This window comes from Lepidothrix coronata, unplaced genomic scaffold (genome assembly GCF_001604755.1).
Source record: "Lepidothrix coronata isolate B3197 unplaced genomic scaffold, Lepidothrix_coronata-1.0 Scaffold53, whole genome shotgun sequence".
Classification (NCBI taxonomy): domain Eukaryota; kingdom Metazoa; phylum Chordata; class Aves; order Passeriformes; family Pipridae; genus Lepidothrix; species Lepidothrix coronata.
The window spans coordinates 200,846-272,934 of NW_016690233.1; the positions used below are offsets into that span (position 1 = coordinate 200,846).

At 40.2% G+C, this 72,089-nt stretch overlaps 3 protein-coding genes across 4 annotated transcripts in view; all 3 read right to left on the reverse strand.

The window, feature by feature from the left end:
• Nucleotides 1-3,221, reverse strand: part of ACAT1 (acetyl-CoA acetyltransferase 1) — a 17,054-nt gene extending 13,833 nt beyond the window's left edge. The window contains exons 1-2 of the mRNA XM_017816015.1: nucleotides 3,142-3,221; nucleotides 1,064-1,111 (exon numbers count right to left, since the gene is read on the reverse strand). Of these exons, the coding sequence (XP_017671504.1) occupies nucleotides 1,064-1,111; nucleotides 3,142-3,192 (99 nt within the window). The 5' untranslated portion in view covers nucleotides 3,193-3,221. The remainder of the gene's footprint in view (nucleotides 1-1,063; nucleotides 1,112-3,141) is intronic.
• Nucleotides 3,222-8,733: 5,512 nt separating this feature from the next.
• CUL5 (cullin 5) lies at nucleotides 8,734-41,236 on the reverse strand. 2 transcript variants are annotated; one of them, XM_017816016.1, is made up of 20 exons: nucleotides 40,657-40,690; nucleotides 40,410-40,543; nucleotides 34,689-34,798; nucleotides 32,260-32,359; nucleotides 30,701-30,877; nucleotides 27,541-27,682; nucleotides 26,412-26,557; nucleotides 26,255-26,335; nucleotides 24,983-25,076; nucleotides 21,631-21,761; nucleotides 20,780-20,887; nucleotides 20,118-20,182; nucleotides 18,334-18,466; nucleotides 17,665-17,796; nucleotides 16,893-17,016; nucleotides 15,959-16,134; nucleotides 15,679-15,840; nucleotides 14,859-14,977; nucleotides 13,429-13,552; nucleotides 8,734-12,264 (listed from the first exon to the last, which is right to left on the reverse strand). In XM_017816016.1, exons 1-20 carry the CDS (start codon nucleotides 40,673-40,675, stop codon nucleotides 12,070-12,072), a joined length of 2,472 nt encoding a protein of 823 aa, XP_017671505.1. In that variant the 5' UTR covers nucleotides 40,676-40,690; the 3' UTR covers nucleotides 8,734-12,069. The 2 variants fall into 2 exon arrangements, with proteins under 2 accessions (XP_017671505.1, XP_017671506.1); XM_017816017.1 differs by lacking the exons at nucleotides 40,410-40,543; nucleotides 40,657-40,690 and adding an exon at nucleotides 41,078-41,236.
• A 7,736-nt stretch (nucleotides 41,237-48,972) lies between these two features.
• On the reverse strand, nucleotides 48,973-57,532 carry RAB39A (RAB39A, member RAS oncogene family). Its single transcript, XM_017815940.1, has 2 exons — nucleotides 57,287-57,532; nucleotides 48,973-51,645 (listed from the first exon to the last, which is right to left on the reverse strand). Exons 1-2 carry the CDS (start codon nucleotides 57,508-57,510, stop codon nucleotides 51,219-51,221), a joined length of 651 nt encoding a protein of 216 aa, XP_017671429.1. The 5' UTR covers nucleotides 57,511-57,532; the 3' UTR covers nucleotides 48,973-51,218.
• Between the last annotated feature and the right edge of the window lie 14,557 nt (nucleotides 57,533-72,089).

A 72,089-nucleotide genomic window follows, 5' to 3' on the forward strand; every position in this document is an offset into this window, starting at 1 on the left:
GTCCATGTACATTAATACCAGAGAGAAGAGTGCAAAGAGTACAGAGCCAAGCTCTTTTCAGGGGTGCTCCATGACAAGAGCAGGGGCAGTGGGCACAAACAGACAGCAAAGGATGTTCTCACTGAACATCAGGAGATACTTCTTCACAGTGAGTGTGACTAAACACTGGCACAAGTTAGTCAGAGTGGTTGTGTGGAGTCTCCATCCCCGGATATATTCAAAAGCCCAGGTCCTAGTGTAAAGTGTAAGCAGTACACTTTATGTAAGTAAGTGTAAGTAAGTAAGACATGCTGTGACATTCAGCTCTACACTAGTAGTTCCTCAAAACAGATGTACTCTTATTTTGCCTCTTAGCTTTAGTGTTACATCCACATGTCTACCTGATAACCCTGTGAGAGTAGCACAAGAATCTGGCACCAAAAAAAGAGGCACATTTCAGACCTCTGGCTGCCCCAGATAGCTATGGAGAAGCAGTAATGACTGTCTCCAATTGTGCTGGTTTCAGTGGAAGTTAAGCAAAAAGCTTTACAGGGTCTCACCATGAGTTGTTGGGATTCTTTTGTTGTTTGTTTGGTTTTTTTATTTAGACAGGCAAAGAAAGAAAACACTAGAAAAAAAATAAAGACAAATTACACTTATTTAAAACTAAGAAGGGCTGTCTGTTATTGTAACCCCTTCTCCATCATAACTGACTTCAGTGATAGCCACATATTTGTCCTCATCTTTTAGTTTGTAACAGCAAGTTGCAGGATAACACACAAATAATTTCAAAGGGATTAGCTGACATCAGCTGTCTTTTCCAACTATGAGCAGACAGGCGCATTAAGCTTAAATTAGCTGACACGTTTCTAATCTTGTCCCACACTGTCAAACAATTAGCAAATCAAAATAAAAATGGAAATCTGACTTTTATCCCACATTTTGCAGTAAAGTGTGACTTGGGCACAAGTGACATTGTCTTCAATGCAGACTTTTTTTGCATTAATTTTTTTCAAAACTTCAGTGATTAAGAAACAGATTTAAAACAGTGATTTACTACTGTGAGATAGTGCTTTACACTTACATTTAAAGTACGCTGGGATGCATAGCCACGGCTTGTACACTTCAAAGCCTGAAAATAAGAAAGTCCTCAGAATTTCATATCAAAAAAGCTAAAGCCATGATGTTTCAGTAATGTACCATTTTCATAGAAGTCATTATTTCAAAAAATAATATCTATGAAACACTGAAAAAATATCGTGATATGCCTTTTAAAAGAAGGGTAGTCTAAGTACAGTCTCACCATAACATCTGTGATAAAATGTTTTCCGAAAAATAAACAAATACTCCTTCAAAAAGAGCAACCAATTCATTTTGTCCAAGTCTTATATGTCTAAGTCTTATATGTATACCTATAGCATATGTCTGAACCAGGACTGAGTGGAGCTATATTGAAAGAGTTCACTAGTCCTTCTGTCTGCTTCCTTGGACTTTGGTTCATTCATTGACTTCACTGCTTTTTAAACAGTGGCAGTTTGCATCTACAGTTTGCACCTATCTTCATTTCACTGGTGTTTCATAAACAAAAATGGGGAAAATGAGTTCAGAATGTCACACCAAAATACGATAGTAAAGTAAAACCAAGAAAAAGGTATTACCTGAGCAGGCTAATTTACCAGCTACTAGGTCCATCTAATTAAGCAGCATAAAAATACAAAATTACATCTGTAGGTATTGTTTTGTACATTAACAGAACATTCTTTCCATTAGGGTTCAAGTCAACTTCTTAGCCATTTCCTTAGACAACACTGCAGCACACTGGAAATTTAATTACTGAATTACAGCTAAATAAATACTAATTAAAAGAACACCACAAGAATACCATCGTTTTTATAAATCAAAGAATGCCTTCTGGTATTGTGTCTCCAATATGAAAATTTAGCCTGTTTCTGTTTCTCGTCTTCATTTGACAACCTTCAACTAACAAAAGACTGATTTTTTTACCTACTGTTTTGAATTAGTTGTTCAATTTTTGTTTTGTTTGGGGTTTTTTGTTCATTGTTTGTTTTCCCCAGCTCATGCTGTAAAAGCCAGCAGAAAGTTTTAAATTCAACTTGTACCTGAAAAACAATTACATCCCTCCAGGGCTTTAACAGTAGCGCTTTCAAGGGTTAGTGTCAAGAAAACCAAACCAAACCAAACAAAAATCTAACCTAGCAAAATAATATACCCTCACTACACAACACTTGAAATTTACCTTTGCAGTAAACTGGACAAACAAATCAATTGTCCACCAAGTCTGCTAGGAGTGTTCATGCTCTGTGCCGATTATAGACTTAAAAAAAAAAAAAAGAAAGAAAAAAGGCAACCCCCCACTTCTACAGCTAGTAAAATGCAACGTTCAACTTCGCACATGGCAATACGGAGGGGATGCACCGCCCATGCTTCACCTTCCTTTTCCTTCCCAGCGCAGCTCCCCACCCCAGCGCTCCAGGCAGGAACGGCCAGCACCTCCAACACGGCCAGCTCTGCCAGGCACTGAGGCTTTTCCGGCAGGAGCACGCAGCATCCCGCTTCCCAGCTGAGAAACGATACCTACAGATGTAATTCTGTGTCTTTACAATGCTTAATTAGATGAATCCTACCCGATTCCTGCCCCCGCCCCGGCTGGAGGCCGCCCCTGACAGCTGCCGCACATCCCTGCGGCTGCAGCAGGTGACGGATGGCACAGGGGCTCCGGGGGCCAGCGGACTGCGCAGGGCTGAAGTGCCAAGAAGGGCCCCGCAGCCGCGGCATTCCCGGCGCCGACAGCGGAAAAAGCCGCGCTCAGGAACGCGGATAAAGGTCCCGCCGGGCTCCGCGCAGGGCCGGCCAGGGCTGCGGGGCGGGGGCGGGGAGAGCCGCCCTTCACCCGCCAGCGGCTTCACTTTCACCCTTCTGCCTTCGCCCTCCGCCCGGCCCAGGACCCGCTCCCTCCCTCCCGGGTCGGGGGCTTCCTCCCGCCGCGCCGCGGGGGTGTGAGGGGAGGAGGCGCAGCCCACCCCGCCGCAGAGGCGGCGTGACCTTGGCCGAGCCTTCCCTGGCCCGACGGCGGGGCCAAGGCTGCACAGGGAGGGAGGGCGGGAGGGAGAGAGGAAGGGCCGGGCCCGCCGCCCGCCTCACCCGCAGCAGCCCCGCGGCCGGACGCCGCCCGCCCAGCACCGCCGCCGCCATGTTCCCGCCGGCGCCCCCGTCACCTTCGCCAGCGCCCCCGCCACCGCCTATAGACGGCAGCGCCACGCCCACGCCCAGCTCCTATTGGTCCCGCGGCGGGGGCGGTGCCACACAATGTCCTGCCATTGGCTGGGCGGGAAGGCGGGGGCGGTGTCAGGGGGCGTGTCCGGGGCGGGGCAAGGGGGGGTGTGACCGCCCGGGGCTCCTGCAGGCGAGGGACCTCAGCCCCCTCGGGAGCCCGTTTGAGCTGGACATTGGGAGGAAGTTCTTCACAGAAAGGGCGATTAGACATTGGAATGGGCTGCCCAGGGAGGTGAGGGAGTCCCCGTCTCTAGAGGTGTTTAAGGAAAGACTGCACGTGGCACTCAGTGCCATGGTGCTGTTCTGTCATAGGTTGGACTCCATGATCTCAGAGGTCTTTTCCAAGACAACTGATTCTGTGATTCCGTAGCGCCAGGCGCGTTCCCCTCGCCGCCGGTGCTGCCGCTCGGGGACCAGGCGGCGCGAGGGGAGGGAAGGGGCTGCAGGGGCACAGCCGCAGGCGGACAGCCCGGGATTCCGTGCTGAGGAGGGAAGTCGCTGGTAGCGAACGGTGTGAACACAGCGTGGAAGATCCCTGCGGGACAAGAACCAGCCCCCGGGGTGTCTCCTCTCCACCTCCGAGGCGGCGCTCCGCCGATCGCCGGCCCGGCCCCTCGCCCGACCCACCTGCGGGTTAAACCGACGTGAAACCACGGGCGTTTAATCCCCATATATATGGAAAACAACCTGCGCAGCCACAGGGGCTGTGCGGGTGCCGGCGTATTTCTGAGTTCGGGACACTGTCTGGCCTACCCGTGTGCTGTAGCTGCGCGCTGTTCTCAGAAAAGCCAGCAATTTCATTCCCCTTATGTCTAGCCATGGTATAAACAGCGACAGTGTTACCTCAGAATTCAAACATAGCTGAGAACGGCCTCTGCAGGTGCCTTTACAGAAAGACTGATGCCTGCTTGGCCCCAGCTCGGTCTCAGGACGACCATCCCAGTTCCACAGTCTTTCCTGCACTTTGCTTTGCCCCCTCAAGTTCTCTCTGAATCTGGATTTCTAGATGAAGGCCAGCATTAAAACTCTACAGCTGTCTACCTGCCTGACAGTGCCCCTCTCCACCCTGTTTCTCCAACATGCACAGAGCTAGGCCAGGGAAAAGCCTGGTTCTTTCCTGGTCTTGAGCTTGAGATCTCAAAAAACAGGTGCAAGAGACAAGGTGATGTTCTTTGAATTGTGCTGTTGCACTCTGTCTAGAACAAGCAGTTCTCTATTTGTTTCTGATCAGTCTTGCTTACCTTCTTCTCAACCACTTTTTTAATTCCTGAAGGAGTTCGCATGCTGTTACAGTAACCGACAACTGAATGATGCATTCCTTGGAGTTGATGTCTACAAGTCAGGTAAAGCAGCATTTACTTGCACTATTCCTTCCCTTTGTACCACAAACTGGAACAAATGCCAAGAACCATGCTTTGGACATAGCATCTAGAAAGCAAGGGTATTTCAATAACATCTTGACATCCATTTGCTATCATGACTAATCTATTGTTACTATTTTCTCTTCACATTGTAAAACTAATCTTTGTCAAAACTGCTTCAGTTCATTTTCTGTTCTACATCTCATTCATTACCCTGTGAGAGAGGATTTCACTTTGTCTGTTCTCAAAAGTAAAATACTTCTTGCTTTCCATATACATCTAAAGATTCTCCAGACATGCAGCAAGAGGCTAATTGGGACTGGCATAGATGAAGGAAGAATTTGTACTCTTTTTCTTCCTTGACTGTCAGTAGCTGATGTTCTAAGAGTTTGACCAATCTAGTCCAGAACTTTGATTTAGAGCCAAAGTTTTCAAGTACAAACCAGAGATAACAGAGGGACTGACAAATATTGACTCAGGAAGAGCTGAAGGTTTTACCTTGAAAACATATATGTACCACAGAGGAAAAACATCCAGCTTGGTTGGATGAGGATATTTTTCAGAAACGAGTAATGCCAAAAAGATGTAGAACAAAAAAAGAGAAAGCTCTTGTTTGACTTTGCTCTTACTCCTGCAGTATAAAGCTCATTTTCAGGGATATAGCCTACAAATGCATCAGGACTAACATCTGTCTCATCTCAGCCAGAAAGGCACTTGGACTCCTGGACATATCGATTAATAGGCCCTTTATTGCACCTAACAGAGAAGGAAAAAGAGGACAGTAAAGAATCTTACTTCCCTTCAGATACAGGCAACTTGGAGCTTCGCAGTATCAGACACACGTCCAGTCGGGACAGAACCTATGGTGCAGATCCCATCCATGAAGAGGTTCCCCAACATTATTGTTTTTGAGGCTCTTCTGAGTAGAAAACAATTCCAATCGCTATTCCTACTGTCAAATGAAAGCATGTTCACACAGAACATGTTGCTTAGTTTTGAGATAATGACAACGTGCAGGTGGCAGAAGCTCTTACAGGTTCCTTTGTTATTTCGTTACTTGGCTGGCAAGTATTTTCTGTGGCCAGGGAAATAGGTGCAGCACAGGATAGGCCAGAAGGCCAAGCTGCACCTTTGCTATAGCACAGGTGCTGTAACACAACCTGTGCTTTCTCAGGTTAACTGGTATGTGGGTCATTTACTCCTTCCCATTCTTCTGGTTAGGACACTGCTAAAATATGACAGTCATAGTAACATGCCTTTAATAGGTCAAACAAAAAAATCCGTCACAGCCAACATTCCCTTATGTGCACATGACTACCCTGGGACCCACTATGGTTCAGTCCATCTCCCAGTAGTCTGGGCTGCTCTTTCCCTCCTGTCTGCTTCTTTACACCCTCCCTGTCTGACTCCCCACCAGCCACCTCCTAATCCCAGCCAAATGGCCATTCACACCATAAACAGGAGGAAGATGGAGGGGGAGTAGGGAAGAAACCATTTTGCCTGAGGGACCTGTGTCCTGCCCCACGAGTCAACTGCTTGCACACCTTCCGGAGATGGTGAGCACTGACAAGGGTGCTCTGCTAGGTGCTATCCTACATTTTACATCTTTGGTCCAGTGATCTTCATACATCTTCCTCCTCCCCCCTCTGTACCTGTGCTGCCTTTAGTCAATTGGTTTCCTTTTTTCTTTTGCCTTCCTGCTCTAGCCCCTTTTCCTTGGAGAGAGCTTTAAGATTTTTCAGGATAATTCATACTTAGAAAAATTCAAGGGTTCCATAGGGACTGTAAGGAGAGGAACATCCCCCAGAGCCACTGTTTGAGGCAGAGCAGAAGAGCCAGGGTGCTTTCTCTGGACTTCCCCAGCATCCACCTTCACTGTTTAGTGATGTTAGAGCATTTATGCTTGGCTTTATTACCTTTAACCCATGAATTTGTCTAACCCTTTTTGAACCTGCTGATACCTGTGATCTACAGCCCCTGGAAACATGTCCTCTTCTAGCATTTTAAAGCAATCTTCTGCTGATTTTATCAAGTAGCCCTAGTGCTTTCGTTACAGGATGTAACTGTGAAAACAGTTCTTACTCTCTGCCTTTCTGCTTTTCTAAAGTTCAGTCACACCCATGCTTGAATTTTCCTCTCCCCTATGAAGCCCTGGCTTCCTGAGCTCCATGACAATTTGGTTTCCTTCATAGCATTTGGTGTGGAACTTGGTTAAAAGCTGCTGGCAACCTGCCAGCCCCCTAGCACCAAAGGTGGCTGCAGCACTAGGTGACACACCTGGACCAGCAGTTCCATTTCACACCTCCATTCCTTCAGAAGCAATGGCTGAATTCCATCTGGGGCAGTGGGGCTTATTGTCAACTAGCAGACCTGTTTGGAGCAATAAATCTGCATATTACCTCAGCTTGTGATAAGTTCCAACTGCCTGCTCCAAGAAATGCAGATGATGTGCTAATTTCCTTAATATCTTCGGTAGTAGAAATCAATGACTGCAATAGCTGGCAAATCCTGAGCTGTATGTTTATAATATTAGACCATGGTCTTAAAACCAGAAAGAAAACCATACTGCATTCTCTTATTTAATTCTTTCAGCATCTTATGAGGAGTGGCTGAGGGAACTGGTTTTTTTTTAGCCTGGAGAAAAGGTCATGGCAGGACCTTATTGCTCTCTACAACTACCTGAAAGGAGGATGTAGCCTGGTGGGAGTCAATCCCTTCATCCAAGTAACTAATAAACAGCCTCAAGTTGTGCCAGGGAAGGTTTAGATTGGATATTAGGAAAAAATTCTTTGTAGAAAGCGTTGTCAAGCACTGGAACAGGGTGCCCAGGGAAGTGATTGAGTCACCATGCCTGGACATATTTGAAAGACATGTAGATGTGGCACACAGGGACACGGTTTAGTGGTGGACTTGGCAGTGCTGGGTTAACGTTTGCACTTAAGGATCTTAATGGTCTTTTCAAACCTAAATGATTCTACGATTCTATGTTGACAGGTAAAGCAAAGCAAGAAAAAAAGCCACATTTTAACTTTATCAGAAAAATTAACCAGGTTTTAGAGCCTTTTGTATTTAGGTCAGCGATTCTACCTAACCTGTGACCAATTTACAGTGCTAGGAATTGATTCAGCTAAGGAACTCCTGTGATAACTGGCTTCTAGAGAACAACTCCTCCTGGGAAAAGACTGCACATTGCCCTAACAGAGGGAAAAACATTTGGAAATAATGGCAACCTGCTATCAAAGTTCTGCCTGCAAGAACTGTGAGCTGGCAAACTGCCATGCACACTACTGAACAGTCACTCAAAAAGAGCTATTTATTCCATACAAATAATTCTAACTGTGGCATGTTCCAGAAAGCACAAAACACTGATGTTAGCTGGTGCACTTAAAGAATGTAAAAAGAGATTCACATTAAAAGACAAGGACAACCAGAGAAAAGCCATTACGGTAAAAGCATTTCCTTCAGGCAAGCGACTGTTCCCACGGCACTCTTTACTGCAGGATAAGGTACCCGAAGGTCCCAACTCTCTGGTGACACCACCAGTAATTTTCAGTGACACACAGTGTAAATAATTTCAGAGACAAATCAACCAAAATATTCAGCAATCCAAGTACATCCCAGGAAGTTGCAGAGACATAACCCTTTTTAAAAATGCCATAAACAGAAACTGAGGCACCCTCAGCCACTTCTGGTATGGCAGGCTTTGATATACTGAAATGGAAAGACTGAGGTTCATCTTTAAATAGAACTTGGAAGACTAAATAGTTCAACGTATAACCTTAAATACTTGAAAAATCATAAGAAAATAATTGGAAGTCTTTACCTTTTTTTTTTTTTTTTTAAATACTCTGACTGTAACAGACTTTGGGACTTGGAATCAGGCAAATTTCATACAGTGGCATCTTTTAGGAGCAGCACCTGAATTCAACTTTAAAATTTTGCAGGGTGAGACACCAAAATACCTTGCTAGATGAGTAGTCTTTTATATTACATTTTTATTTTGCAAGAAAATAAATTATACAACTTAAAAAATAAAATTCAAAAATTAAGCAGTACATCAAAATAGTTCAGCTGGACTGCCATACAGAAACTACCACCATTCAAAATTGTACAGCATTATTATCTTGGTAGTGGCACACATTCAAAATTGTAAATACCATACGTAGATAGTTATTACAACTCAGGAACTCAAGTTCGCTCAACACTCCAGACTACATATAGTGTATATGACAGGAAAGCTTTCATGTATTGTTTATTTCACAAATATGACCTCAAAGAATTACAAAGATAGCATCCCAGTCATTTAGATGAAAATAGAAAACAGTTTGAGTTTAAGATAGCAAATCTTTCTGTAAAACTATCAAATCTTTTTGCCAATTGTATTTTTAAAATTTGCACTTTACAGGACAATGGCATCCCAATGCAAATAAATGCAAGATGTTAACATTCAAAACATTTATATTAAGTTTAAAAAGGTGAAAATGAGAAAGTCACATTGTCATTTGGAAATGTAATTGCATTACAGTCATAACAAATGAAAGAAACGAGTAAAAATAGAAGCTAGGGACACCAACTGTGGAAAGAGGAAAAATGGAAGACTTCAGAATTGAAACTGAGATTCTCATCAAGTTGTTGGGACAGAGAAAGATTTAACAGTATTTCTTAATTAAACCCATTAAGAGTGATTTTTTCCCCCTCCCCCCTCTTCTATACCAGATCTCATTCCTTAGCTATTCACCGTGGCAGTGTGTGTGGCAACATGTTTTTCAGATGCAGCACCTCCTTAAGCTAGGTCTTTGGACATATATATTCATAGCTAAAAATTGCAGCCTTAAAAGTGCATTGTTGCAATATTGCAAGTGAAGAATAGTTTTGAATTCTACCCTCCCCAAAAGAACAGTTTACCCCAGGTTTCTCCCTGTGCCCCAAGTGATACTAGTTTTAAGTGCAAATTGGTGAAAGTGACCTGATGAAGGACGCTAAACGTGATTCTGCATCTTTAACAGATTTGCTGGTGTGAGTCTCAGATTTAATAAAAAACCCGACATCCATTTCTGGAACATATTTAAAGAAAAATGACCATGTCATAGGCACATTACCAATTCTATTTCTGCATCCCAGGTTTTGAGAATTATTTAGGTAACAATTAGGTTGTATTGTATATATTAGTTGAGGGAACGTGTAGCTCCTTAGCTTTCAGCAACCTGTTGCTTTCTGCATACACTCCAGCTTCCTAAACAGTTGCACCTGAAATGCAGTCTCTTATACTCCTCTCTCAAATCTAAACCGATGGCTTCAAAATCAGCATTATCCCCTTTGCAGCTCTTTCTGTGTGACAATTTCACACCTGTTCTTCTCTGGTTAAGGGTGGAAATTTTTCTCATTGAGAAGTGTGCTCAGACTGTCATGTTTTCCCCAATTATCCCAAGTAAGCATTTATTACTTTTAAGTTACAAAGACTGAAAGTCTTGCAGCACAAAGTTTTTTATTAGAATTTTGTTTTCTAATGTTCAAATAATTTCATTGGTTAACTACTCAGAGCACCACTTGCTTTTGATTCTGAATTGCAACACCACAGGGCCAACATGAAAGATGCAATATTTTTAAACAGCATCTACTTTTGAGTATCAATAAAAGCATGTAACACAAGCTGTAGGATTTCAATCAATTGTAATTGGCCAGGCCTTGATTTCTCTCCGTCTCTTGGTCATGAAACCCTCGCTACCAAAAATTTCTTACTCAAACAGATGTCCAAGTACACACTGTTCTCAGTCAGTCACACTGGCATTTACATTAGTAATAGAGCACGCAGCTTGTTTAAGGGTGCAAACAGCCATTCTTGGAGAGTTTGCTTTTAAACCACTCTTACTGCATACTTTACTGCAACCATGTGAAAGTAGAACTCCTCTTACTTACTGGAAGGCTTTCTTTTTTGACTAAAGTTAATTGTATCCTCTTCCCCCTTTCATCATCAAAGAAGATGAGGCCTTTAGATGTTGTAGTTCAATTAACTGGTTAATTAAAAAAAAAATATTCGCACATTTGCGATTTATACAAGAAATATTCATACAGAACTGAGTAAAGCGCAACTTACCTTTTGTCTTAAGACAGGCACTCTGCTCCTGTGATTCATGGTATCAGTCCAGTACATGCTGGGACATTTCAGAATAGCAGAGAGGCAGGCAGTGCCAAACGACTACTTCAGACAATTGAAAATAGAAGAGGTAACATTAGGAAGTTGAAATTCCTGATGTGTATTTGGCACTCTCTCTGCATACACTAAAGAAGGTATTTTTCCTTAGCTTTTCACCATTTTCATCAGAATTATATTTCCTACCCTACCAGTTACAAAATATAAAGCAGAGCGTTTTTTTTGTATAAAGATGTTGACTAGTCCAATTGGATTAACCTTGCATGTATATAAAAGTTACCACTGAGGAAACAGTACAGGGATCTTCAAGTGTTATTCTCTTTCTGGGGGAGTTGTGCATCAATTACTCTTTAATGCATCCAGATATATGTAGTCATACCTAAATATTTGGAGTACAAATATTAAATGTACAAGGAAATACACTCAGTATTTCTGTTCAGTATAGCAGACCCTCCCATGAAAACTGCTTTTAGAGTGAAGTATCATTCAAGAAACCTCTACCTTCTCAAAAAGGATTGTAGCAAATCATCTGTCCAAATAAGGTAACAAATAACACATATCCACTCGTTTACAGGAAACAACTTAAAAACAATGATCTCTTGCTTAGCGAAAAATATCACCCATGACTTGGAATTACTTTTGTGTCACTTAATGTGTCAATTATTAAAATCCAGTTACTAGATTGAAGCACTGCTCTAGCCAACAGGTTTTAACTGTAACAAATACATACCAGTTGTGATGCATGTGTTTGTGTGTCTCAAATGTTATTACATAAAAAGGATCAAAGGTGGACAGTACATTACTCTGTTGATCCAAAACACAAAAGTGAAAGTGCTACTTCTAGTCCTACTTGCATTTAAAAAAACCCCAGAAAACCAAAACCAAACAAAACAAAAAAACAAACCCAAAACAAAACTAATAGCAGTTCCTCAGTGCATGAATATTTGAATATTTTTTCCTTGTGCAAGTACTGGTCATCTAAAAACCCAAACCTGTATTCTTCCTGGTGGGTGTAAATCAAATCTACTTTAAAAAGTTCACAATGGGCTCTTCATGAATGCAAATTTCCCACAAAACAGCATGCTGTTAGAAGTGTGCAACATGAAGGGAATGCCATCATGCTAGCTGAATGAGATTGGCAAAATATAGTCCTCAGTTAAGGTAAGGCAGGGATTTTAATACGTAACAAAAGTCAAAACAAGTCCTTCTGCAGCACAAACTGTTGCAGCTGTCTGTCCAAGCACCCTTCCATTTATGTTCTCAGCATCCTTCAGAGTCCTCAAATTATGCCATATATATGAAGGTGTTGATATCTGACTCATCTCTTCTGATATATTTGTGCTCTATAAGCCATTCAATTTGCTCTTTTATCATTTTCTTTTGTGGCAAGAACATATTTTTCAGTATTTCTACCAGTTCAGTCTGAAGCTGGGCATGAGTAATTTTCTTCCGCATTTTCATTATTTGGATGATAGCCTCCTGGTGGGGTACAAGAAGGAAAAAAAAAAACACTTTTAAATGCCTGAGTGAAGTGACAAAATGAACACAGCATTATTAGGGAGCTCCTGGTATGGCAAGACAGCAAGGAAATCTGTATTTTTCCTTAAAAATCAGATAGATGCTGCATTTCTTAGCCTATGTAGGTATCGAATTGCTTTTACAAAGAAGTTCATAAAGGAAAAGAATGAAGCACTGGCAAGATGCAAGAGATACAAGACAATTCCAGTCAAAGGAGCAGTTAAATCCTATACCTAGAGCGTGAATTACTAAAACCAAACGTTCGTTCATTCTCTGAGGAGGAGCCACCATTTCCTAGGTGATTTATGATATACCTTGTGAACACCTCATGAAATGCAAGCTGAATGTAAAATTGGAACTCCCAAGGAGTTCTTATTTCATAAACACAACTGGGCATTAATCTTTTTGCTTCAAGTATGGTCACATCATATGTTACGTCAGGTGATACAATTCACAATGTGCATGGCCTGGAATCTACTCTGACTGATAGAGCAAACCTGAAACTTGAATGTAAAATGGGATTTTGAAACCCCATAGTAGGTAATGATCTCTGATGCCAGAAAAAAATCAGGTTTTTTTAGAACCATCAGCTCAAAAGATTTGACATGAGTAGCTGACTGAAGGACAATCAACCACAAAGCAGGAAGCTGCAGTTTGTACAGCTAAGATGCACTTTTAAACTTTCCCTCTAAGGAGAAGGCCTCTTGAAGAGTCATGTTCTGTTACTGCAGTGTGATCCCATCTCCAAGATTTTCCTCCTTCATACAGACCAAACAGATCTCAAGATCAAGAATACTGTGTGTTCATGGTGGTGGTTAGTGTAAGTCAACTGTACCAATCTGCTGCTGTCATCCACCACAACACTGTTATGCCTTCAACACTTGCTTAATATCTGCTTTGCCCTCTTTAAAGATGATGATGACGTGGTATTTCAGAAAAGGAGGCTGATAACTACAAGTGCAAAATCAGGTATTTACAAAGGATCTAAATCAAACAGCAAAAGTAATTTCCAATGGGATTCAAAAGCACTCATTTCATATATCAACATCCAACTGTGGGCAGCATGTAATAATAATACAACAAAAGAAATAGGGTAATTTTATATTCTTCTGGTGGTTTACTTGCCTGGGTTCGTAATATTCTTAGCTGGACTATTCCTTCATTTTCCTCTTCCCGCATTCTCTCTGTAGTAAGTTGCAATCGACCAATCAAATTTATCTTGCCCCTTTTCTGAACTTTAGCGTTTTTTCTGAAAAAGTTGCATTGCATGAAAGTAAGCAAAACAAAAAACCACTTTCAATTACGGAATTCCCGTTAAACTTAAATTACAGCTGCAAGGAATAACATCACATATCAGACATTTATGGGCTATTAGCATTGCAGCAGTGAGACAGCTGGCTGACAAATCAAAACTCAGTGCCAACATCTCTGCACAATAAAACCTAAACAGTGCTAGTAAGCATTACAAATAAATCCATCAGTTGAAACTGCTAATGTCCAAAGTTGAAAAGCTACCAGTATCACTTTAAAGAATAAAATTTCAGAGAAGTATTTTTCAATTTAATTATATAAAAGTAGGGTTGTTTGGAGGAAGTTTTTACAGCAAAATTCAGGAAATTGGACTAGCTAATATTCCATTAAAATTGTCTGTCTAGCTGAAAAGAAGGACAAAATCCAGCTATTGTAACAAAGAAAGCTGATGGCGTTCTTCAGTGATTACCCATGAATTTTCTGTACAGCCTGTCTCTTCTGTCATGTCCTCTCATCATTTCCCAAAGCTCAGAATCCTGAGGACAGGAATAAATATTGGCCCCGGGCAAGAAACTAAGTCCTGGGGAAGCAGATTTGTCACCTGTCTCTTTCTCCACAGATCCAGATGTCCAGTTGCTATTGAGTAGGAGGCACAAAATCTGAGGTTACTACCAAGGAGCCACTTCTCATCATAGTCATGATAATAGAGGCAGGCAGAAACCCAAAACATGCTGAACACAGTATATACCATTTAGATATTCTCTCTTAATATTATCTTGCTCTCTGAAGGATTTCAAAGCAACAGGAAAAGAGCACCATGATTCTCACAGAAATAAAGATACTCTGGTGAGAGCCACACAAAAAATCCTAGCTTTTGACAGCACGCCATATTATTAAGCAGTTTCACTTCCTTTTTAAACTTATCACTCTGCTTTTGAAATTCTGTGCATGTGTAATAATCAATACAGCACTAGTGCTCTGATTACAGGCTGTCCTTCCATGAAATTTCATAGGCTCATTGGTAACAGGAACATAGCAAAGCCTCCAATTTTGCACCTCATCCCTAGGTGATTAAGAAATTGAATTTCACAGAAATTACATTTTGTCTGAAGGGATTGCTGCAGGTCATCTAGTCCAGCCACCTACTTGAAGCATGACTATAGCCAAAACTAAGTGAGGATAGGGCAGCAAAGCATGTGTCTAGCTTAATTTTGAAAAATTTCAAGAACAAATGTAAAGTTAAAGTGAATTCCTTTAGTTATAAAATAGTACATTGTTATTTTACTTTTCAAACATCATCTTACATTAAACTGAACTCCTGGTTCACCGAGAAGAGGGTTCCTTCTGTAAAGTCTTTGGGTGAATTGACTTGAGGTTCATATAATAAAACCTGACGTTTCAGCTTTGGAAATGCTACAAGAGACTACAGAGAAAAGGGGAGGGGGGGAAAGAATGAAAATAAAACACCAGACTTTCTAAATGGAAACAATTACTTTCTAAGAACATAATTCACTGGTGTGCAGACTCTAGTGAGGGAACCACACAGCACTGCTTGGAGCTGCTAGAGGTCAACATGAAGATACCAATAAAACCAGAGAGGGGACACAGTTTACCAAATCTCCTTCTGAAATGTGTTAGCATAAGCAAAATATCACACAAAGTAGTAAAATATACAAACTCACGGCTACAGAAGCGGTGTTAAGTCTGATTTATGTTATTTCTCTCTTTATTTGTGAGCTAAATAGTTAGAAATCTGATAAAGCAAACACTGAAGTTATTTTTAAGCAACATATTTATCAGGTGCCACTAATTTCCTAGAATTAGACCAGTCCCACTCCACAAACCACAATCATAACTCTGTGCTTTAGGCAGCATATGGTCAGAAAAATCTTGCAGTTCCCAAGAGCTTGTTAGGTAAATACTGGGTAGAGAGAACATGTTAACGTAAAGGCTGTGTGTGCTCAGCAGTAGTGCAAGGAGCCAACATTACAACTGATTAATTAGCAAGAAAGGTGTTCATGTTTCAGTTTCAATGTGTTATCTGACAGTGCTTTCAAAATACTAATCCAGTATTTCAGAGTACAAAAATCAAGAAGCAATCTGTTTCAAGAGAAAGGGATATACCCATAAAGTCCTCCTAAGTTCTGCATCAGGGAGTTCAGTCGCCAGTTTCAGATTTTCAAAGCTGATCTTCTCTCTGGGTCTTTGGTTCCATGCAAACAGCACAGCTAGCTGAAATGTTGTTACCTCCAAGTCATACTGGCCAACCTCATTCTTAAATGTTATCTGTGAAGAGGATGAAAATTTTACTCATAAGCCCTTCTGGATCACAAGCTTGATTCCTATTATAAATACAAAGAGAGTGCAGTCACTGAGACTGACACACTGAAAACTATACACTTACAATTCCATTGGACATGAGGTGGTGCCAATGGAGTTTCCTACCACTGTGATTCTTTTTATAAAATTCTTCGACTTCTGGGATGAGATCTTCTAATTCCGTGGGCAGTGAGACAAACACTTTTTCAGAACTTCGAGACCAGGCACCAGCATTTAAAATTTTAATATTCACAGAGTCAGCTGTAAGATGATATTGGATTATATGAATCTCCAGGTATGACTGATAGACAAAACAAAATGTTTATTTTTTTTTTCTACTCTGCGTACAATTATGGAGGACTGAATTTTCAGAAAGTCGCGGGGTGTCTACCTACTTAAACATCAAGGTGCTCTATTTAAGCATCACTGGCTTTCTGCCAACAATGCTGATTGAAATCTGTTTTTTTGGCTTGCTTCTGCTGAGCTCCTTAAGCCCTGATACAGCTTTATAGCTGATGCTTGTAGGAACTACTCAAAGGTTTTCAGCAGTGACAGGTCCAATACTGGATTTTCCTCAGCCTCTCTTATCAGTGAAACTTAATCTCAGAAATGTGATTTAAATCTTCATAGCATGGTCCAGCTCTCCTGCTGGCAGATAAAGGAGGAGCACAGCATGATGCACTCATGAAGAGTGATGAGGGCATAAAAGAAGGGGGTAGTTCAGGCATTCACCTGGTTGATGCTGATTCAAGCCCCTGCTTACAATTTATCTAAAAGAGGAGGGAGTCTGTATCTACAAGACTGCTCACAATGAAACTTCACAACAACTCACAGAATGATACAGCTCCAGCTGTATCAACTGCAAGAGAAAGCAGGGTCTACAGACACTTCCAATCTAGGGGTAACAACACCACGAAGACTATATTCAACCTGCAGTTGATACAATTTTTAACAAGATTTAACAGACCTATTCTTTCACTATGAGAAATGAAGAAGAGCAAATAATTTGAAAACAGTACCTGGTAAAGCAAGTTTATTATTTTTGTGCATTTCTTTGAAGGCCTGGTTCAAGTCTTCAGACACTTTGATATCCTGGAACATTCTGGCCAGCTTGTTTACATAGTCTGCTGGCATTCCCACTTCCTGTATAAACAAAGAAAACACTAACCAATGACACAGACAACTATGAACAAAAAACTTTAATTTTAAAATAGTAAGCTTGAAAAAATTGAGAGCATAGAAGTACACAGGTACCATCACTTTACAGTAACTGTTAATGTGCAATGCAATAGAAAGTGGTTTTTTGCATGGATCATAAGCAGTTACCCCTTAAGGGCATATGATGATTCTTTTAAAGAAATCCAAGTGCTGAAGAACATATGCATGCATTAAGGAATCAATGAATTCTGAGATTTGATGGAATGTTTAAGGCATGCAAATAATAGTCTAATGTACATAAAATTTCATAATTAGAATGCATCTCAAATTATTTACATACCAAAACAAGTACACTGCATTTTGCTCATTTGCATACAGAATCTATGAAGCTTTCAGATAATCATATGTGAAATATTTTAAAATCTATCACTACCACTATTAGCCCTTAGAAAAGAGCTAAACTGTTTTAATTTCACAAAGCTTTGCGAGGAAAGGGAAATATAAGATGCCCTGAGTGGCCTGCAATTTAAGATAAACCTCATCTAAGCAAGAAGGGTATTTAAGTTCAAGAGTGGGAATATTAATTAACCACAAGCATGAGGCACAACCAAAGAAAGGTGTCATGCTACTTACTCTGAGCCATTCCACCATATTCTCCTCAATTTCACTATCAGCTGATATATCCAATATCAGACGTCTTGTTAAGTGAGCTTTGTGATATCGCATGAAAACATCTTTATTCTGTACATATTTAAGTACCAAAAGCTGTTAAAAATAAGAGTTTAATATATTTATTTGCGTTGTCAATCAGACAAGTCTTTGAATGCTGATCTAATAGCACTGTGAAGTAGAAAAAGGCTATGTGACATTGCCTTAAGGGTAACGGTGTTAATACTATCACAGGCATCAGCTATGAATCTGTCATAATATCGCACCTCCAATTTCTTCATTTAAACATCAAGAAATTCTCTTACATCAAAAAAGACATCAGCACTGATATGTAAAAATCTCCTGTATTATTTTCTAGACTAACATTAGTTACTGTAATACATTACAATCTCATACAGGCATTTAGCATACCAATTCTGTGAACTGACACAGGAGATATGAGACGCTGAATGATTTACAAGATTTAAACACACATACACACTTACACACACTTCATTAACATAATAAACTCTTTTCCCTACTATTACACCTTGCATAACTGTTTTTGAAGATCAAAGCCTTGACCCACATAAGGAAATGGAACAAACAAATTCATTATTCAGAATAATTGAGAAGTAGAAGGCAAAAACATACCACTTCCTTAAGCTTTGCTTCAATTTCTTCAGAGGTTAGTTTTTTGCTTAGTGGTGTTTTTCTTAGCAACATGTCACAGTAATTAGCAAGAAGCTCAGGGCATTTGGATTCGGGCTGTGTTTTCAATCCAACACTAGATAAAAGAAGAACAACACATCTTCAAACCATACAGAATCCTGCTATTCTGGAGAAGTCACACTTAACAAGACAGACCACTCTTTCCTGATGCCCTTGGCAAGGATCCTGGTGGTGAATTCATATCCTCAGTAAACTAATGAAAAATGAGGGATAACACCCTTTTCTTCTTGAAAGAATAAAAACTACCAAACACTTCAGAGAGTTTCTACAGCTTGATCATTTTAACTGCTTATAATTTTAGAAGTCTCACAATGAAGGATGAAGTTGAAACTACAGTTTGAAACAAATAAATATTGCATGGCAAAAAGTATTCCAGTGAAGGATTTAAAAATGTTGCAGTGAAATGTTTCACTCATCTTGTCAGTGTGCTGTAATGAAATTTCAAGAACAGCCCCCTGCACCAAACTTCACAGACTGCAAAACTCAACACATCTATCACAAAGTAACAGGATAAAATTATTTCAAGACAGGTATAAAGGGTAGACTAACAGCTTAGAGATTAAAAGCAGACTAAAGTTAAACCAGAAGATGCTACAGAAGACAGACTGTGGTTCTTAAAAATTCATGCACGCACAAGGTCATATTCTGAACCTGTCTTCAGACTGGTGAGTAAAACCAAGTGCCAAGGACCAATCCCTATTCCTAGAGTCAGACGGCACCAACTTGATTGCTACTCTCAAGGGCCCCAAACAAGCTCAGGAATCTCAACCTCTCATCAATTAGTACAGACAGACTAACACTTTCAGACAACTTGTCCTTTTTTTGTTAATTAATGAACCAGCTTGCAGGCTAGTGTCTTCTGCCTTCCTAAAGACCAGCTGAAGTACAAGCAGATCACTAGTCTTTTGGTTATTACAAGACAGAACCTTTATTTAATCCATGTGTTCCAAGGTATTTCTGAATAGGAGTCTTCAAGATACTGACAGCCGTGAAAAGTAGTAACTGGAAAGGGAAGCTGGCATCCCAGTTACATAAGCTTTGTTTCCATAGTATATCAGAGTGCTAACTACATATAAGCAATCCCAACAACCTAATATATACAAAATCCTACTCAAGTGGCACATCACATGGTAAATGTTAACAATCAATTAACTGACTGCTACCTTCTCTTGGCTGAGTTAGCAGAGTGGTCACTGTAAGCATGGTCCTTCTTCTTGAGTCACGCAGGTCTGCCTAATCTACTGGAAGGTGTTTAAACTAACCTGGTTAATCCTGCACTGAAACAAAAATGTAACAGCCGGACAGGTCACACTCACAGCTGGCACAAGAGGAGGTGGAAAACAACTTGTGGATGGTTATACCTTAATCAGCCATAAAGATTACTGCCTCATTTTAACTCAGGACCTTTCCTGAAGCTGCAGCAGAGCTATACAGGTTTCTGGAATTAAGAGCCCAGGAAGGTATTATTAACTTCAGCTAAGACTGACTCATTAGTATAAAAGAATAGATCCCCAATTATTCCAAACAAATTTGAGTTTAAACAGGCTGCTGCTATTCACTGATCCATGTGAAGAGGGTATTACTAGAGGTCAGTTAGCAATCTGAAATTCCATAATGCAAAGAACACAAAGCCCTTTTAAACACAGTGTTACCTTTTGAAGAGATATTTTAAAGACCTTGATTCACATAGAGTTTATTTGGCTTACCCCTTTTGCTTCAATGGCAATTCAAGTTTAAATATTGTAGCATCATTCACAACTGCTTTGTATGCCTGAAAAATAATTACAGATTATTCGTGCTTCACTCAATTTCTTTCTGACACGAATTGCAAAGATTTTATCTCTCTTTATACTACTGTAACATGAAATTAATTTGATTTTTTTAATTAGCTCAAAGCTTGCAGATTTGATTTTCTATTTGAGAATTCCAATTCTATGACTCAATTTTCCATTAACAGATGTTTTACATTTTCCTCTTTTCCATTAGCATACTACTTTACTTTAAAAAAACAACTTAGGAAGGGATTACATGGAGCAGGTTGCATGTCTGAAGTCATGAGACAAATATGCAGTAAATTCTAAACACGAATTATTGCTGAATCAGACATTAAGGTTCTCATCACAAAGATCATCTTCTAATGTGCTCTACATTACAAAGCTGAACGCATGCCAATTTATGCAGGACTACAACAGAAATTAAAAGCTTATCAGCTGGTAGAAAGTTTCATCAGTGTTTTAGTCTGTATATTTATTAGAGTAAAAGCAGCATCTAGATTTAACAGTGACTGGGTACAAGGATTTTTAAGACATCGTAATATGAATTACAACAATTCTCATACTGAAAACAAAAGGTCAGCAGAAACACATACCTTATCTCTTGCAGTAAGAAATCTTGGATCATCTTGAAAAGCTTCTTTAACCAACTTACTAAACCGATTAAATAGCGTGAGCAATTGCTCTACGTATTTCTCAGAATCCTAAAGAGGCAAAAATCAAATAAAAGACCAAGGCTCCACAGAATTCAGTGTGAGCTTACATCTAATTCCCTAATCTGTAAAAATGTTGTATCCTCAAAAGCCTGCATACTATGACTGTATTTTATCTTTATTCTCTGTACTGAAGATCTCTACAGCACGTAAGTCTACACACAGACTTTCAGGATAGTATTTGAAAGTTATATATACAAAAATATATATAACTTTCAAATAATGTGGAATAACTTTTAAAATAAAAAGAAGTTTTCAAGAAGAAATAAAAGACACATCCTAATTGCTGCAGACACTCAGGCCTCCTAGACCCTGATGATACAAAGCTGAAAAAGAAAGGTGGGGAAAAAAACCTTATAATTCCCACACTGAACAACCACTTGTAGATTGAAAGCAAATTTCAAATTTCATCACGAAGTTAGAATTTTGGAAAAATTGTTTAGGCCTTTTTAATTCAGAAGCTAACACAATCCTATCATATAAGCATCCCATGTACTTTATAACCTTTTCTTTACTGCAAATTCAGTTCACTTTTTAAAGATACAACTGAAAATGTTAAGAATATAAAGGTATCCTGAAGACATTTAAAACTTCCAGTGGATCAAAATTTGAAGTTTAAAGATAAAATCTTCAAGAACTATTTCCATTCACAAGCTTGTCCCACGAATAGAGAATATTTAAATTCTGCAAAGTTGTTTTTTCAGTGTTCTTTTATTACAAACCAATACACTTACAGTAGTAATAGTTTCAGCAGCTGCTACCATGTCTGCCAGTCCAGCACTAACAATATGTTCTTCCAAATCCTTTAGCATAGGTTCTATGCCATTCGGAACTTTATCCATCAGTGAAAACATTAAATGCAACTCTGAAAGATACGAATACTGATGAAGCTAGCAGTCAAAATCCTGTATAAAATCCAAATATACTGCATTTCTGCTAGAAATGTATCAAGTGGAACACTAAATATGTAAAGCACAGATAATCCAATTCACTCCTTAAAAAGAAACGTGTTTTGAGTACTGTTCTAACTCTGGTTCCATAAGGAGATTCTTCTGAAGGCAAAGACAGATATTTATTGCAATGTAATACTTGCTCATGCATACAGTATCACAAGCTTGAATAAAATCCCCTAAAATCAGCGGCAATTTGAATTAAATCCAGATTCTGCCTGCCTCATAATCCCTGGCAAAAACGGGTCTCTCTCAGTTAGAAGCCTACAGGACTTTACGCACAAAATTGTATGGATTCAAGACATTTTTTATTTTTAAATTAAAGCCAGAGCTGTCTCTGTGTATCTTCCAATACTACCTACAATGTGTTTTGTTTAATGAAAAGCATGTAAAATTATGAAGTAAGCAAAACTAAGGCAAACAGTGAACTCTTTTTCGCAAAGAGTTTATTTAGTTTTTCTGAAAGTTACCAGTTCAAAAACTTCAAAAAATGATATGCTTTGTCTACTTTTTGTGAAGATATTTCAACACTGCTTAAAAAAAAAAAAAAAAGGTACTGAAACATCAATAATCATCTTGACAAAGCTGTCCACAAAGAACACTGGGAGATTAAGGTCACCAGATTGTTGTAGAGAGACCACAGAGATTTGAACTCAACGCAGCAAAGGATTCTGCTTGATGAAGTAGAACATATCAGTCATGGACTCTGATCCTTTTTTTGACAGAAAAAAATTATAGATTCACTTAGTTTCCCAATGTTGTGTCTACTGTGAAAGGGGAAAAGTCTCCTCAGCAATACTTCTGTCAGCAACAAACATCAAGATCTTGTCACCACTTCGAATGAAATATGTTACCAACTTCTGTATCTCAACAGCTGCTGCAGGAGCAAATAGAAAAGCAAAGCACATAGAAGGAAAAAAATCCTTTTAGAATGTAACAATGCAAATTAAAGAATGGGAATTAAAACCAGCTTTCAATAAGAACTGGCAATGGTACTAGAAACAACTCACAATGGACTGAACGACAGGATTTCAGGAACCAGAAAAAGAAATTGAGTCAGAGGCGTTCTCAGTGCAATTTAGATGTACTGTAAGTGATGGCAGCACTGTTTTACATAAAGTCCAAAAAGCTCACTCAACTTTTACTGGATCTTTTAAGCTGTACTTTTAGAAAGGGTAAGAGGGAGGAAGAGATGGCAGAAAAAAGAGAAATAAAGTATATATTAAAGGGTTCTACATCTGTTCCTGTAAACTAGTGGTGGCATGAATAATTCAAGAAAAAAATTGTCCTAAGAATCAGTGGCAAAGGAAGACTCCAGGTGTGTCCCTAAAACTGCAGGAACCCAAAAAATCTCAGATTCTTCAAAGACAGATTTGAAAGTAACAAAACCAAAAGGAGTCTTTCACTGGAATTTCTCTCAGAATACATTATGACAATGAACAGTAAAGAAATCCATTGCAGTTGGTGAGGCACTTAGTCTGTTTTCATTCTTAATTTATAAAAGCCAAGTGTACTTTTTATTTCTGTTGTACTTCAAGAATACAACTTAGGCCTAGCCTCCCCACTACCATAAGCAAACAAAAGTACACTAAGTCAATTCTGAAGTCTGCAAGCTATGTCATATTTGACAGTTTTTAGTTGGGAAACATTATTCCTTCCTTCCTTCATACAGCATGTAAATATTAAGTACTTCATATAAAAAGAGTGTCTTACAGTAGTGCCCAGCTCATAGCCAAAAAAACTCAGCAAAAGAGTCCTCTCTTTGTCACTGCTGTTTAATAACAAAAACATGACTAAATTCTTTGGGGCACATATCAGAAAGTCACATGCATAAGCAAAGTACAGCAGAGGGCACTATCAGATGTATATATTACTATGTATAGCTCCAGTCTTTAATTACGTTTTAGTCATCTGCACCTGTGTCCTTCATTAAAACATTTCACATAGTTCTTATGTACCAAGTGGAAGTACTTTGCAACCAAGCACTGTACACAGGGCAGACACAGCCCTGCGTGAATATTTCAACAGGTTTCTTTAGAAAGATGCTTTGGCTGCTATAGATGAGCCCTTCTGAATCCTGCATTTACATAAGCCTCCTGTATTCTCCCAAAGGCTGTAACATATACTCGTAAGAAGTTTTGTGCCTTTCTACATTTAGCTCTGGACTACTGCCAGAAATCATGCTGCTAGATGAACAGATCAGTATGACATAGTTTTGAGGTCGAATTTTTTCTGAAATGTTAGCTTTAGAAGTATTTTCTACAGTATTCTAAGTCATAAAACAGTTTTCACATTTCTGTAGACATTAAAACTTCATAAGACAGTAAATATTCCCTGGCTGCAGGATACCCAGACTTCAAAGAAAAATTAACCTGTGAGTTCAGCTTTTATTTTTTTTCAATTTTCCTACTTGAATTATGACATTTTAATGACATATCTAGTTTGTTTTATCATACAGGATCAACACAAGACTTCTGAATCACACTAGCCTCTCAATTTCTGGCAGCAGAGTTAAAAAAAAAACTTCTGAAAACTTTAAAAAGGCATGCAGAGCTAACTTTCAATACTCACACTGACACTGGCTATAAAACCACATGAACAGCTTGCAGAGATTTGGTTCATTTGACCTATGGTCCAGCACCAATATCAGAAGAAGAAAAATTTCTCCCTGCCTTTCAGAAAAAGAGCTTTGTAAAGAGATGCTTCATTTTTTTTCCAGGCGTAAACAGGCAGAGGGGTAGAAATGAAGGGGAAGTGTTTGTATCTGAAGTATTCAAATAGAAGGTAAAGACATTCGTAGCATTTACCAGAGCTGCTCAACATGATGAAAGTAAATGTAGGAAAAAATAAAGAAAATAGAACACAAAATATTCTTTTTGTTTTTCAAGTAAGATGAGAGCTATCCACTCATTCAAATTAGGTTATTGTACATACAGATTTTAAAAGTGATAGAAAAAAAATACGAGCCAATGACGGTAGTTTTTTGTGGGATAAAATTGTTCATGAGCAGTAGTACTTTTCTATGAAAGACTGCCACCATCTATTAAAAACCGTAATTTGATATATCTACACACGAATCTATTTTTATGCAGTAGATGCTGGGTTCATCCTGCACTGTTCTTGAAGCTTCACTTACTTTCTGTTTCATTTCGTTTGATCATGCCTTGGCATTCAGCTAAAATAGTCTCTTTAAAAGATGTCACCAGGGCATTGACGCAGCACTCCATTAGCTGAAATACATTAAACACAGAATTAGCTCATGTAGCCATCTCAACGCCAAAGTCTGACGTGTCTCAAGTTTGCCATGACACAGGATCCAGCCTGTTCTCAACAACTATAAAATAACGAATTCATTGACTGATTCATGAAAAGTATGTGTAGTTTGAATACAATCTATACAGGAACCATACTTCCTCAAAATGCTTAGGTTCATAAATGTGGTAAAGTCTCCTCCAAACCATTAATAAGCTTAGTATTTCTGTCAACTCTTTCCTCTCAAGGGAGCCATCACTTTTGGAACACTAACTACCCTACTTCATTTCCAAGTATACATCCAAGAGCTAAGAATAGTTCTCATTCCAGCATACCCTATTTGGACCAGGCTGGATGGCTTGAATAAGGCACTAGATCTAGAACAGAAACTGTATATACATGTCAGGACCATCTCTCTTTTGTCAGTCTCTTTATATGGGTTACAATTTATAGCTGTGCAGAATGAATGATTCACAGCTTAACAAAAGGCATAAAGCACATTTTGATCCACTGCAAAAAAAAAAATCAGATTTAAAAGGTATTTATTTAAAATAACCTGTTTCCTGAACTAATTTCAACACAGACAATCATGAACTATTCATTACAGTTAAATCTTCCTCCAGAATCTGAGCCGTGTAAAATACTGCTCAAGAGGGAAGAAGGGGAAGGAAAAAAAGAAAAACGACCTTTATATTAAATGGCCATATTTCAGCCTAAGAGGAAATCTATTACAGTTTTAATGAAATTTCTATAGCTCCTTTTGTTTGCAATGAACAATAACTCTTTCAGGTATTCTAAATAAGCACTGAGAAACCCTTTGCCAAACAGATTGGTCAGCTTATTTTCAAACACAGGAAAAAAACCAACCATACCCGACTCAAAATAAAAGAACAAAACCCAATCTGAATAAAAACCTGCCCTTCAGTGTGAACTTTTGTTCTACATGTACTATTAAAACACCTGCAGAAATTGTAGATTACCACTGGAAAGTAATACATCTTGTTGCAAATTAATTACCATAAAACCCATGTAAATTAAAAACCATAAACCAAATTGTTTCAATTTAGTGCTACCAAATAATACTGTAACAGAAAAATAAAAACTGCAATATAATACTACTGTATAAATATGTAATTTTTCTACATATTATACTCACTGCTTCTACAGAGTTACATTCACGTCTTGTTTCTAAATATCGTAGTGCTCTTTTCTCCTCTTCTTTTAGTTTAGCATCTGCCTGTGCAAAAGTATAACAGCAATCATTTTAAGCACTAACACTTTCAGAACAAAATTCCAACAGAATTTTTACTTACATATTTCATATAATTCTGTACACCATTTTGTTGTAAATAAGAAGGAGCCTGTGTTCTATAAAATCTCTCTGTTGAATCCAAATATGCCTTTTCAAAGTTATCCCGATATATCTGAAGTTTATCTTCAGGATTAGAACAAAGATTAACTGCAAAGAGAAAGTCCAAACTTACTCTCAAGTCTAGGAAACTTATGTGTCTAATATTAAGCAAATCTCAATGAGAGAGTGAGTCTTGTATCAAAAGGTTGCATTGAACAATTTCAAAAATATCTGATAAATGCACTCTGATCACAAAAGAACACCAAATTTGTTCAGTCTTTGCTCCAAAAAACAATCTAATCAACTATAGAGAACTAGAAAAAACTGCATGCTTAGCTCCAGCACTTCAGACATTCAAACACAGTAATCATAAATACACATATAAATAGAAAATTTTAAGGAAGAAGAAAAAAAAAGATCAGTATAATGTCTAATAAAGTGAAAAGTTCTCCACCTGACTAAACAAAAAGCTTCTCTTAGACACTGCTATTACAATAACAATGTCTTCATTTTATTTTTTTCCTGTTTTACAAGAATGGAGACAGTGAGCTTACTGGAGTGCTTTGCGTTAGTTGGAAATAAATAGTCACTAAATAGGATATGCTTTAAAAAGTTTAGGATTGGACATCCATAAAGCCATCCAAGAGAAGCCAAAAGTTTCATACAACAGGCTGCAAAACAGCAGACAATGGTGAAATGTCATAGAGGTTTCAGATATACAGATCTGTTCTGCAACAAAATGACTGAAAGTCTTAAATGCAGCCTGTTTAACATTTCTTCTTCAAACCGTCTGAAGAATCAGAAACAGCATGTAAAGGAGTACAGACAAGTTATATCTGCAACCCTAAAACATTGAAAAGTTTTCTCTTCGTAAACATGGATTTTGCAGTAACTGATACACAGGTAAATCACTTAGAAGCTAAAGATTATATGCAGAATTTAACTGATATCATGTATCAGCAAGAACAACAAAAAAATCAATACCAAATGCTGAGATAATAGTTTCAACCCTACCACAACTGCCACCTTTGTATGAAGAAAATTAATTTACTAAAATGAAGGGGCAACAAATTGGCCTGTGCAAGACATACCATATGATTCTCGAACTCCAATAACGAGCTGAGAGTCGAAAGCTTCTCCTAGTCTTTCCGCATGAACTAGCTTCATTGCACTGTCCTGAAGCCTATTTTTTATATTGGAAAATATGGATTCATTCCACGTATCTAGCATGAGCTGTGTATTAGGAAGGAAAAAAGAAATCCTGTCAGAAAGGTACACGCAGACCTAAGTTTGTGCAAAAGACATGCAAGACATCAGAAACACAAATGGAGCAATTTTTAATGTAATTTCCAGGTTCATACAGCAGTTCAGCTACAGCAGAATTTCGTCTTTCTCTGAACTTGTTATAGAAGGAATATTCAGCTTACCTTCTAAGCTTACTTTATGTAACTGGACAGCTAGGGGAAATCAGTCTTTAATGCATATATTAATTCCATAATTCTTTATTATTTCTACACTTCATGGTAATTAGTCAGGTAACTTTTCCAGCAATGCAATGTGTCAGAGTTGCAGTATCAGGGGGTACTTCTGAGCCAAATATCCAAATACAGTTCACTATTTGGCAGGCTTTTTCTTAATTTTCTTATGTAAAGAAAAAGACTGATGGTTTTTGATTGCATTTATCTAACAAGAAAGTTCAGTATGCAAGTGATGTATATGTAAATTATAAAAAACTCCAAATCTCATTTAAGCAGTGTAAAGTCTTAAAATTAATTATGCAGGCTCCTGTCAAAATCCTCATCACTCAATGGGTCCCTTTTTATTCCATTGTGTGATTTATTAATTTTTGGTGATTGCTACTGATGCTGCTGCAAATGCATTGCATTACACCTGACCACCATACTTGTGCCCACCTAAGCCCTATTAGCTCTTCAGTATTAAATACTTGAAGCATTCTATGTGTTTGCTAAAAATCTTAATTTGCTTTGAACCTCAAGTCACTGGATCTGGCTCTACCTATATGTCACTGAATACCTAATGAAATTATGCCAAAGCTTTAAAGATAATGTAATTTTTTCTATCCAACTCAGGTCATTTCATTGCTTTAGAAAAAAACTCAAACTTACACTATATACAAACTTGACAGTAACTGCTAATAATGGAATTTAAGCACAATAATATTCAGTCTACACTGGTAGTGGAAAGCAGGTTGGAATCATAAAAATTTATGAATTCAAACTTTACCTCATGACTGTGAATAACCTATGATTGCTAAAAAATAACCTATGATGACTTGACATCACTGTATGGTGAAGCTAGTAGTAAAGATTAGATGATCTTATTCCATTCTTGCTTTGTAAATTTTAGATTTTAACACAGCAAGCACCTAATAAAAGTTGGATATCCTTTCAAGAGAGTTTACCATAGTTTATTCTTAACTTCTCCATAACTGTCTCTCAATTTCCACTAAATTTCCATTTCTACAACTGAAGTAATTCGTGTTGGAAGAGAATGTTTACAATGTTGCAACATTCTTAGAAGCAAAGCTTTATTGAATTATGCGTCCTCCATGACCTTTCTCATTACTTGAACTTTATTGATACAGACATTATGTTGCACTGTGCAATTAGAGAACTAGTTTACAAGAGCTGAAGTGAGTAAAAAATGGAGAAGAAAACAGTGAGATAATCTCAAGCAACCTGGCAGGCACATTAATGACTTTGTCATGGTCAAACTGCTTCTAGACATTATGGATAGGGAAGTTTTACACAGATATTTGAAGGAAAACACATGTATCATTTTGGGTGACTGTATGAAGAACTTCTCAAGCATGGGAAAAGTTTCCACAAAGCACTTTTTAGAAAACTACAGAGAATGATGCCAGAAACACAAAGTGACCTTCAGTAGTGAATATGAAATAATGAGATAGGTTGGAGACTGTGGGCTTTAACGTCCCAGTGATGAGCTGGTCCTCACTGGACTACACATGAGAGACAACTCCAGCAGCTTCAGTCTTGACCAAAATCTGAACTGTTAGAAACCAGTTCTTTCTCCCAGATTCTCCTCACTACTTTGTCCACTTGACATTGTCTTTTCTTTAATTTCTTAGTTTTCCTGCCTTCTGCATAAAGCAGAGTTAAGAGTTCAAGTTTTCCAGATCTTAGTGAGCCTAATAAGATCACATGCTTTCTCCAGCAAACAATGAAAACTAAAAAGGTAGTGTGAAATGGTGATTCCTCTCTTTGCTGCTGTTTTCTCTTCCTTTTCTTCAAGAGGTAAAGGGGACAAGATATCAAAACAGAAGGGCAAATTAAAAAAACCTTGCCCAAAGTAAGGCACTCAAACTATTTCACTCTTCCCATCCTGGAGATAGGGGAACAGTTAAAATGACCTTCAATACCAAGCTAAAGATCGATAAAGAAATTTCATTTCCCTACATATACTTTCTGCAATGAAAAGGAATAATGAAAGATGTTAAACTAAAGTACATAACACTTTACAACTGATATGTTTCATTTTCCTTATAATAAAAGACTAAAGCAATTTCCAGGACCACTATTCATGGGACTCAGAACACTGAGCACTCCATACTCAAAGCACTAGACTTTCTTATGTTTAATATGAACCAGTAAAAAGATCATATCTACAAGATTCTACATGTCTAATCTTTTCATTGATATGACTGACAGTTTGGGAAAAAAAAAGGGGAAATTGAGATATCAACAGCCATATTTAACTTAAAATGACACAATTTAATCAGTCATTTATAAAATGCAGAGATATGTCCCAGTTACCATTTTGGCCTAGGGATATAAACCAGGAGCAGAAAAACTACTCACTGATGTATACAAATACACTTGCTACTCACAAATATACAAAAAGTAGATGAATTTACAACTACTTGCCATCCCAGGATTCAAGTCATAATTAAAAAAAAAAACCCAAACCCACACAAAGTAAACCAAACCCCTCAAAAAACCTCCACCAAAGTCCAGACAAACCCAAAGCCCAAACGAGAAGTGCTTCAATCACATGAAAAATACTGTTAATAGCCAAAGCCGAATTGGAGAAACAAAGTGAAACTATCGTGGAGAGGAAAAAAAAAAGTTGCAGGGTTACTGTGACTCTCACGCCGAAGCAAAGCGATACGTCATGTGACGTGTGATGCGGTTTCATTTTCAGCTACAGAGTCCCTTCCCCTGTTTACTGTAGGCAAACAGTGCAACAAAGCTTTTAGTACTGATCACTTACCTTTCGGACAATACTGTCTTCTACATTAGACTTTTTGTTGCTGCCCTGCTTGCCCATTAAAGTAATCTCTAATTGACAAAATGGCTTGGGCAAAATATCACACTGTGTGAAGAACTTGCGCCACTCCACTATATATGCCTTCAGTAAAGCTGTATCATCTTGATGACTCAGCACTCTCTGGAGGGACGGGGGAGAAGAGGAGGTAATTTATAAACAAATTTATGCACAAAATATGGGCTGACTTTGCTTATACTGAAAATAACTCTCCATATAAAATTCAAATGTACAGATATATCAGAATAAGAAAGTCTGCATATTTAAGTGCCATTTAGCTTGCGGAAGTAGTTATTAACCCATGGCACATGGGTCATTTCTAAAGGGTAAAGAAAGATAGCAGCAAACAGGTAGTCAGCAAGTTCAAATTCTCCTAATTAACCTTTTCTTTTTTTCTCCTTCTAAGCCATCTGCAAGTCAAAAATATTAAAACTTTTGGCATGTACTGGCACAACCATATATAAAAACCTTAACATAAATCTGTAAGGACTATGTTATATTCTATGCAGTGAAAAGTTTTGATTCAATGGCACCTACTAGCCTTTCATTAGACCCAGACAGCTAGTTAACATGTATATTTTAATAAAGTCTGGAAACTACGGCTACACTGTACAATGGCTATCAAAATGCCTAAAAACCTGCCTCTCAAATAAAAGCCAACACAGACCATATCAAAGGCCTCAGTTCAGCATAGCATTTATGCATGCTGTAAGCAAGTAAGCTGTGGAACTTAAAAAGTCAACATTTATATGCCAGGTTACACAAATGCCTCTATAAGAAACTATTTTCCTTTAAGCAAAGCCTTAATGCTGTAAATCACTTCACTAAAGAAAGACTTTATAGACTTTAATTTTTTCCTTTACAGACATTTGTCGTGATTTTTTAATATTTTTTAAAAATATTACAACAACCCCCTCTTTTAAATCCCTAATTACAGACAACATCTTTTGCTACATGTTTTACAAACAAAAGAATTTCCTTTGAATCTATTGACAAATTCAGTTTTCTTGAGGGAAGCCTATAAAACTGGACAGTTAAGCTTGCTGGGTCGATAGCACAGATATTTGTGGTAGGCCATACATATGGCTTATTTTAAAGCCATCCATGAACGTGTCAGCACAGCATCAAAGCTACATAAGCAATTTTTTTCTTCCTCGGGAATTTCTTATGGAAAATTCTGCCTTAAGAAGTTTTCAAGTGGAAGAAGATTCCATAAGTACTGTTAGATAAACAAAGATAATGCTGTGTTATGTTTTTTTTTTAATATAACACAAAAACCACTGCCCACCCCAGATTCAAGCACTGGAAGAAAACAATGAACCAAGGCAAATGCTCAAGGCCAAGTCTTCTTTTTGTCAACAGAAGTTTGCAGGGTAATTGTGATCTCCAGAAAAATCGCAAAATTTCAAACAAAAAACCAATGCATTTAAATCCAATGAAAGTCAGAATTATATGGTTATTTTTCTAACAATATGAATAGAAGTTATGGAATCTTAGGAACTTACTGCTTGTGCCTGTTTAATAAAATCAAGGATGTCTTCCTTCAGAGCCTGGTGGATTTTTGCTGGACCTTTATCATCCCATAAGCAAACTGCATGTACATCTCTAGAAAACAATTTATCCACCTTTTAGTAACAGCTATTCAAATTTTAATGTTGTAATGTATGAGGCTTAAACAGTCATAATTTCAGTATGTCTAAGAAATTAATACACTTGTTATCTATCTTTGTCAAACAACACACAGTTAGATCCCAGTGACACATGCAAGAAAACGTGTGGGGAGGAGACTGAGGCTTTTAAGAAAAATCCTGGAAGCAAGTAACTGCAGCCTATCGAGGAGAAAGGCTGTGGTCAAGAAGGAGATATACAAGACAATTCTATTTTCAGTACCTATTCAATAATTCTTACTGAATTAAGGACAATTTTTAAACCTTTTCTTTGACAAAGATAGAAATCACTTGCCAGCAGCAGTATTACTACTCAACCCATGCTGTTCTAAAATACTCTCATTAACATGCAGCCTTCACTGACAGTTTCACAATCCAAACACTGAAACATCCTTGTGCTACGGAGGAAACAGACCTTCTTCATGAGAAACTTGAACTCTGAGGGATCAGGTAATTTAAAAGACGATTTAACTAGTTTAATAAGATCACTTAAACATTTCATGGCAGTGGTAGCATTTTAAAGTGGAACCTTACTGCAGAAAAGCTACCAAACAGAATCGCAAAGCCAAATTCTATTACTGAGTTCTAATCAACACTCAAGTACGATTTTTCCTACCTGACAGCCCAGCAAGTGGAACTTAATTCCTACTCATTCCATAATGAAGACTAAATAAAGCAAGTTACACTCCTACCCATACATCATATACAACATGGCCTAGGAAGCCTCTTTTTGATTCATTACCATCCTCTGGTTCTTCTGCCTTTCATTAATAAGGCCACATCTTTGCAGAAAAGCAACCATATAATCTAAAGTTATTACTTTGTTCCTATTAAATGAATACACTTATTTCAACAGAAAAGCAGCTTTTTTAGTTTAACTGAAAAGACAAAACTTGCAAGGTAAAAAGTTCCTTTGACACAGATCAAAGGTGCAGGCCTAGGATTTATAGAGCTCTACCTAACAGGTGAGACTTCCACAATATTCATGTGCAGAAAATGTGTTACTGCATTTAGAATGCCACTGTTTCCTGAGAGCAGTGAAAAAAGCAATACTGGATAATTATACTCAAAGGGCAAGTAGAAGACACATACAGATTTTGAATATTTATTAAGAAGCTTAACAAAGCACTGTCCAAAAATATGAACCTAGGACAGTGGGTTCCTTTCCCTCAAAAGCCTTATTTTAGCCATAAAGGTAATAAAGTTCTATTCAATAATTCAGCTACAAGAAAAATAATAAACAGAAAGTTTCAATCTCAGTGCAGAATTATTGAACTAGTTATTAATCATTAAAGCAATGACTCAGAACTGAATTTTTACCTTAACTATACCATGTTTCTGGCAACTACTATAGCAGACACATCCTAAGAGATTAACAACCATTACATGATAAATTACTGTTTCTTTTGGTTGGCAGAAAAGCATGACATGCAGTAAGACGGGTGTAAAAAGAGCCACTACACCATCCTCATCAAAAAGAGGATACAGACACAGACTGCAACAAGACTGCATTTAAATAAAAACTACTTTTGTGACAATTTTAAAAGCAGGAGAGTCTACAGGTTTAAACTACAACTGTATTTAAGGGAAAATAACTCCATTGAGACAAAGATTATTTTAGATATACTTCCAATATATCTTTTGTAAATCACTTCCATATTACGCTGGCAAAAATCAAATTATGATTTTTACCAAAAAAATCATCACCTAACAGGAAGCCACTTCTGGCTTTTTGAAAGGAAGAAAATGGCAGGGTTTTCAGAAAGTACATTAATGCAAACATTGTCTGAAAAGTATTATTATATCATTCTTAGGGTACAAAACTATTCAAATAATACCAGTTAAACTGCACCATCCAGCTACTTCAGTAGCATTCTTCAGTTATTTTAGAAGAAAGCCATTCAAATCAGAATAACGTAACATTCAGCAAACTGCTTTTAATGAACTTACTGACAAAGCAGTAAACATTTTCTCTCTAATTCTAAGAATAAGTTTGTGGGCAGGTACAAAACCTACTTACTGTGGTCAGCTGAAGTCAAAAAGATCTGCTGTTCTTTCACCATCCTATTTGCAAAGACCTGAATCTCAGCAAAACTCTACTTTTGAGCATTTACAGCAATGTAGGCAGATTTATCACTTAATAAAACTCAAATAGTACTTTTGTTCTGTTTTTCCACACAGTCTATGTCATATGTGACTTCTGTATCAGGAGTAGTACATGTATTCCCATTATGTGGAAGGATGTAAGATATTAAAAAACTACTTACGAAAACAGATCAAACCACTGCTGTTTTGTGACAGACTCCTGACGAAGAAGTTTCAGAACGATAGGGCGCATGAAATCCCATTTGTCTTCAAACTGAAGCGAACCTTTATTCTAAAAGGAGCAAAAAAAATATTCTTAATAAACCAGCTTCTTATTTAAAGTTATCTTGAAGGATTGCAGTTTCTACAGTTAACAAAAAAATATTTTCTTCTCAGAGGTGTCCCTCCTAAGCTAGCGTTTGAGCTACACCACCACAGCTGAACAACACTTTTCACAGTATTACTTTAAAAAGTGAGAGCTATTATTTGTTTCAAAGAGAAACAGACTGCCAACTTCTTCATTTATTCACTGCATTAGCTACAAGAAACAAGTTCTAGCAAGTGTTCTTCAGATGTAAATGGAGTTATACACAGACAACATGAATGATACTTGGGTCAGCTTCTCTGTCACAGCAAAGATAGATGCAACAAAAGTCACAAGGCACAGTTGCAAACCCATCTTGAATAAATTACCCTGATCAAAATGGCAGCCAGGAATCAGGAACTGTACCTGTGGATGCTGCCATGTACCCTTTTTCTCTCACCGTGTATTTGGCATCAGCAGCAAAGAGGGAGGAAGGAAACAGAGTAACATAGGAGCTACTGTATGACAGACTCCCTTCCTGCGGGTTAACTGGCCATAGGCATTCTGAGGGCCAAGAGTACAGCTGGTGCAGATAAAAATTATTTACACCACACTGAAAAGTCTAATCCAAGGTGGATTTTTCAAACTTACAATAAAAACTAAGAGGCAAGCTAAAGAAATGAAGTGCTTCCATATAATTCTGATTATTCTGAAAAATCTCACCATAGTATAAAGACTAACTTCTATTATTAAAAAACCCCCACCAAAACCACAAGAACTTTGCCAGAAAAACAGCAGTTCTACTGCATATGTTGTTATCCTGTTTGCTTACGGCTCCACATTTTAAAAAGAAAAACCTGCAATTAAAAAGCTGTGTTGATTGGGAGTTCTGTGGCAGAAAGACTACAGATTATCTGAAGTGTTATGTTCCAATGCACTGTTTACTTTTGAACAGATCATTGTCTTGGTCAGCGATACTACACTTGACACAATTCACTTCAAATACAGCAAATAATACAGTCTGACTACTTGAAATTCTGACAAGTGCACTGTTCTGTCACTAACATCTCTGCAGATAAACAAGCACAAGCAGCACACCACGTTCCCTCAACCATCGCCTTTTGATTAATTTCTACATGGAAATTTACAATTAAAACTGTTATTTTGTATTCAGAATAAGCACAGTTTGGTAACTGTATCCCCTGGTGCTCTTAAGTGCAAAGATACATCTTGAAGCTATAAAGATGCAACAGGCACCACAGTAACTATTTTTAAAGTAACAGCACCTGGAGGCCTCACAGCATTATCAAACTACTGTGGTAGGTACTGAATATGGCTTTCACGGAAGCAGCCCCTGTTGATAAAGTCTGTAAATCTTTCAACATAAAAACAAGAAAAATAAATTGCTTTCAAATTCAGAGAGATAGTTTTGCCTATTCTTTCCCACTACAAGAAAAAAAGGTCATTTGAATACATCATCTTTGAAAATCATCAACTACATGCTTCCCCCATATACACCTAGCTTTACAATTATTCCCTTAACTTTGATGTGTTGCTCCAATCTTTCCCAGTCCTGTGAAAATTATTAGGTTTTACTTGCAGATACTTCTGTTCCAAGTCCCTCTTTGCAGGATAATGAACTTGAAAGACCAGCTACTGAACAGTTAGAAGTTACAGAAAGGGCATTATAAAGTACGTAAAAACAACGTCCTCATAAGTTTTCCTTTGGCGTAAAACTTCAGAGTAGATCCCGTAAGTTTTCCAGAAGAAGTAAAAAAAAAATCTGTTCTGCAATTTTTGAGAAGTGTAATTCAACCCTTCACTGAAAACAGCTGAAGATAAAACCTGAATGCTCCATCTCTGTGAATAAGATTAATTTCATTGTAAAACATGGGGGGAGGGAGATTGCAAACACAACTGTTTATATGATTTAAACTGTGAATACCTACTTCATTCTAAGAAACACACATAAAACTCAACTTCAGTTGTAAAAATTGTGTATCCACTTGAAATAAACATCTGCTTACTTAAAAGGAATTCCTCGAACAAAGCTTGTCCTGAAATGTCAGAGAAGTTTAGAACTGTTTCCTATACATAGGAGTATATTTTTTCCACATTTCCTCCTTTATTCCTTAACTAAACAGAAGAGGAAATAAAATCAATGGATGAAAAATTCCAACGAAACTACTCTAAGTTCAACAAACAATTCAACATTATCTAGGTAGATTCATGCTTCCATGACCTTACACTTTTGTACTGAAATTACAAGAAGGGAAGGGAGCATTAAATACCACCTACGGTGTGTCCTTCACATTCATTAATTCTACCCTTACAAGAAAACACAAATTTTACAGTAGAAGAGAAGGTCAAACAGTGGTAATTCTTAGCTGATACCAAAGTCACACATGCAATTTCTGAGCAGTATTTTCTGGGCAGTTTTTCCTTCTTAGCTTGCCTCAAATCACAGTTCCCATGGAAAGCTAAGCAGGATGGTAAGGCATAATACCTTGGACGAGATAAAATTACTCCAGTTATCAAATCTTCTCTGAAAACATGGGCTACAATTGAGAGCCAGACCCTGGCTAAGTAGCCATTCTAGAGTTTAAAATTTAAAGCTTTGAAAAATAATTTCACTTACAATTTGTCTCAAAAGTCATTTCAATTAATTTGTTCATACAGATTTAAAGTTCCATTTTAACACTAAATTTTACTTGAAGAACGTACTACTTTACACCCTATATTGAAATATGTCCTCCAACTTTACTCTTCAAATGTACTTTTCCCTGTTCTTTACTTTTATGGATAAGCACTTAGACATAATAGACATAACAAGGCAAAGCAATACCCCAAGACCTCCATGTTACCGTCCCTCTTACCCTCGAAATGTCTATTTGGATGTTCAGCTCTCTTTGCTGTGTACTCTCTATATTTCAGGACACATAGAAATTCAGCCCTCATCTCTACCAGATGCTCTGGACAGTACTGTAAAAAAAGCAACACCCTCTAGGTCTTACTGTACATCTTATCTACATATGAGTAACATCATTGCCTTTACTACTTCATTGTTTTCAGACAGCAGGTATATTAAAGCTAGTTCACAGAGGGATGAAGTGGGAAATATGACATCACAGATTGGAATAAACACTGTCTGATTAATCTCTGCTACCAGCAGCTCTAAAAATCAGTGTGATGATTGTAACAAGTTCCTATTCAAAGCAGGAAAGTAGCCACAGGGAAAGCTTTTCTATGTAACTAACTAGCGTGCAACATTCCCATGCTTCTTAAGGATATCCTAAATGGAAATAGCCAGGAAGAAACAGAAAAACTTAAAATACAGAGCTGGAAACACGTACTTGAAGTTGAAGAATTCAAAAATTTCAGATGTGTTTCTAGTTGTCATTGACAGCTGAAACTGATGCAAAGGTAAATAACGTTTCTCATTTTGTTTAAGTCCATGGAAAATTTGTTGCTTCCTTTGCTGCTTCTCTCCTAACATCAGGCTCACGCTGCAGTTCATCTTGCAAGGACAGACTCTTGCATTTGCTGGCAGATCTGCCAGCATGGATACAGCTACAGGTTTTCTTTATGCTGCAATAAGTGGGGATACTTTCTGTTCCAGAAACTGCAGAAAAACTCAAATGTCTTTATGTCACATGGGTGAATTGGTTTAGACTTTGTCATTGCAAAGGGAACAAACTACAAGTCTGGCACACGCCCTGAAATGAAGTATCCCACTTTGAAAGTGTCACAGTCACATGTATGTTTAGACAAAAACCTCTAGGGGACTCTCCTAGAAATGGCTCAGCCATCTACTGAAAGCAAGCCACCTCCTCAACGAGGGAGAGCGGCTTTGCTACAGGTAGAGCAGGCACCCCTGACCATGTAATAGCTCTTACTAAGTACTTCAATATTTCCAGGATTTAGCATGTGATTGGTCATTCTAATTTTGCATTTAAAGAAGGCTCTCACAAAAGAAAAGAAATAACAATTAGGAAAACTATGCACTAGTGGAGTTTAAATGATGCCCTTTAAAATTACGACAGCCAGTCAGATTTGGATTCAGCTAGTATTTATTACTAGAATAAGAAAAGAATATTTAACTTCATTTTCTCAACTACGCAGAAAGCTGAATGAGGATGGGGGAAGAGAAGAGAAAATGCTTAGTTCCTGTTCATGCTGGCAAAACCAAGACCTGTCTATACCCAATTTATGCAGGCTTATTTGGAAAAGCTATGGAAAAACTGCACAGATTTTAATATCTCTCCTTTCTTACCCTGGGATTTACTGTGCCCAGATATCGCTTTTTTCCCATTAAACATGAAAGCAGAAGTAGAGAAAGAAGTTGCACACCCTCAGATGGCACAAGGCACTGCCAATCAACACCAACCTGGAATCAACAGTTTGCTTCTCGGAGAGCACTCTCATGAGTGGGATTTGGGAACAAAAGACCTTACCTAGTTCCAGTTCTTGCACTGGTTTATTTTGCCATGATAAACAAAGCCAAATCACCATATAATTTTTCCTTCCGTAATGCAGGAATCGTACTTAATATTGTCATTAGAAAACTCACTAATTAGTAAGTTATTGTGCTTAATAACACTTTGAGTGACAAAAAAAGGCCTGGTTTAGAATAGGTATCTCTGCAGCATTTTTCCTAAAACACACTGTATATATATATCTTGTTGTCAACATAAAATACTGGTGATACAAAGGCCAGTTGCAAAAACGTGACTAGTCAACATAAAGACTTCACTTTGGCAAGAGTCATCTCGCAGAATCAAGGCCTTTGACTCTATTTTCACTTACTACTCTTTCAAAATAGCTGAAGTGGAATGCTGACAAAACTCATAAGCCTATGCTTCTTCTCTCTACTATGGGCTATATGACCACATCTCATCAAAGCACACATCAGTCTTTCCAGAAAACCTCAGATGTACAGCAAAGAGATGGTCTAAAATATTAACAAGCCTTGCTCTAAACACATGCTTTTCCAAAAAAAGGGCACTTCTTCTTATAGGACATTATTTTTTTCACCACTGTTCTTGGATTTCTCAATTTTAAATTTTAAAGTATTTTTAAGTATTATCTGCTTAGATATGTAACCCCTTTTAGGCATAAAAATATACAGAAATTAATCAAAATTACTTTCAATTACATTTCAATTTCAAGGAAGACTTTTAAAAAATATATCTTTTTAATACTGAAACATTTTTTTGGATACCAGGAAGAAACAAGGTGATCAATTATTTCTCATTTCTTCACACTCAGTGCCTCAGAATAATAAATACAACCAGCAGATTCAGGCCAAATCTATACATCCAAACGAGGTCAGACTGCTCAAATGCAAGCAGCACTTCTTCGGGACCATCTTTAAAAACAATATATAGTGCGGAACACATGATTATGCCTATATTTATACGTGTTTTCAGTTGCTAACTGCTCGAGTTCAGCAGATAGTCTTCCCAAGGCCTTTCACACCAGTGGAGTTAACTGGTGCTGTAGAAACACTGGAGGCACTAGTAATAGTTGTTTCAAGTAGGCCTGTCTTCCCTGTGCTGGCATGGCCTCAAAGGCCATGCAGTCTTCTCCTCATACATACCGCAAATATCAGGACAGGCAGTCCTGAGCTCAAACACTCGACTGTCCTACCGAAATCTTCCGTTCCAACCTGCAGCAGCTTGGGGTGACTGACATCTGCCATCGAACGCCGGGAAAGTGCCTGAAAACATCTGACTACAAAAGCAAAGCTACTTAACGTAAGCGAAAGGCCTCCGGGAGTTTTCCTTTGCAGGAAAACTGCTGTTAACAAAAAAGCTGGAACACGGTGGCCACCCCAATAACGACACCTGTCCACAGCGAAGGCATTTTCCAACTCTTTTGTTCAACTTAAACATTTTCCATACACCCGAGTCTTCTTAAATAAACAAAGGGAAGACGCCGTGCCCTGTCTAACTGCACGACGCAACGCCGTTTCCCAACGAGGCGTGTTTGGGAAGGGAGAGCCGGGGGGAGGGAGCAGGGTGCTGGCAGCAGCCGCAGCCGCCGGCGGGGCCGGGCCGGGCCGAGGCTGGCAGCCCCAAGGCCGCTCACCTGCGGGAGGGCCCAGGCAGCGGCAACTCCGGGCAGCGGCACCGCGACTCGACCCCGGCTCTGCCCTGCCCCGGTCCCCGCCGCCCTGCCCGGCCCGGCCGCCCCCGCCACCCGCAGGGCCGCCCGGCCCCGCCGCCTCCCGCCCTCCCGCAGGGCCCGGCCGGGCCCCGCTCTCACCTTTAAGAGATTAGACGTCGCCATGATCCCCCCCGCGAGGCCTTCCCGGCCGGCGGCGGCGGCTCCTCTGCCCGAGCTCGGCTCGGCTCCCCCCGGCCGCTGCCGCTTTACATGGCCCCGGGCCGCCCTCCCGCCCGGCCGGACCCGCGGCGGCGGCAGCAGCAGCGGCGGCGGCCTCAGCGTTGGGCTCCTCTGCCCCGCGGCGAGGCTCGGGGAGCTCGGCAGCGCTGGGACCGGCCGGGCGCTCCGCACGCAGCCGCCCCTCAGAGCCTCATGGCGGCGTCCGCCCGGGCGGCGCTCGGCGGCCGCGGCTCCATGGAAGGGGCCGGGCCCACATGATGCGGCGCCGGGAGCGGCCCCGCCGCCCAGCGGGCTGCGGGCCCCGCCTGCAGCGCCCCCTGCCGGCCCGCCGCCCGCACGGCCCCGGGGAGCGCGCTCGGACGGGAGCCCTGGGTTGTACAGACAGAAATAACTCGACTTCTGGCTAATTAACCAACTAACTAACTAATCAACCCCGGCCCTCCCCGCGGTCCTGTCCCCGCGGGTGCTCCGGCACTGGCCCCCCTCACGCCCGGCCGGAGGGAGCGGAGAGCGCCGTGGGCACAGCACCGCACGGGTGCTCGCTTTGCCAAGCCCAAGAGTCGTTGCCCTACACCCGATCCTCGGCTAAGCGTCACTCTCCCAGCCAGTTGTCACAAGTTTTCTATTTACAGAATCAATAAGTGTATAAGTATCTGAAGGGTGCCTGTCAGGAGGAGGGAGCCAGGCCCTTCTCAGTGGTGCCCAGCAATAGGACAAGAGCCAACGAGCAGAAACCGATGGACAGGAAGTTCCACCTGAACACGAGGGAGAACTTCTTTACAGTGCAGATGACTGTGCACTGGGACAGGTTGCCCAGAGAGGTTGTGGAATCTCCCTCACTGGAGATTTTCCAGAACCATCTGGATGCAATCCTGTGCTGTGTGCTCTAGGATGACCCTGCTTGAGCGGGGACGTTGGACCAGATGACCCACTGCTGTCCCTTTCAACCTGACTCATTCTGTGATTCTGTGATCACAAAATGTTCTGAGTTGGAAGGGACACACAAGGTTCATCAAAGTCCAACTCCTGTCAGTGAGACAAAGAAACATTTAGTAGGAAAAGTTTGCGTTTAGGCACCTTTGGAGAGGGATTTGGTATCTTTAGGAGTTTATTTACATCGAACAGAATCTCACATTTCTATTAAAACATTTAGCCTTCATCTAAAAATGTGTCTTGAAGAAAATTTTCCTGATCTTTTCTTACAGGCTCGGAGCCCTGAGAACTGATGCTGCTTGTTCCACCTGGCCTGCCACGTGTCGCTGTCATGACAGCTGCACCACCTGCCACCAGGGATGGCAACCCCCTCTTCTACTCTCCTGGGGCACGCCATTTGAAGATAAATTCATATTATAAAGGACAAGGGCCCTGAAGTGTTAGAAAAGCTGAAACAAAATATTTAACAAATCTGTACACTGTCATGGAAGTTTTGGATAATGCTGACCAAATGTGGCCTGCAGCCTTATTAACTTAATAAATTACAATGGCCATATTAAGGCCTTCTCTTAATTGAGGAGTGAAAAGGAGATATTGAATAACCTCCTATTTTGATAAAGTTTCCAGCTTCTGAATGCTCCAATTGGTTTATAATTTTTTCTTTGCTGTTATGATATATTACATATTTTATACTCTAAATATTTAAAAATTCATATAATACACACAGTTATGCAGTTGAATGTATAGTATATAATTATGCAATATAGATCTAATTGTATTACACACTGTCCATTGCATATATATTCTACAACAGTGCTGAAGTTAGGCCTACAGCAGAGTCAGTAAATGTGTGCATTGTGTATTTGTACATCAGCCATTCTGCTCCACGGTCTGTGTATGACATTACAGGTGTGCAAGTACCAGAGAAACTGGGATACAGGCAAATATTCTACAGACTGTGACATGGAGGCAGCCATTTCTGGGACCCACTACTCCAGGAACTGATTTATCCTCTTTTCCCCAAACCCTTTAAAAATGTAACCATTTCCAATTATTTTATATTTATTGTTCTTTTCAATTTCTCTTTGTTTTGCCTTTTTTTTTAATGTGTTTGCTATTAATGCCACAATTCAGTGATGTTTTTACATTGATTTTGATAAATGGAGTGAGAAAATAAGCCTCTATAGAGAACTTCAACTTGGGTCCCTTTGATACAAACCTTAGAGTACAAAACCACAACACAAATAGTTAGAATGTTATAATTGCAAATTTTGCTTAACCATCATTGAAGCTAAATGAAGTTGGGCTGTGTTTTAAAATGCTATGTTTTAAAATCATGGATTATATGCTTTTTTTGTGCAAACTTACCAAACAAAAATGGAAGAGTACTCAGAGCACAGCAGCACCTGAGTACCTTGCACTGTCTGGTCTTTTCTGAGTACTCTTAGGTACCTGGTAGCCATTGCTGTAACATTTATCCAATTGGCCTGGAAGGGTCAGCAATGACTGTACTGAGAGTTCTTGTATCCTGTCTGAATATGCTCTTGTGCAGTAGTTATGAGTAGTGCTAGCCAGGGAATAAAGAGAACTTGAACACCTGAGAAGCAGGGAGACAATGAAACAGAGGTACTTTTTGCTGATATTAAAAATAATGTGCATCTCATTTTGCATGGCTTACACAATGACTGTAATTCTTTTTTTTTTCCCCCTGAAGATCTGAGCACGAATTTTCTGGGAAGTAAAGGCACCCATAAGCCTCAAGGTTTTATGGTATTTTAGTACCACTTCAGGGTGCTTTTACAATACACAGTCTTACATAATCTTGTTTTATTTGCTTTAGTTCCATTACAAATGGATTATTATTAAATTCTGATGGTAATGAAGATATTAATTATTGATTAGTATATGGTATTACATTGGCCTACATGCATGGACTGTAAAGACAGACTTAATGACAATTCCAGAGCTATCCATGCCTTCAAAGTGATTTATAACAAATAGCCCATTAAGATTTGGATGATCAGTGAAATTAATACTGTCATAACATCCTAGATGTCTTGGAGTGAATTGATTCCAGGCATAAATCTGTTGGCTTTGAATGAGTTGCATCAGAGAGAAATATGCATTTCTACGGTCTATTCTAATGCCTATGTACCAATGGCCACGTACCAATAAGATGTACATAGTTTCTTCTAACCTTCTCTTAGTCCATGACGGAAAAAAAGCATTTGATACTTGATTAGTCCATTTTAAACTCCTCTCTCATCAAACTATTCAGTAGGGATAATAAGACTTATGGTTTTTCTTTCAGTGGGAAAGTCTCATTTATCACTGCTGTGGATAGTCACAATGACCTCATGCACGAATCATACCATGAGTGTCTGAAGACAATCCTTTTAAAAGGGCAAGGACACTCAGACATTTACCTATAGCTGAAAAAAGAAGCACCACCAGTGACCAAACTTCTTCTATTATGTTAGTTTCTGTTTCAATAAGAAAACAAACACTTCTGGTGTTTATTATGTGTGCTTTACATCACCCTTTTTGTTAATAACAATGGCATTCTGGAGAAATTGCCTGCATGTGGGAGTAAAGATTACTGTTGCTTTCACTTAAATTTGACTAAGATTTTGGTATCCTAGCATCACCAGAACCACCTATCCTGTGCATCTCAGTGTGACCCCTTTGTTCTTATGCCAACATTGTCCTTTAGCTTAAATAGCTTTGCTCTCCCTGATGTTTGTTCTTCTCTGATGTATTTTTAGACAACAGTGCTATTCCCTCCCAGTTTCCTTGCTGGAAAACCTTGCACTTTTTGCCCTAAGTGACACTGAGGATGATGTGAGGTGGTGCAAAGTGACTGCAGGCAGAACCTGCAGGAGGGTTTTTGTTGAGGCCAAATTCCTCCTGGGACATAGAGAAGCACATGGTGCGTGTTAGGCAGAATGTGGCCATTGTTCCTCGCCCAAGCACAGGGTTGCAAAGAACTGCTGCAGGGATTTACATCTGATCTCCTAGTGGTTTTTGGACAGCTAGAAATTTACTGTTCCATTCACTGTGTACTTGGGGACTTACAGTTGGTCTATGAAGCATGGTAGAGTGAAAGAGGATACAATGTGAAAAAACATATTCTGTTTTTCTGACACTTGTTCACATATGCATCTCTTTTTCAGTGCTTGGTAAGCTTTGTCTCTCTTTTTTTTTAAAAGCTTCCCTGAGAATCAGACTCTTTTCCACAGAGAATTGGGCAGAGAAAAATCCCAGTAAAATGAACTATGAATTTCAGTGGTCTGATTGACTGGATTTGAGACTTGCATCTTCTAAACTTGTGTCCTGGCATAGCTCTTTTAATACATATAACACAAACTCTACATCAGGGAAATGAGAAAAATTATCTGCACAGAGGAGGCTTTTCCCTCTGAATAATAAGCAGTAATTATTTTTAAATGACAAACTAATATAAATTATTACTAAATAGCCTAAACTATTTGCTTGGCACTGAAAGTTTAACCAAAATGGACAATTTTTGAAAGTGCTTGCAGAGCAGCGCCAGCCTTGAAAGGTTTTTATTACTAAGATTATGACTGGAATATTTTCCACAATTCCTACCCTCAGTTTTAGTACCTTAATACTTAGCAACTACCACTAACATTTTCAACTATTGCCCTGTTCACTGTCAGACCGTGGTGGCAGATATGGCTTTTGACAGTCCCTTCCTGTAAAGAAACCACACAGGGGAGAAAGTGAAACGGGAAGAAGCCTGCAATGTAGATATAGTGCTAGCACAGAGTTATACCCAGACATTCCTGCAGCTGTCCCACAAAACTAACCTGTCCTTAGGGAGCTGCTGGAGTTGGGGAGTCAATAGGCTGCACCTCTGTGCTGACTACAGGTTCTTGGCACCACATGGTGCTCTGCATAGAGGTGGACAAATACCATTCTGTTCTTGTCCCAGAGTGCAGGGTTATACATCTGTCTTTGTGGGTTAAAACCAGTCTTCTCTGTATCATTGCATTTATTGTAGTCTTTTTTTAGAGAATTGTAACTCTGACAAGAACCCTTTCCTGAGTTGGGTTAATTTCTTCTGCCAGTTTACTTTTAAACCAGCACAGTTACACAGTGGTGTCCTAAAATGTGCCTTTTTCTGAAATAGAAATTATTTAAATACTTTCAAAGACGGATTCACTCTAGAAGCTTGGGATTTGCTTTCTTGCCAATTGAATTCCTCAGTTTGAATTTAAATGAAGATTTACTTGCTATTACATAAAGAACCTGCTGCTCTCCATTCCTGTCTGGCCCCTGTGGACAATGGGCAGTCATGGGAGAAGATGACATGTGAGTGCTGTGGTGGCGTTTGCAGCCAAACAACTGTTCCCTGGCTCCCAAGTGCGTATATTATATTTTTGTGGATTTGTGCTATCAAGCTCTTTTCCTGGACACGTTTTGGTTGTGTGTTTGTTGTTCCACTGGTTGTCTGTGGGAACCACAACTCCATGAAGAAAAACAATCTCTCTGTAGAATCCTGTGCCTATATAGCTGTTTCTTCCACATTAAAACTCCTGCTTAGCAAAATACTTCTATATTTGCAGAACCAACTTAGTTTTCTTCACACTCCCATTGATTAAGTATTATGCAAGGTAAATTGTCTTCAGGAACCTGTACAACTTCTCAGTCTTCATATTATGCCCAACTGGCACATTTTTGGTCACATTCCTTTCATTAGAATTGCACATTCACTGAAACATGATAAACAATTCTGCCATGCTCAAAAGTAAAATTCAGCTTTTTCACAGCTGTATTTGCTTCACAGAGGGGGCAAATGTTGCTGAGTAAAACAACAGCATATGTAGGTAGTCAGTTTTTAGAGGAGAGCCTCATGAATTGTAGCAGCAGACCTAGACATTGAATTACCACTAGAAATGAACTGGGAAGGAAGTATATGTGCACTCATGAGATAGTAATATTTTTTCTCTGAGAATCAGGAAGGGGAATTTTTCATTGAATTTTTCTAGTTTTAAATACATTCAATGATCCCGTTATCATCCTTAAGGAACCTAAGCAATGTAGGTGTTTCCGCGCACAATTAAGTACTAGAGCAAAGGCTCACTACACAAATGCTTGACTTATTATTATTATTTTTAGTCTGCTTATTTTGTTGTGCAGTCCTATCCATTAGGCTTTTTAGGGAGACTTATATTTTACAGATTCCTCTTTTAGAATTTTAATTTCATTCACTTGTTTGAAAGATTGTCTAGAGACTCTGCGAAATGAGCAATGCAAATGTTTGCTATTGACAATTGTGTTTTGATATTTAATGATTTCTTAAACAGTCCAGCATGTTTGTGTTTTGGTTCCATGCTCATGAAGAGAATAAACCCTCAGCCTTCTTTCTTTCTCTCCAAGGCTTAATATAGGCTGCTGAGATTGCTGTGCCACCTCTGGGTAAAAAGAAAAGGCAGAGACTTGCAGGAGCTGATGTCACATGCTGAGATCTACAGCAAGGGGAAAACCACTCTCCCTGGATGTTAATTATGTACAAAGAAGGCAACGAAGCATGTATTCTATACGGGAGCTTGAATGCTGAGACTGAAATATCTGTGATCGTGGTGCATCCACCCGCCTTTAAGTAAGGCAACTTGGGTACCAGTAACATTTTGGCTGAGGCAGAAGGGATCTCAGCACAGGGCAGCACAGTGTACTTGGGTGCTCAGTCAAGCCTGTGTTATCTTCTGTGAACACAGGACAGTCACCAGCTTGAAGTTAGACTGGTAAGTCTATTCCATACTGAAGGCATAAATGAGCAGTATGAACATTTGCTACCTCAAAATCTTTTCCTTGGTTGATTCCTAATGTATGATGATAGTTTATGCTTCTTACATAGGGCAGATAAAATTATAAGCAAGCCAAAATATCTGAAGAATTCATGTGTAAAATATTTTGAGTAGAGAAAGTTATTTATTCTTATCAAACTTAAAATAAAAGCAATTAAAGTTAAACATTTTAGAAGTCCAAAACAATACTTTTTATCCAATCATTTGCCAGGCCTGTGAATCCAAATAAAACCTTTCTCGAGGTACTTTAACAGATTTTTCCATTTCCTAACTGGGATTGACCAAACCTTAATTTGCAAAGTTGTGATTTTTTTTTTTAATAAATATTTTCTACTTTTGAATTTGGCAACCAAATAAGATTTATCTAATTTCTGTAATTTCTGAGAATTTCATTCTGTTATCGGTATTCACCCTTCCTTGGGGGGCAAAGGAATATACATGCACTGAACTATAACCCATTATACAGCTTATTCAAGCTGTTACTTACATACCATACTGCAAAGTATCTGAAAACAAAATTACGTATTTCAGCAAATTGTCTCTTTATCAGACATTTCTATTAACTGCAAATGTGTAGTGAGAAGGTACAGTAGTGGTTTAATATATCATAAAGACAGACAATGTATGAAAGTACATGTTAATCTACATTTTTAGGAATTACAAATAAAACAACTATGTGCACAGTACTTTAAAATGCAGTGAACTTCTCTTCTAGTTGCATTGACAATACCAGTTCCTTACAGAGTTGAATCTGGTTAAAAGCTCTATTCCCAGTGTAATAAACGTAACACCACAGGTACAACATTGACAATAGAGGTTAAGGCTCTGTTCTGACGATTGTTTATTTCTCTGTGCATACCTCCCTTCCATTCTCCTCTTATCCCAGTCCTTTCCCCCCCAACACATCCAATTGTTTTTATACAAAATGAAAAGCTCATTGCCTCCAGAGTATTCAGGAAGAAAAATTTAAGATAAAAGAATTTAATCCAAATGTAATGAAACGTGTAAAGAAATGTTGATTCATAGTAATAGCAATACCTGGCACTTATCTTTTTTTTTTTTTTAATTAATTTGAGTATGTCAGAAGAAACCAGCATTCACATCCCGTGATGCTAAACACTCCACAACAGGTAGCACACAGAGGACAGATTCCAGACTGAAAATCATAGAGTCTGATCAGGTCTCAGCAGTCTTTGCGAATTTGAGGAAGAACAATCATCTCTATATTTAATATATAGAAGGTGAGGCACAGAAAATGTAAATGCCTTTCTCAGAGACACACAATGGTAGACTTTGGGTCTGTTGACTCCCCAGCCACTGTTTTATATCTTGGCCCATTCTGTCCTCTTAAACAATGTAGAGAAGATCTGAGATACACAACATGGGCCTAGTATCATAAGGGAATCAGTGTCAAATGCACACAGCCTGATTCTGCACTACCTTTTGGCATCTATAGTCATGTTTACTTTGTAAAGAGGGCCTAAAATGCCCTCAAATCAAAGTTGATTTGGTGTCAATTACTAATACGTGCACTTTAATAGAGAATCAGGCTTGCAGCAATCACTCTGTGGCACGCTGAGACTAGAATTAACTAACTGATTTAATTGCTAATGAATTAAGGCTGATTCCTTATATTAAGGCCTCTGTATCATTCCATGATAGTGTAACTGTGCCTCAGTGCAAGTAAGACTGAGGCTATAGAAAAACTTAACCTTTCAGTTGTCTTCGAAGTCAATAATTTTAGTAGCCCTAAATGTATAAAGTAACTGGAACCAAACAACCTGTCTCTATGCTATGGAATATTAAATAAATTATTGTAAAAGAACCTAAAAGAGGGAAAACCAATTATATGTTTGTTGAAAACCAAAATTAAATTAGATAGACTTGTTGTCTGGACTTGAAAATGGAGTACTGTACATGATAACACACCTTTATATGAAGAAAACTGTCTTGATATTCAGTGGTTATGAGTATGCCCAGATTAACTGTAGATGCTTATCGACTCTGAAGATCGAGTTATCTTTTATACTACTACAATAAAATAGAAATAGATTTATTTGGTATTTAAGTGCTAGACCTAGTTTGCATAAAGCTAGTGTGTGTTATATTCAGAGGAGTAGGAAGATGACGTCAAGCTCAGTAAAATGCTACATGTTCACAGATTTCTCCTATTATTGTTGTTATTAAAAGCTATTATGTGTAGCTTTCTTAGAATAGGGGTTCTCTAACTTTGCTCTCTGTACCCAAACATTATTTTAGAAATTCTTTCCTCTCCGAATGCTCTATTCATAACAGTTTTAGTTTAAAACCTTCCTATTTTAGACAACAGTGTAATATTTGCTGGCTAAGAATAAAACAGTCCTTGCTCTATTCAAATTTAAGGCCTGGGTCCCCATGGGTTGCAGCACTTTTTAACTTATTTTTACTTCTAGTTAGAAGTAAATTCATTTTTTAAAGCTAATATGGAATTTGTTTGTGTAAATTAACCTAATTCCTTAGGCATCAGTGTGACTGTGATAATTACCCAGCTGAGAATTTGGTCACCGAAATGTAAGTCCAGTGGTTGGGAAATCTGTTTTGTATATAAGCCAAATAACAGCTGGATCATATGTGATGTTTAGTTTCATTGGCAATTCAGAAAATATTTAATAATAAATTCCATTGTTTCTATTCCCCATTTTTGTATACAAATAAATAATCTTTTCTAAAACATTCTTTTTCTTTAGTAAGGCTTGTATTCATAGTCATATCAAAAGTGTTTGCTATTGGAGCAATCTTTCAGTTTGCTTTCTTTAGAGTTATCTTTATTATCAAATTCTACAGCATTCTAAACTTTAATAGTCATTAGCAACCCTGCACTTGAGTAAAGAATCACATTAAAAAAGTATAAGTTATAATATTTTCTTGTCCAAAGCTAAGGCAGGATGAACAAAAGTAATGAGGTCATCTGATCCTCACCTATCAAGCCTTGAATTTTAAACAGTATTCAAAATACAAAGCCCAAGCGAGGATGTTGTCACGATGATTATTGCGCTTTCTCAGTGTCTTGCCACAGTTTTCCCTTTAGCAATATATAATTTTTTTTTCTGAAGACCACATAAAGTTATCGAACTCTGTAAAGAAAAAAAGCACTTAAAGTTTTATGAATTATGACCTAGACAGAAGGATACAAAACCAAATTACTGTTCTATGACTCAGCTATATCATGATCTAATACTGTTTCAAAACCATTATTCTGTTATTTAGGTTGGCATCATCTTCTGAACACCCCATGGGCTCTTTGGCATGCTACAAATTCAGCAGATGCACTGTCTTCTGGGCTTTACAGCTTCTTCTGACGAATGTACAACATTTGGAACAAAGCCACTCTTGACACCTTCCCATCCATCTTGTATTGAGATTTCTCCATTTTTTACAAGTTCATAGATGTCTCGTGTAAGAATTGTAAAGGACTCTTCAACATTTGTGGCATCTTTTGCTGAAGTTTCTATATATTTCATACCACAGTCAGATGACAGCTTTTCAGCTTCTTCTCTTGTAACCTCACGCTGTGACACTAAGTCACATTTGTGCCCTACTAATAGGAACACAATTTGAAAGGGCTGCACGTGCATTTTTGCTTCTTCTAGCCAGTCTTTCACATGTTCAAAAGATCGTCGATTTGTGAGGTCGAACACTAGCAAGCCACCCACAGAATTGCGATAATAAGAGCGTGTTATTGATCTATGAAGGGGGAAAAAAAAAAAGAAAATTAAAATGCATTTTTATTTTATTCATAAATAGATTACTTTTCCATATGGCAATGTGTTTTTATCTTTTATATGTTTTATTAAATAACTTTGCTTTTTAAAAGCTAATTATAATTAATTAATTTATCTATTAGACACAAAAATATTGGTTTTTTTCTTACATTCGAAAGTCACTTTCTAAACATTTCTGAACCCAATACCTCTAGGGAAAATTTTAAATGCTGAATTATTTTGCAAAGTGCTCCTTATTAGCAATCCGTGGAACGTGTTCACAGAACAAAAGATATATATACTTTCGGTGTTAGTTTCAGTTTCATACAAATATGCACTTTGCTTTGTTCTTAGTGGGGACAACCTGCTTTCCTTCTTAGCTCAGGTCTTAGCTGAAAACAAACTGTTGCTCCAGGCAAGTGCCCAGACAGGTTTTACTTGGGAAGGCTTCCCAAAAGCATGCAGGCACCCTCAGATGGGTTCAAGCTCCTCACAAAATGCAGATGAAGTTTCTTTTAGCACAGCGGAGGAACCTATCTTTCCTGAGCACAGATGCCTCATGTGCTACTTCACAAGACACAGGTCAGTGTTCACAGAGCCCACAATACAGAAGATATACAGCTTTACAGATTATACAGGCCTATGTCTTCACTTTGGTGATGAGAGTGCATGATAGCCAACAAAAGATGAGAAGGGTTGACAGTAAAAGGCTCTTCGTGCAACTTGTAGGTCTCCTTGGGAAAAATGTTATGAATGCAGAGTTTATCTATAATCCATGGAAGACTGAATAAGTCCTGAACAGGAGACTGAGTGAGCTTTAGTAAACAGACAAAGAGCATTAACCTTTGGAAGTCCCCCAAGTTGAAAGTAGATGAAAGGATAGCAGAGTACTAAGGAGAATTCAAAGACTCTCTCAGAGACAAGATATCCGAGTATGGACCATAGACAAAATCAGATGGGCCTTTCTTATGTTCTTTCATAACAGGGAATCTACTTAGGTGATTATACATACTTTGGTAAGTGCTGCAAGATCAGACTCTAAAAGCAAAATTAAGTTTTTAACTCTCTTATTTTTGTCACTTTTTGAACAGAAAGAAAAAAAAAACCCTTGGGTAACATGTCAGGTTTGATGTAGTCTCGCTTATTCATAAAGGATGTTTAAATTTCCATTTCTCAAATTATCTCTATGCAGATCTTAAATTCTTGTTCAAATTATGGCTTCTTGTGTAAACTTTGTTTCAGCTCATTAATGTCATTAAACGTGAATGATTCCATGCTGGCAAACGTCGGAATTTTCAAGAAGGAAAAGAAGAATGACCCTGGAAATTACAGGACAGTCAGCCTCAATTCAGTGCCTGGTAAAATGATAGAGAAGATTCTTCTGTGAGTTACTGAAAAGCACCTGAAGGACAATGCAGTCATCAGGAAAGTCCTGCTTGTCAAACCTAATTTCCTTTTACAACAAGGTAGCCCACCCAGTTGATCAAGGGAAGCCAAGTTGATATAATCTTTTTGGATTTCAGTAAAGCTTTCCATACTGTCTCTCCCAGTATCCTTCTGGACAAAATGTCCAGCACACAGCTGGATAAACATGTCACGTGATGAGTGAGCAACTGGTTCATGGGACAGGCACAAAGGGTAATAGTGAATGGGCTGACACCAGGCTGGTGATCTCTCACCAGTGGGGTTGCACAGGGCTCCATCTTAGGGCCAGTGCTCTTCAACATCTTCATAAGCAACTTGGACATAGGACTTGAAGGTACACTGAGTAAGTTTGCTGATGATACTAAATTAGGAGGAGCTGTTGACTCCCTTGAAGGCAGGGAGGCCCTGAGGAGAGATCTCAACAAATTAGAGGACTGGGCAATCACCAACTGTATGAAGTTTAACAAGGGCAAGTGCTGGATTCTGTACCTGGGATGGGGCAACCCTGGATGTTCGTACAGACTGGGGAGTGAAATCTTGTAAAGCAGTGCCAGGGAAAGGGACCTGGGGGTCCTGGTCGATGGCAAGTTGAATATGAGTGAGCAGTGCCCTGGCAGCCAGGAGGGCCAACTGTGTCCAGGGGACATCAGGCACAGCATTGCCAGCTGGTTGAGGGAGGGGATTGTCCTGCTCTGCTCTGCACTGGTGCAGCCTCACCTTGAATATTGTGTGCAGTTTTGAGCGCTATAACACAAGAAGGATATAAAACTATTAGAGGAGGGCTACAAAGATGGTGAAGGGTCTTGAGGAGAAGCCATACAAGGAGCGGCTGAGGTTACTTGGTTTGTTCATCCTGGAGAAGGGGAGACTAAGGGTAGACCTCATCTACAGCTTCCTCATGAGGGGAATTGAAGGGGCAGGTGCTGATCTCTTTACTCTGGTGATCAGTGACAGAAATTGAGGGAATGGCATAAAGCTGAGCTGGGGAGGTCTAGGGCAGATATTAGGAAAAGATTCTTCATCCACAGGGTGGTTGGGCACTGGAACAGGCTCCCCAGGGAAGTGGTCATGGCACCAAGCCTGATAGAGTTCAAGAAGAATTTGGACAGTGCTCACATGGTGGGATTCTTAGAGATGTCCTCTGCAGAGCCAGGTGTTGGACTCGATGATCCTTGTGGGCCCCTCCCAGTTCAGGGTATTCTATGATTCTTTGTATTAATTACATCAGACTATGGCTTTAGGGAGACTTTAAATCAGTCACAGTGTTTCTTTTTCATTATGATCTTACTGATCTTTACCAGATGAACCAAACTTTCACTGAAATCTTTATCTAATTTTGAAGAGTTATTTTTATACTATGACTAAAGACTATATTGTAATGATATTAATTTTGAAAATACATATTGTTTACTGAAAAAGAATAAGGATAGTGTTTTATTTTCAAGCCATGTGTTAGAAGCAGAATGTATCTAATATCATGGTCTAGTAAAAAGTGGGTTAATATAAAGGAAGCATCTCCACAGTATCTTGCCCCTACTGAAAGGAACTCTCAGTTTTAGCACCACTACCAAGCACTTTACAGCACTGGAGGTTTCACCTTTTAAATGTATTGTTGGATTTAAATACAGGAAAAGTAAACAAACAAACAAAAATCACATCAAAGTACATGATGTAAAACACAGCCAAAACAGCATATTGCTCTAAATGACTAATCTGAAGATAGAAAGAAATTGAGGGTGTACCCCTCATTTATGTTAGTCTGCATTACAGACCAGAGCTTATACTCATTCTAGTAAGGTGTTAAAGTTACTGATTATGTTGTTGTTGTCTGTGTGGCACCTCACACAATGGGAGATTCTGCTTAGCTATGCCTTACTGATGTCAAAGTAAATATAGTCAGTAACCGCCCTATCTGAGCTCCAAATAAGTAACAATCTACCACTACTGTTTGCAGTGGAAGTGGTGAGAACTGCTTTATTTGAGAAGTAATGCAAACAGTGCATATTAAAGATGATTTCTGAAACAATGCATGAAATCCTGTTCAAATATAGAAGCATCAATGCACTAGAGACATGTAAGAATTTTTCTCAAACAATTCCTCCAAGAAAGTACATGATCTCTTTCAAGAGAGTGTGACAGCAGGTGTGTCACGTCTTACTCTTCCCCTGGGAATGTCCCTTATGCCTGGGACCAAAATTAGGGGGTTATTATGCAGCCAGTAGTTTTCTGTGCACATGCAGGGAACTCCCCTGGTAGCTTTAAAGACAGGTTTTACCTCCTCTAAAGCTCCAGTGCAAGTGAGCCAGAGCAGAATTGGGAATCAAAACTGCAAACTGATTGGTGTTGCCCAGAAGTAGATAACTTCTTGGAATAATTAGTTTTTCCCCAAGACAATCTTTGCTTGTGATCTGTAGTGTTCTCCATTATCAGAGAACAGAATGTGCAACATTTTAACCTGCAGTGTATAACTTAGTAAAATATTTAGAATTTCTTTGAGTAAATGTAAAACAGACTATACAATAAATGCTGTCATATTTGGTACACCAACTGACAAGAAACTCCTAGCACAAAATCAAATACAAGTATTTACAACTACTTCAGTTTGTATTTATGGGTATTAGAAAAAACACAGAGGTACACTAATGGTAAATTTAAAAGCAACTGACTGCATGACTCATCAGTGCACATTCCCTGAGCATTCCAGGGTTAAAGGGTGGCCATAATTTGATTTTAAATGTATGCAAAATTCTCTGCATTTGTATTTCTTTCAGTTGAGTGTCTTGTCCTTTTCCATCCTGGCTATTTGTCAACAAATTCAAAATAAAGAGATTGTACATCCTTAGTCACTTATTTACAAGTACTTTATAAGCTGTCTGGAAAGCACAAGGAGAGTGAAAAATGCTAAGAGCTTGCTATTATTCCTGCTAATTTCTTTGCTAATCCTTCAGCAGCCTGCCTGCAAGAATGTATATGAAGTTCTGAATCATGTAAGCCCAAGAAAGTTGTTTGTTGTTTCACTGTAATGCTTGTTGTGGAAAAAAAAGAAGTTGGTGTTCCCCAGTAAGATAGTGCAATCCCACATCTTCAGCTGGGTGTGGGAATCTGCACAACTGTTGCGATGGAAGACAGGGAACATAGGAATTGATTCTGGCCAGCAAAGAGGCCCATTTCAACCCTCCTGCTAGCATCCTAGTAACAACAAGTGTGTGGGTTAGGTATATGTAGATGGGCTATGCATTTGCCCCCACCACGAGTTCATATCTGTTGAACCTCAAGTCCAAATTAAAATCCATACACAACTTGCCTGAAGCTGCAAGCATTACAGATACAACAGAGGCACAAGAGTGAGTCAGTTTGTAAATTGGGGAATGACTGTGATTCTTTTTGGGGCAGGAAAAGAGGGTAGTTTTGCTACTTGTTTGTGACAGAGGGGAGAGAGGATTTAATACTCAGTGCAGCATTTGAGCTACTTTAGCTACAGTATAAATGGTAGAGGTACTATTGAAGGCTCTTGGCAACCATCAGTGCAGAGCAGATGCAGAAGGCAGATAAAACACTACTAAGGGACTGTAGCTGGCTGCCCCATAGCTTCCACACTGCCATGGCTGCACGGGTGCTCACGGTGTTGCTGTGCTGGAAGGAGGAAGAGCTGGGAGGTGGCCTGGTCTCTCCAGATTGCATGTGAAGGAGAGCTAATGGCAGAGGGAAATACTGCAGGGGAGAATGAGTTCGGAGGTGATGACAAAGTAAGAAATGCGGAGTTAAGCAGGGGGGCCTCTTGCTGCAAAGAAGGAAAAAAAACGTGGAGGAGGGATTGCTACATTAGGTCCAGGACTTCAGGGGAAAGATGAGTGAGGGAAGAAGAAACAGAAGGAGGCCACTTGTTACCCGCTAGTGTGAGCTGGGAGGGGAAGGGCAGCTGTTCCCTGATGTGTGTGAAGGGAAAGGGCAGGGAAGGAAGAAGGGAAGGAACTGGTGGGCAGTAGGGCAAGTGGGATGGTGGGCCACGGGGCTGGGACCACTGGCAGGGGTGGAGGACTGTTTGGGGCACAGCAACCAGACTGGTGCAGGGAGCTGTGTTCGGGGACAAGGCAAAGCTCTTGCGGCAGGAGATGTGTCGGACGATGAGGGAGGGAATCAGGGTATGCTCGGGGGCCGGCAGGTTTGGGGAGCAGGTGGGAGGGGGCCGGGTCCTGTACCTGAACCGCTCCTGCCCCGCCGTGTCCCAGAGCTGCAGCTTGACCCTCTTGCCAGGCTCGATCTCCACCAGCCGGGAGAAGAAGTCCACCCCCACAGTGGGATCGGAGTGCAGCGGCCCCGGGAAGCGGCCCTCGGTGAAGCGGTGCAGGAGGCAGGACTTGCCCACGGTGGAGTCGCCCAGCACGATCAGCCGGAACTGGTAGATCCAGATCGCCGCGTCCATGGCGGCCCCGGCCTGGCCCGGCTCCGCCTTGGGGCTCTTCCTGGGGCTCCTGCGCGGCCGGTGCCTGCACCGCGCCCCGATGGCCCCCACGCCCGGCATCGGCGCGGCGGGCGGGCGGCGGCGGGGAGTGCGCGGGGCCTGGGGCGCGGCTCCCGCGGGGGCAGGACGGGGCTCCCGCGCCCGGCGCGGCGGCGGGCGGGCGGGGGCCGGGGCCCGGGTCCCCCCGCCCCGCTCCCGGGGCTCCGCGCCGTGGTCCTCGCCGGCGGCCTGGGCGGGGTGGGGCGGAGCGGGCGCTGTCCCTTCAGCACCGCGCTGCCCCGCTCCCGCCGCGGCTCCGCGCCTACGCTTCTCCGGCTGCCCCGGTCGCTCCGGCTGCTCCGGCTTCCCCGGCCCTGCCGCCGCCGGTGTGCGCTGGGGACGCCTCTGCCGCCGCCTCTGCCGCCCGCTGGGCGGTGGCGCGGCCGAGCCGCCCGCCGGGGCCGCCCTCCCACCGCGCCGTCATGTGCGCGGCGAGACGGGCCCTCCTCCGCGACGCGGAGGGGAGGGAGGGCGGGGAGGGCAGCTCCCCGCTGCCGTGGGGCTACAGCCCGCGGCCAGCTCCCCCCGCGGTGCAGGGGTGGGCCGGGAGAAGGGGGAAGCTGGGGCGGGGAACCCAGGCCGGTATGGAAAATCGTGGGCGAGAGACTGTTAAAGCGTGACTTTTGCAAAGAAAAGTGGGAGCAGAAAGGAAACACCGAGGAGAGGTGTGAAAGAACCAGATCGGCAGGTAAGAAAGGGGCAGGGAGCTGAAAGGAAGCTGTCCCGTGGGATGGGAGCTGGGCAGGCCGACCCGCAGAGGAACAAGCGCCGGGTCGTAATGATGGGCTGGGCAAGTGGCAAAAAGAAAAAGGAGAGTTAGCAATCCAGGTATCCCCAGAGAGAATGATGCAAACTGCCTAGAAAAAAGGCATAATACTGGAAATGACGGGGACGTACACTCCTCATTTCCCAGTGGAACAAACTGCATGTATTGGGCCTTGGTGAAAGTGCCTTTACCCACAGTAATAGAACAATTCTGCCAGTAGAGATGCCCATGTCAGAGAAATCTCTTTGCCCCCCTGGGATCTTCAGATGAGTATCATGTTATGATAAACCTGCTGAGCAACAGATTCCTCAGACTTCTTTTAGAGTCTCGGAACCACATGAGATAACAAACATGAACAGTCCTCAGATGGCTGGTAAGGGCATTGGAGTAAAATAAGAGGAAATCTTCGGACTTCTGGTGAACAGAATTGCAGCAGCTTCTTCTGTAGATTGGGCTGGGGTGAGGCAACCGTGGGTGGAGAGCCTGAGAACCCAGCAGAGTAGCCTGGGAGAGCTGGGAAGTAGGTTGTTGCTGGCAGAAGTCAACAGCAAGTGGATACTGATATGAATGAGTACTTTGATAGTGAAAAGGACAGGGAGAGATGGGAGGCATTTTTTTTCACACAGCCTGTTTTCCTCTGTTAGTGTCAGGCACAAATGCAGCTAAAACCCTAACTGCCCGTGGCTGGTTAGGGGCGTATCTGAAACCACATTTTTTTTGTAACTCTGTTGGGCAACTTGTTGTGAGTATTCTCATTGCATGAGTCTGTTTTTGTTATTGCAATTTGTTACTTGGTCACCGGTGTGAGACTAATAGATTTCCTTTGGAGGCTTAGGTAGATCTTGCAGCTCCGTGGTGTGGATGAGTGAGACCAAGGGCACCTTGGCCCCTCACCTGACCAAGGGCAGGGTGAAGTCAAAAGAGGGGTTGCATGCACTGCTCAGGAGCTCATGTCTCCCAGCCCCAAAATGAGTTTGTCTGGGATATGCATGGGTGGCTTACCCTGAGGGACAGTTCCAGATGACCCCAGAACCTTCCAGCAGAGACTTGGCCTGGCAGTCCAGAAGCTGTAAAAAGCACAGCCAGAAGCTGCCAGAGGGATTTATCTTGCTATGTATGCTGACCTGAAGCTGCAAGATGCTGCCTGCTCCAAGAATCTGGACTCTCCAGGGACCTTTTTGGCTGGCCAGTCAGTCCCCAGGACTTAGTGCTTCTGTATCTGCATGTGTCTCCTTGTGTGTTCCCTCCTGAATCCTGCACATTTCTCCATTGTACTTTCACCAGCTCTTTGTCTCAAAATAAATTGAAAATAGTTTGTACTTGACAAGTTGCTCATTTGAGAAACAATTAAAACAGTGTTAACTCAGACAAACGAACTTTCATAAGACTAAAATCAGTCAATTTCTTGCAGTTCTGCCTGGGACGGGATTACAGGTGATTCCTGGGGATCTAAGTGTACTGAAAAAAGTGGCACTTAGAAGTGGTTGTGTGTGAAACAGAGCTTTGAGGTATGTGACATCAGTAGCTCTGATACTTGCTGAATGTAAATAGGGCAAAATTTTAAGTAGACTTTGATCAGTATATAATACCTAGATCCTTCATAGATTACCACCCTGGCTAACACCCATAGGTCTTCAAAGCCTCCAGTATGTGCTGTTGAGCTTAGATGCACAGCAGATTGCTGTCCTTTGCACATCTGGGCTGGAAGAACCTCACTCTAATGAGTTTCACAGCTCATTTCATTCCTAACAGATGAGCAAAGTCAATTTGCCTTCGGCATTTACAGTTGAACTAAATGTGTTTGCATATATTTTCAGGCTTCCACAGTCTAGTCTGTCTGCCTAAGCTTGTCATTGTAGAAAGGCAGTGGTATATAAATTCACGTATTTCAAGCACAGCCTTATACCTTCACTTGTGATCTTTTGCGTGTCATGTGTTAAATGGGGAGCCTGCATTTGTATTGTCTGTTGTGAACAAATTTTATGTCCAAGTCTTTCAGGTTTTGTTCATTTACCAGTGAGTACAGAGGCTGTGACAGAATGCAGTCCATCACAAAGTTATCAGACCAGCAGTCAGAAGAAACGATCAAAATTGGGTATGTTTTGAGGAGCTTTGATGGTTGGAGCAGAGTAATTAAAGCATCAACATGAACCTTACTTTCCTTCAGAGAATTTCTACTACTTGTGCGCTGGCAACTTCAATCTGCTCTTCCCAGACAGGATGAAGCAAACCTAAATTCTGGGAAATAATAAAAGAGCCAAACAACCCCAAACTTCCAAATCTACTCTAGTCCTAGCTAGAAAACTGCACTAAGCTATAAATCCAAGATGTTTCAATCTAAGAATTCCTCATTTCTTGTGAGATTTTTGACCTGCATGTATTTTTCCCAACTGGGAAAAGTGGGTAGATTACTAGTGACTACATAAATCACAGCACTCCTGAACAACGTGCACACATGCTAACATAGAAATTTAGAGAAGCACAGATGAAAGTAATTAATTCTCAAGCCCAGACAGCCTGAGACTGAGAAACTGTGCTTTCTGCTGCTACCCAAGAACCTAAGAGAATTGAAGGACCAGTCTGGAAGCAAGATGCCATCCATTCCTGTTTTAATTACCTAGGCTATTAGTCTGGAGGCTGATACAGCTACTCATTTTATCACAGGACAAGTTTCAATACATGCAAAGTATTGATTTTTTTTTTTTGCTGCAAACTATCTTATTTTTGATAGAGTAGTACTGAAGGTGGAATACTCCCTACTAATGAGCAATGACTTTTCTTCCTCTAAGATGTCATCAAGCCAGGTAGGTTTCATATGATGGTGGGAAGGACAACATCCTAGAAGATGTCCTTGTTTGATAAGGGTGTGTACCAGGGGGAATTTATGCTGATACTTTTGGTCTGTGTTTGGCCCAGACAACTGTAAAAGTTTTGTTCTTTCCCTGCCAAGTTTTGAGAAAACAAGTACTGATAAACGGGTACCTTGTCCTTGGAGAGAGAGCTTCTTGTATAAACTGTTTTAATTGGTGTTCTGTGATTGGCTAATTGTCCTCCAAGGTCGCTTGAAGGAGAAAGTGAAGACTATAATGATGAAGTAGCGCCCCCAGACTCATTTGGAAAAGACCCCCCGAGTGCAGTACGCAGGTGCAGGGAAAGCCACGCGTGAGCAGAAGAGATGCACTTACATAACTAAGGGGTGGGATGGAGAGCCTCTGGCTGGGCAGTGATGACCACTTCTGCCCAGGTTGAGGTCACTCAGTTAATTGTATAAAAGCAGATAGTGCTTTCTTGGAGGGGAGCTAGCGTCACACCAAGGACAATGTTGCCTTTGGCGGGGATACCTGCCAGTTTGTGAACTTACTGACTCTCCAAGGATGCAGCTTCTGCTATGGGTAATTATAGGCATGCTAGGTCGGTAAGATAACTTTATGGGCAACAGCTGGGTAACTGGGGAGGTCATGCTGGGGGCTTATTTCTCTCCTCCTTCCTCCCTTTTGGGTTTGTTCGTTTTGTTGGCCACCTCTTGGTAATAAATATTGTTTTTTGTTAAGCTTTTAACGGTGTCATGGTCTCAAGATTCGGTATGTTTCGAACCCTCTCTAATACAGGGTGTTGTTGGGATAAATATGTGCATGAAAACCCATCAGTATAAACATTGGGGAAAAAAGCAACTTGCACAGCTGAGTCATCAGAATCCATGAATGGATTTATATATAAAGATATAAAGATATAAATAAATAAATATCTACATAGAGAACCACTTTGTGAGGCATTAAAATGGCTCTGTGGAGGTGATGCAAGTGAAACTAGTTCACAGCAGAATGAACTCACAGAGGCAGTTAGTGAAGAAAAGAAACACCCAGCTGGGACAAGAAAAAATTCTCCTGACTCCTCAGATCTGATCTTCCAGAAATACCTAAAGCACAATTTCAAAGACAAGCCTGGGAATAAAAGTCCTAACTTTTCAGAATACTAAAAATCAAGGACTGAGTATTTAATCAAGAAATGTTTTATAACCATTAAATATTTTTATACTTTTCCTCTCATCAACTCTTAAGCCATCCCTGTTCTACACCAGTAAACAACAACTACCTGTCTGTAGGCCCATCATTGTGTCACCCCTGTTAGCCAACTATCTCCTCCCTCAAAATGTTAGTATTATTTTGTTATATTATACTCAGAGCAATGACTCCCACCTTGATCTTTGCTGTGCCTAGATCAGACATACTACAAGAAAAAATGTACTTCCCTCCGAAACATCTGTGTATTCCAGGGGCAATGGATGGTATCTAGCTCTGCAAAATCTTACCATCTGAGACATTTAAGATGACATCTTAGACAATCACAGCTACAAAAGTACATCTGACTCAGTAAAGTGTCAGGAAAATACAGGAACATGCAACCTGCTCCACTAAAATACTGAACTGAATTTGTGCACATTGACATTTCAGGGGTAATGCCTAAACTACACAAGAATCTGTCTTTAGGCAGGATTAGATTGCATTTACGTGAGATTAAGAACCTAACCCAAAACAGCAATTTATTCTATTATCTAAAACAAGTGAAATATTTGTTCTCATGCCTTCTTTCTTGTCATTTTTCAGTCTTACACCTCACTTTTCCATTTGTCACTTGGGATGATTCCTTCTAGGATTCTATGACTTCTTTGCTCTAATGAAGTCCTTCTCCTACATCTCTTTTCTGTTTGGGAAATGCTGGTGTGTGAAATGATACAGATTTCCACTAATAAAGGATGCTCTTTGAGCTTAGTGCCATGGACCTTTTGAGCATGTTGATCAGAGAGATGCTTTTTTCTGCAATAATTTCATCATCTCTGAAAGGAACCCAACCCTACAATTAATTTCCCACTATCAATGTCATCTGTTTTTCACAGATTCCCACTTTTGACAAGACGCAATCCCTGATAATTTCTTAAGAGGTGTATTACTTTTAATTGCCATCATAAACATAATTGCTGAGCTAATTCAGGACAGGCAGACTAGTCTACCTGCACTATTTGCAAATATTAAACAAAGAAGTTCCCTGTACGGTAAGTTCCACGGAGTTTAATCTATCTGGAAGAGTTGCCCAGACAAATGAGCTGTGATAACATCTGCTGAGTTCCAGTGGGCTAGGTTAATCCAGTATGAGCTGGTAGCACAGGTAATGCTTCTTTTCTTGTACATTACTTGGATGGGGGGCTGGAGGAATATGGAAACTGTGGTGGCAACTACTAATTGGCCTCAGGGATAGAGGATGGCAAAGATGTTTGGCCTTGGGCTGTGTGATTAGAAGAGCCATTGCCAGTTTATGTCAGTGATTTAATCTGAAAGGTATTAGATTGTTAAGACAATAGTCCTTTTGGAGTGCCCACCATAGATCATCATCCCTTACCATGTAGAAGCTGAAGCCCAAGAACTGCAACACACAGAAGCTAAACTGTCATCTACAGACTCAGCATGTCAACCAGTCAGAAGGAGTGACCTGTTCCTCTGGGATTACTGGTATAGGACTTGTCTAAACTAGACTAGTGGGGCTGAAGCTCTGATCTGTGTGTGATGTGTTTGCAGAACAGGAATCATTATCCACTTACCCATCCTCTCAGGCAAACTGTGTATCACTGAGTACATTATCATACCACCCTATCTCCTCGTGACCATGGGATGCACGGTGTAGATCTGAGACAACTTTCATTCAAAAAGCAGTGACCGCTGTCCTGCACCCCTACTTCTGGTGCAAGGGCTGGTCTTAGGTTTTGCAACTGGAAGTAGGTCCCGTGGTCTTTCTCCCAGAATGCCATTCCCTACACTTCCAGTTGAAGCCCCGCCTTGTTTATGCTGGAGGTAGACTGAGGGCTGTTAGGACAGGAAGTCTTCCCTCTGTCCATGGGAATTTAGAGCCATTTAATATTGAGTAAAATTTCTCATAAATTTAAGAGACTATGCCTCTGCTCAAAACCCATGCATTACATGAGGATGTTTAGAACAAGAAGATGTTTGTAGAAGGGAATTAGCAGACATTAATGGATGAAATTTTCACGGTAAATGAAATCATCAGAAGGGGTTAGATACTTAAAAGACTATTGTCACAGAGCTATTCAGGGACCTTTTACCCCAGAGAACTTCAAGAAGCGAACCTAAATGAGAACAGAGTTTACAGACTTTTAGGTTATGTGACTGAAGGCTCATTCCCATGAACACAAAGGAGCAGAGACAAAATGGTAGACAGGAAAACCCCAGTAACTGCACCCAGTGCTAACTCAGCCCCTGGCAAGGTTGTTTCAAGGGCTAGAACGGGGGACCCACCAGTCCTGTGGGTTGGGAGGATACCCCCAGCCAAGTCAATGGAAGATACTTCCCATCAATCCCATTACAGACTCAGAGAGAATTACTACCTGCAGGAGCATGGGACTCACCATGGGAAGTTGGAAAGAAGATTGGAGTTGTACAAGATTTACTATTTAGGGGAAGAATCAAAGTTGGGGGAGGGAAAGATCAAATTGGACTGGAGAGGAACAAGTGTGGAAAAATACAGGAGAGAAGAGATAAAAGGAGCTGGACATACATAAACAGGTTACCGGTCAGTAGGCTTGTGTTGAAGGACAGCAAGGGCTGGGGCCTTTGCCAGCCGGGGCTACATCTCTGGTAGGGGATGGTTTTGGTGTGCTCAAGGACACAAATAGCCAAGATCTGCCAATGATCACGAAGAAATGGAAAAGCATCCAGAAGTAACTGAAGCAAGAACTGGAAAGCAATAACAAATCAGAAAACAAGTGGTATAATCAATGAGGTATTCTCTAACTAATCCTGTAAATAAGGACATGGAAGGGTACTGGGGGCTAAAAAAAGACCTTAGAGAGGGAGGACCTATGACCCTGCTCCAGGATGCAGACCATCTTTGCATCCTCCGAATTCAGGGAGCAGAAAAGAGCGAGGGATACTCAAGACCCACACATGACCCTGTGCTATGATGACACAGCACGTCAGGAACAACCACACTGACCTACCCATGCTGCCTTCAGGATTGCACCATCTCTACTGCAGAGTGAGGAGCTTATGAAAAGAACTCACAGTGCCAGCCTACCTAATGTTCTCCTTCACTGGACTATCTCTGCCATGGCACAGGGAAGTCATGTAATTTGTAAAATTTCAAACATAATTGTCAGACTGGGGAGGAGGTGGTAGAGTTGAGCTCTGTGGGAAGGTCCCAGACACACTGGACATAGCTAGTCTCCACCTGACCCACCACAGCCCACAGCTGAACACACCAGCCAAGTGGTGGTGTCTCTGAGCCACCAGATGGTGGCACCTCTTAAACAGATGTGTGTGAAAAAAGGGCAGAAAACACTAGAACAATAGAAAAAAATTACCAGGTTGGAGGAGAAGGATAGAGAAAACCATGTCTGAGCTGGGCCCATGAGGCATGACTCTAAAAGCACTGCTACTGATGGAGGAACCACCACGCACTGACCCCAATCTCTGTGCTGCCCATTGCCTCACCAAAGGGACTGACAGCAATTTGCAGTATGAGGGGACAGGAGAATAGGAGAGGGGAGACTGAAGAAGAGTTTCTTTTTATGAGGGTTTTTTTGTACTGCATTGAAGAACTGGGTCTCTGAATATCCTCCCAGGAGGGTTTCACTTCCACTACCCCTTCTGAGTAATTTTGTGTTATTGTCAGGAACATGACTGTCCCCCAAACTAAATTGTTCTTGTGTAGAAAGAAATACAGACAAGCCTTATACCAGTGAAGTCCTGATCTTCATCCCAGGTAAAACACACTTTGAATTCAAACAGAACTCGGCAGATCTTCTGACCTTAGGAATGAAAATGAAGGCTATTACCAACATATTAAACTCTCACCCTAACACCTCTTCGAGATGTCTCAAATAGCACTTGAATGTCTTTGCTCTCAGTTCTTCAGTTTTTATGCTCTAGAATGTGTCTAAGTTCAAAAGGAAAGCTCTCTGATTTTACAGGAATCAGCCAAAGATGTTCAGGATTTCTCAGTGTTCTAATCCTGGAATGCTGCCACTCGCATGTTGTTCTCTATATATCTGCTGAACGACGTGGCGTTGAAAGAAAGGAAGCTCCTTAAAGCTACCTTATATGCTGCGGCAGAAAAAGCTGACAAGCAGCGCTGTCCACTGGAGGGCAGTGAAATGCTGGGGAAACCTAAAGTGAGAGCTCCTAAATACAGCCCCTAACTGGAAAGATCACATCCGTGAAGGAATCCCCGCAGGAGCAGGTACTACATTGAAAGGGATTACATTCTGGGGAGGAATCCGCACTGGGGTAGTTGAAAAGAATAAGAAACATGGAGTGCCAAGAAAAGAAACCACTACACACTGATGTCAATCTCTTGTGGTGCCTGCTGCCTTGCTGAAGGGACTGAGTATAGCATTGGCAAAAGCAAGCAGGGGGGAGACTTGAAGGGGCAGGAGAGGCTTGAAGAAAGGGGGCAGGAAAGGTGTCTGGAATGAAGTTGTTTTCCTTAGGCATTTAATTTTTATCTTGTTTCTCAGTACCCCTGATTCAGTAATTAAAAAATATGTAGTTGGCAAAAAAAAATTAAAAAGCATCGAAATTTCCCAATATGAAACTGCTTTCCCACAACAAGTGGACAGACTAGAAAAGGCAAGATTATGCTCATCTTTCTTATGATTATGCTTTATTTAGGAGCTCGACTGGCTGCAAAGGTGTAATTTAGTGGAGAATGTGGATTCTTGAGCTAAGAGCTGCTTTGGAATGGTTCCTAGCATATTCAGACCTTAAAAGAAAGAACCGAGAACAAATGTTAAAGGCAGCAAGAGTGAGAAGCTCTTGTGTTTTGTTTGCAGATAAGGAGGTATTAAGAGACCTTTCTGGTGTGGGGTTCATCTAGGTCATTTTCTTTTCTGAGATTGTAGGTGAAAGGCTGTTCACGCTGGCAAATGTGGCAAGGAACCCTGAATCCACCTTCAGAGATATCACACTCTACATTGAGATCTTACTTGATGCTATAAGTAAAAGGCAACTCCTGTTGTAGTGATCTTCGTGAAGCTCATGTGAGACATGTGATTTGAGAAAGTGCAGGTGAAATAAATTTGGATTGAGGGAGGATGCTGCTTTTTTGGAGAAGATTGTGTACTGTGAAGACGTGTATGTTGGTGTGTGTACGCTGCCAAATATCAAGTTGGGGTAATTGGTGAGAAGGTTAAGAGGCTTGGAAGCCATATATTGGAGCTGCCATAGGTCTAGGCTGGATACTAGGCAGACCAGAGTCATCTGACAGTTTCCTCCTGGAGGGACCAAGGAGTCCAAGCCAATCACTGGAGAGGCTGTGAGGTCAGGTGTCAACTGAGACCCATCTGCTTGTATATGTCTCTGAGTCAAGGGAGACGAGAGGATCCAGGGACAATTACTGGGGAGATCCTTAATGCATATGTGTAGATATTTGTCTGTGTGGGGTCATGCAAAGAAAACTGGAAGGCCAAGGGTCCAGGGTCAGTTTCTGGACAGACTGAGTACCTGAACTGTACACATTCCATGGCCTATTGTACATTAACATATGTACATATTTCACAATAAAAAAACCCTTTAACTGACAAAAAGGTGGGGAGATCAGGATGTTCGTGCTTCTGTTTGTGTGATCAGCTGTGTATATATAGATACACACAGTGTACAGTATCTCTGGGACTTGTTGGGAATAGAGGCAATAGTCCACGTCAGTGCTGACTGCATCTGTCAAATGGAGCTGTGGCAGCCTGGCCTCTTGGGCTACCAGCTTCAGCAATCCTCAACCCAATGAGTTTTTCTCATAATACAGAAAGAAGCTCCAGCATTTGCAGATGAGTGACTCCGCACAAAGTATACCACTCTAAAGCTAGAAGTGGATGCACCCGAGCCTCTATTCAGAAGACTATTTAGCTGTATTGCATGTGCAACAGCCATTTAATCCACCAACAAAAGGTCACTATGAATGCAGTGCAGCAGAAAAGTGCTGAAGCTTCAACTCACAAAATTTATTTACAGTGTGGAAGTGCAGGGACAGAATTCGTGATTTTGCTAACCCAAGAAATTAAAGAAAGATCCCTGGAGTATGTCCAACATCCTCCCAGTTCTTAAAACATACCTATGCCATAAAACAAAGGTGTAACATCTGTTATCTGTAATGTTTCCGTGTATGCCCTCTGGGTGTATTGATTTGGCAGAACTCACATCTTAACATTTAGAGTATGACAATGAATGTTAAAGATTTTCCTGAATAAGCAATCAACGGAACTACTTCTTCTTCCTCAAAACATATGCTATGGTCTGGCATGCTGAATACATGCAGTATATGTACAGAGAGAATTGCTCTTTACTCTTTAAAAATCAAACATTACCCAAGAAATAGTTAATATTTACCCAGAATATCAGAGAGAGCCTTTAACAGAAGAGCATTACATTTCTGTCCCCACCCACCCCACCCCCATCCGGGATTTTTATAGGAACTTTAGAAGAGAATAGGACTATTTTAGTTGGAAGGAACCTCCGATGATCATCCAGTCCAACTGCCCAAACGATTCAGAACTGACTAAGCTAAAGCATGTTATTAAGGGCATTGTCCAAATGCCTCTTAAACACTGAGAGATTCGGAGCATCCACCACCTCTCTAGGAAGCCTGTTCCAGTGTTTGACCACCCTCTTGATAAAGAAATGCTTCCTAATACCCAGTATGAACCTCTTCTGGCACAGCTTTGAACCACTTTGAACAGCTTTGAATTTCCACACATCCTGCCACTGGATAATATGGAGAAGAGCTCAGCACCCCCCTCTAGATTTTCTCTCCTCAAGAAGCTGTAGAGAGAGATGAGTTTGCCACTCAGACTCCTTTTCTCCAAACTAGACGAGCCCATTCAAGGACTTTCACATCCTTCTTAGATTCTGGGGCCCAGAACTGCACAATGTACTCGAGCTGAGGCTGCACCAATGCTGAATAGAGTGGTATAATCACTTCTCAGCCCAATGCTAGATTCCTTTGCAAGGCCTCTTGGCCCTCAAGAGAGTCAACATCACCTCTCAGTCTGCTACCATCAGCAAACCTGCTAATGGTGCATTCAACTCCTGCATCCAGATCATTGATAAATATATTGAACAGTACTGGCTCTAGAACTGATCCCTGAGGAACACTGCTGGTGACTGGTCACAAGCTGGAAGTAGCCCCACTCACTACAGCCCTTCAGCCAGTTCTTCACTCAGCACACCATGGATCCACTTATCACACAGCTGGACAGCTTGTCCAGAAGGATGCTGGGGGGAACAGTATCAAAAGCCGTACTAAAATACAGAAAAACTACAGCCACTGCCTACCCTTCATCCACTAGGCAGGTGACCTTATTAGAGAAGGATATCAAACTAGTTAAACAGGAATTTTCCTTTGTGAACCCATATTGACTGTGCCTGATGATTGCATTTTTCTTTAAATGATTTTCAATAATACCCAGTATAATCTTCTCCACAATTTTTCCAGGAACTGAGGTTAGACTAACAGGTTTGTAGTTCTCTGGATCTCCCTTCATGTACTTTTTGGTAGATGCAAGTAATATCCAGTCAGAAGGGACCTCCCCTGACTCTCAAGACCTTTGGTAGATGAACAAGTGGGCTCCTGCCATAACATCCACTAGCTCCTTCAGAACTCTGGGATGAATCTCTTCATGGACTTGTGAGCATTCACCTGATAAAGCTGGTCCCTTACAATTTAAGTGTCCACAAATGGAAAGTCACTGTTCCCACACCTGTGATCCTCTGACTCAGGGGACTGCGCAAGCCTTCATGATGGTCCTAAAGTGTGGCTAGATCAAAGCTGGAGTTCAGATGTATACATACAGTCATGGCAGTCACTCTGAATTTATTCTGGTCAAACTCAAAAATCTGGTTTGTCATTTCTAGATAGCAGAATGCCTCATTCTTTCTTTTAGTAAAATTCTGACTTACTTGTAGGGAAATGGGAAAAGGTGTGAAAGGTGTGACAGTTCCAAATGGGTCAAAACACAAGTAAGTACATATTTGACTACAAATTTAGGAGGTTCTTTTTCTTAACTATGCATTGTCTAAGATATTGTACTTTTTACAACTCCAGGAAGCACAATGATCTTTTCATAATGCAAAAATAATCAGCTATTTGAAAAAGTTTTAGCTCACTGTTAATGCAATGTAGATAATGAAAGTTCATCCTTAACATGCTGAGACAATTGAACAACCATTGATCCGTACTACTTATAGAATCAGAAGGTGTCTTGAAAGTGGTCACTGTAGCCTGAGGTGCCATGATGTGCCTGGTGAAGTTATGGCTCATATCACTGACTTGGAAGGCTGGGCAATGGTGACAAGGGGTTTTGTGGTATAAGTGGGATGAGTGGTAGTGGTGGACTAAGGGATACCAGTGGACTAAGGGGTTGCTGGGGAGCGGAGTACCTGAAAAATTTGTATGTCAAAGAGATATCACACAGAAAAGAAATGTAAACAGAAGAAATGGGGCACACAACAAAAATTACAGCTTTTATAAAATAGTGACTTTGTCATAAAATCATGTGATTCCTGTAAATCAGCACAGACATTCTTTTTCTTCTTTCACAGATGTAATACAAGTTTTCTGGGATATTACATTTATCATACCCAAACAGAACCACAAAGCAACAATCATAGTTGTTACATGGGTATCCAGTGTGGGATACCAACTCTTTGCCTGTGTATTTCCCGTGGGAAGACCTAACTTGTAGCTTTTAGGACTGAAAACCAGTTAAGGAAAACTCATAAGAAAAAGACCAAATAAAATTCTGGTGAGTGTCATAATTTGCAAACTTTTCACTACCTTATGTTGTTATAAAGGCTATAAAAATCTGAAAGGTAGAGAACACTTTACCATGAAACAGCTAAGCTTTCAGATAAAAACATATTTTTGTGAACCCTCTCCCAATAGAAGTCTGAGAATAATTCCCTATCATTAACTTTTGTTTCAATATAACAGAGAAAGAGAATTCTGTGATCAATTTTAGTCCTAGTGGAATCATAACAGAAATAGGAAAGGAATAGGAATGACTAAAACTACCTGGTTACATTTCTTAGTAAAAAACTTTTAGGAAAGCACTTCAATACATGAAGTTAAGTGGGTACTTAACATTTCTGTAACCTGGGAACTCAGCTCTACAAATGTCAGGAAGACTAGTATTTTCTTAACAATTATACTGAAACAAACAAACAAACAAGCAAACATGATTAAACATTGCTTCCTTTGTGCTAATTGGTGAGAAAAACTAAATTTTTGTTTAAAGGTATATTAAACTGTACGTTCAAAATGTCTTCCAGTAACTTCCCACATGGTGAAAGTTCAACTAAAGTAATGCTACAGTCAAGGTGCAGCTTGCATCATTTACTTATTAGTGCCTTGCCAAGATTAAAACAGAGAGTGGAATGCAGTTTTACAGGTCTGGTTGACACCTAATCTCTTTAACTTTTATTCTACTTTACCAAAACATTTTCCTCTCTCTCCTCACTCACAGATAGTGTTTAGGAACTGTTCAGAATAAAAATACAAAGGCCTAAACTCCAACGTGGATGAAAGAACAGACATATTTAAAAAAACCCCAACTTTAAATACTTAATATTGAAATACTCTGCCCTTGAGGAAAGGTAATTTTTTTTTTTTCTGAGAAGGAATTGATATGAGACATAAGCATATTATTTAACTAAAGTTTCTTCAGGCAGGAAATTTC

What these genes read in the sequence shown, in the direction of transcription:
- CUL5 (XM_017816016.1), bottom strand. An exon ending in AATGTAACTCTGTAGAAGCA is followed by an intron (nt 25,077 to 26,254) that starts GTGAGTATAATA and finishes AATGTATTTCAG; the next exon opens with CTAATGGAGTGCTGCGTCAA. An exon ending in AACCAGGAGTTCAGTTTAAT is followed by an intron (nt 13,553 to 14,858) that starts GTAAGATGATGT and finishes CAACTTTTTCAG; the next exon opens with AAAAAACGCTAAAGTTCAGA.
- RAB39A (XM_017815940.1), bottom strand. Translation starts at nt 57,510, where the DNA reads ATGGACGCGGCGATCTGGATCTACCAGTTCCGGCTGATCGTGCTGGGC. An exon ending in GCGGGGCAGGAGCGGTTCAG is followed by an intron (nt 51,646 to 57,286) that starts GTACAGGACCCG and finishes CCCCCTTCATAG; the next exon opens with ATCAATAACACGCTCTTATT.